The 72,089-nt window shown below is 41.4% G+C and overlaps 2 protein-coding genes across 2 annotated transcripts; one reads left to right on the top strand and one right to left on the bottom strand.

The window, feature by feature from the left end:
- Positions 1-873: 873 nt before the first annotated feature.
- Positions 874-5,824, bottom strand: Aard (alanine and arginine rich domain containing protein). Its single transcript, XM_057792411.1, has 2 exons — positions 5,473-5,824; positions 874-1,795 (listed from the first exon to the last, which is right to left on the bottom strand). The coding sequence occupies exons 1-2, from the start codon at positions 5,812-5,814 to the stop codon at positions 1,640-1,642; spliced, it is 498 nt and encodes a 165-aa protein (XP_057648394.1). The 5' UTR covers positions 5,815-5,824; the 3' UTR covers positions 874-1,639.
- A 34,738-nt stretch (positions 5,825-40,562) lies between these two features.
- Rad21 (RAD21 cohesin complex component) lies at positions 40,563-70,767 on the top strand. The gene is made up of 14 exons (XM_057792012.1): positions 40,563-40,754; positions 49,970-50,144; positions 56,099-56,228; positions 57,856-57,955; positions 59,897-60,003; positions 60,800-61,006; positions 61,445-61,570; positions 61,898-62,020; positions 63,429-63,652; positions 64,843-65,014; positions 65,554-65,702; positions 66,511-66,660; positions 68,342-68,425; positions 69,135-70,767. The coding sequence occupies exons 2-14, from the start codon at positions 50,001-50,003 to the stop codon at positions 69,324-69,326; spliced, it is 1,908 nt and encodes a 635-aa protein (XP_057647995.1). The 5' UTR covers positions 40,563-40,754; positions 49,970-50,000; the 3' UTR covers positions 69,327-70,767.
- Positions 70,768-72,089: the final 1,322 nt, after the last annotated feature.

Raw genomic sequence — 72,089 nt, 5'->3', positions numbered from 1 at the left:
AACCCTAGCAGTGTACTTGGGAATGACCGCTCCTGCACTTAAGTTGCAGTTTTAAAAAGAAATTAAAGGAAATCACCGGTAATATCGCCAACTCTTTCCTCAAAATTCAAATAAAATTGGGCTGAGCAGATAGCTGAGTGTAGAAAGGCACACTTGGAGCACTAGCCTGATGTGAATACACACACAAAGACACACCCAAAGCTGGATGGAGCAGCCCATGAGTCTACCATCTCACTGTGGCTCTGTGGGGAGACGGCAGCCTGAGGCAGGAGACCATCCCAAAGCATAAATGAACCCTGTCTAAACAAGGGGAAAAGGAAAGGCCCAATCCCTGAAGGTTACCCTCTGCACCCACACACATGTACGACAAACAAGTAGTGGCCACACGTCATGCATCCCAACACACACAAAGCCAAGAGCTTCTTTCAGAGTGCTTCAAGGAATCCAGGGGTCAGAGGTCAGGGCACTGCATACTGCTCAATTGACATTGTCCACAAAGTGAATTCCAGTCTTACAGGGACAAGATATTAATTATGAAGGTGCTAGAATAGTTAACTTATTGGCAAAAAGAGTTAAAAACAAACTAAACTTGATCCAGACAGTCCCTCAATCCTTACACACAAGTTGGTTTTTTTTTCTTTCTTTCTTTCTTCTTTTTAAATTATTTTTTCTGTCCTGGGGCTTGAACTGAGGGACTCACACAGGCTAAGCTACATAGCCAATCCAAACATTTGTTTTTAAGAAAAAGCCTAACTCCTTTCTGTACTCTTTTGTCTTAAAAACTAATTTTAATTTTCGCTAACATTACGCACATTGGCATAATTTCATAGATTATAACAATTAGGAACACCAATTAGGTTTGCAACTTTTTTTTATTGTTTTTACTTTTGCATCGAAAAAGCACTTTTAGGGCACAATAGATCTTTTAATTCAACAGTAAGAATGATTTTAATTCCTAAGTTACTTGAACAAAAGAACTACATTAGTTAGGAATTGATGGGTGCACCTCATGAAACTCACACTTGAACCAACTGAGGCAAGAGATTTTAGGGGGATCACTACCTGTTTTGTCTTTCAATGACAGCAAGGCTTGGAGTATTTGTCTAAATGCAGCAAGAAGCTGAGACACCCTTAACGGTGGCCACATCGGGGGCATGGCTGGAATCCAGGCACTACTAATTCTCAGTTTCCCGAGTCAGAAGAGTACTGGATTGGCTACTTAGTCGAGCAAAATTAAATACAGAAAGAAAAAAAAAACAGATTCTGCCAGTCCACACAAAACTACAGAAAGAAAGGCAATAAGGCAACGGGCAGCATTGTAAACTGGCAATAAGGCAGACTTGGATGCTTTGCTTTTTCTTCTCCCTCCTATTTCTCTCCTTCTTCCCTTCCTCCTACTAAGATAATAACCAATCAAACCAATGGATGAATTTTTTTTTAACTTCAAAACAATGCCTCTCTCCCCTTTCTTAGATCCTTTCTTTCCCCACTTCCTCCTAACACCTAGGTTTTCACTAGACAGGATGCCCTTCAGAATGCACACACGGCATGACTAGTGTTAATGCTAGAACGGTTTCAGAGTTGCCTATGTTATGGTGAGGTTCGGGACTGCTTCGGGGTTGCGGGCATGGGCCTTCCACTACGCATTTCCACACTCGGGGTTCATGGCGTCATCTTCTGGGCTCTGGGGTTTGGATGCACGCTCCAGGTCCTGCTGCTTCTTCAGCTGCTGCATCTTCACGTTTAAATCCAGTAAAGTTCGGGCCAGCTGATGGTTCTGGAAACGCAATTCCAGCTAAAAGGGAAAAAGAATAATAATAATAATAATAATAATAAGGGATTTTATTAGTTTGAGATATAGATTAAATGAAACTGCTCTCTGGCTGCACTTGAGAAATAAGGAGTCGGTAGGAAAGGCAAGTAAGACAGAGAAAGATGAATCTCTCCTCTCGCTCTCCCTTTCTGACTGTTGGCTCTGGCTGTTAAAGCAGCTTCGTCAACAACAAGGTAAAAACCCAGATAAATAAATAGCTTTGGAAATGGCCTCGAAAGGAAAACAAAAAGAGCTGATGCACAACGCTGTCTGTGTGAAAAATATCTACGCACCGAAGGCTGTTTTCAAGCAATGGCGTGGGATCCCACTGACATCATTTATCTTTATGAGCTTTCGGAGCCACGGGATAACTGCCGGGGGCCACCTGAGTGCTCAGAAGCCGGGCCCATTGACTTGATTACTTGTCATTTCAAGTTTTCAGGATTTTTAATGGCCTCCCTGCTGAGGAAAAACCTATAACGACACCTCGGAGGCACATGTAGGGTCATACGTCCTTATATAATCTAACACTCTTCGCTCTAGAACAAAGCCTGGTCTGTAGCAAGGCTGATTCATGACCTCCTCCAATGGGAGTTTATGAGGCCCCCGTGTGTTCCAATAAAATTTTAAAAATTACATCTCCAAGGACAGGTTACTTAGGAAGCAGTCTACCAACCAAGTTTGGTCCAGCTGTATTATAACCTAAAGCTAAAGATCAACTACTTGCATATTTCATCAGTTGAAGTCACGCTTGATGCAGTTTGTATAATAATGTTTTCCATGTACCATCATCTTCTATCAGCTCGTCATCAGTTGCCCTTGGGATAAGCCAGGGCACTGCACGAGGAAACTGCAAACACTGCACTGGTGAGTCTTCCTCAATTTGCAAACGAAAATGTTGGGCAGCGGTATCTCTTTATTTTCCTCGGGTGTTTATTTTTTATTCTTTGCACTTGGAACCACTTCTCCGGAAGGAAGAACTAGAGATGTTAAAGGAGACAGACATCCAAGGCACCCAGCAAACAAACAGAAGGCAGATCACACAGCCATCGCCATAAAAAAGCCCCATAAACTGCCACCAGACTCTGGTCAGATGTATTTCTCAGGCTCTAGAATCCTGCCCTGCTCTCCTCGCTTCACTTCCTAGCAGCGTCCCCATGCCAGCTCCTTTCACAGGGGGTCAGATACCTCGCCAGTCTCCAGAGACACGCCGTGCTGAGACACACCTGCATCCCACCCTCTGTTCTAAGACTCGCTTTCCCACTTCTCTTCCCACGGACTGCAAATAAATATCAATGCTTTCTGAGACTCCTCCTGTCACCACGGTCAGGCATCTTGGCCTCTTAAACGTGTTTCCATGGCGTTCCGTTTACATGCCTCTGATAACTCACAGACTACAGAGACCCTGCTCCTGAAGGTGGACCTCAGCTACTTCTCAAAGACTGCGTTCTCGGCTATGTGTGCATTCCCTTGGCGTCCAGGGTCTCCTTGTCCTTGATAGAAGACTGAGTGAAGGAAGGGATGAATCAATGAGATGATGGATATCTGTCCTCTACGTTCATGCCAAGTATCAAGGTATAAAATTACTGATAAGGATTCGCCCATCTAAGTAAAGGATGTGTAATTCACACTTATTTGCGAAATTCAAACACCCGTGGTTTTTAAACTTCTTTCATCATGGATCCCTTTGAGGGCCTGATGAAAGAGGCAAAACTTCTCTGAGGGAATGAAAAAAAAACTATCTACATAGAAAACTTTAGGTTTAACTCCAGATATCCAGTCAAAGGACTTAGAAATTAATGTCATTCATTAGTAAGCTAAGCAGAAAATATTATACATAACGTTACTGACTGACTGGCCATCATTGCTCCTTACATAAACTCCATTGTAAATACATGGTATCTGAGCATTCTCTACATGAGGACACCGATTCCCATAGAGATCTATCTAATGGCCCAGATCAAAATCTACTTCTAGTGGTGATGATACTGAGCTAAGTATCCACTCCTTTGTTTCTCTCTTATGATCAATCACACAGAGTAGGGAGTTCCTGCAGATATGGACCAGGCCCTACACTCCAGGGAAACAGCATCTGACTGTGTGTAAGATTCTCCACTTCCTTTCCAGAAATTTTAGGTTCTGTTTCGATTTTTTTCATCTCTTTACTTATGCCTGTCTGTGTTTGCATGTGTGAGTGTAGGCATGCTTGTGCCACAGTGTTCCTTTGTGCCCGTCAAGGAGTGGGTTGTCTCCTGCCACCTTGTGGGGACTGGGGATTGAACTCAGGTCTTCAGGCCTGTCCACAAGCGCCTCTAAAGCGCCACCTCCTTGGCTCAATCCTCAATTCTCGGTATGTTCTTATTTGTCCTTTAGGTACAATCAGCTTCCAAGATCTATAATAATTATAGAAACAACAACAGTCAATAAAGAGTGTGTATGGCCTAGGCATGCATACAATATAATCTCATATAATTATTACAGTCCTCTCCTGAGATTATCTCTGCATTGCAGATGGATAATCAAACTCAAGTCGACTAGTTCACATTCTCAAAGCTGTAGGGCCAGCAAGTATTAGCAGAATCTGTTAACTCCCTACCTTCTCTCACCCATAATGCATTACTTGTCTAAACCTCCAATGGCGAAGCGACTTGTTGGAATGTTAAGGTTAAAGGTGCCTCAGCACTTGTCCAGCAGGACTTTGCTATGAGTCAGCAAGAGATGGGGGAAGGGAGTGACATAACTCAACTTAGCAGCATAGAGGGTTCGGCCAGGTTCAGGCATTCCGGTGTGGTATCCTGACCCACAGCATCAACCTCCTGGTGTACAGTGAGGTGGCTTCACCAGGCACCAAGGCAGCTTCCCCATCCAGCTTCTCGGGCTCACCATTTATACTCCAGATGAGAACATAATGCATTCCTTATCAAATCCAGAGTGCTAATGTGACTAAATTGGATTTATTCTCGTGTTGCCCTTCTCAAAATCAGAAATAAAATCGATCACCCGCCGAGGTTTCTTAACTCTGTTCTGAAGGCGTGGCTATTTGTCGCATTCGATGCAGGGAACTTTCGAAGTCTCCATTATGCAGCATTCATACGCGTCACCATTTTAAAGTCTGAGTTCTTTATACTTTTGCCCTTTTCAAATTGTCTAATTTAAGTTTTTTTTTTCATTAAAAAAAGTCATCTAAAGTTTCTACAAACACTCCTTCCTGTTAAACTCCCAGTCGTTTTCTGAATTCTTAGCAAAGGCTAGAATAAAAATAATTGGCACGCGTTAGAGTTTCTGATAGACTCGTTCTATCCTTCTAGGTTGTCGGTTTCACTGAAACTTCCGTCTCCACATGCTAAGCATACATAGACTAAGAGTTCGCTATGGCGAAGCTTCTAGACTAGAGGATAGAAAAGTAGAGAAGCATGCTGCCTGAAGTGTTCCTGGAGTCTGGGCCAGCATTGAACCGTGGGCCAAGCCCTGCTCCATGGAGTTGTGACCCAAGGAGGTCTCAACACCCAGCCTAGAGGCAATTGGGGGCCCAGGAGAGATCTCCCATCCCAGCCGCAAGCCTGTGCCCTCCCGGGGGGTCCTCCTATGGGCTACGCCCCAGCTTCGGAGCTGAGGACTCCGTTCGGGAGTTCGGACCCCGCCGTGCAGCCCGCGCTCACCAGCTCCGCGCGCAGCCGGGCCAGCGCGCACTCCATGCGCACCCGGGTCCGCTCCTCCCGCGCTGCCGCCGCGGCCGCCGCCACCGCCGCCACCGCCTCCCGCGCGCGCCTGGCGCGCCCGCGTGCCGCCGCCCGCTGGAAGGCGCGCTCCAGCTGTCGCCGGAGGTGTTCCAGTACCGGCGTGGAAGCCCGGGCCTGCTCCTGGGCCTCGATGCGCCAAGTGCCACAAGGCGTGCGGTGCACGGAATGAAAGGCTGGAAACCACAGCGCAGCCCTGCCAGAGACCCCGTGGAGTCCCCGGGACATCCGCTGTCTGCAGTGGCTGTAGTCACCTAGACCCATCGCCGTTCTTTCTGGGGCGCTCTGACTGGAGATTTGGTTGCAAGTTGGAGCTTTTTAAGGCAGATGGGGCGGGGGCGGGGGCAATTAACGGAACAGGCAGGACCCTGGCCTTGGACGCTGTTACTTCCTGGCCACTCAGGGCGCTGCTCTGTTCCTTGTCCATCTCTTCTATCTTCTCTACCTCATAGCAACAAGTGAAGAAGGCCTTGTGACTAGAGGTTCCGACTGGATCGTTTGTAATTTTTTTTCCAGCTCCTTAGAGCTCGGTCTTTGAGAATGCATAGGGACTGGTACAGTCAACCCGTGCAGGTGGAACCCAAGGAACAAGCTGAAGATTTGCAAGGCAAAGGATATTTGACAAAAAGTCTTCCCAGTTGCCTGATTCCTTAGTACTGTGCACTTTTGAAATAGTTTCTGACTTTCTACACTTTGAACCCTATGCCAGGTGTGTTAGAAAGTCTAGATAGATGCCCCTCTGATCCCCTACCCTCAAGAACTGCCCACAGCCCAAGAGGAGAAGTTCTGCCCCGTTTGCATGTTAGAAAAGTCTTTCCAATCGTCTATGATATCAGTAGCCCGGAGTTCTGAAACTGGATGCTTTGCTTTGTCCTCGACGACTTCTTGCAGTATCCACCTACATGAAAGTGTTAAAACGAAAGCTCTAAAACCTCCCTTGATCCAAAGTGTACAATGGTATTATCCCCAGCCCAACGCAATCATGAACTGATAATAATTATCTGTCTTATAAGGCATTTTTTACTGCTTCTTTTGGAGCTAATTGAGTGTTTCTTTACAGGAATGAACAGCATATATTGTCACAAATTAATTATTTTAGATATTTTCAGTTGAAGTGTTTTGACTTTTAAGACAGGTTTTTTTTTTCTTTTACACTCAAAAGGTGGATTGAAAGTTAGTGAATGAAGAGTAAGTATAACATACACAGACATTGGAATTAGAAAAAGACTGATTAGGCCAGGCAGTGGTAGCTCATATCTTTAATCCCAGCACTCAGGAGGCAGAGGTAGGCAGATCTCAGAGTTAAAGGCCAACCTGATCCACAGAGTGAGTTCTAAGACAGGCAGGACTACGTAAAGAAACCCTGTCTTGGAGAAAGAAAAAGAAAAATATTGGTTATCTGCTGAGCTATAATAAATTAACCCCAAATTCAGTGTCTTAGAAACACTAACTGGCCAAGTGTGGTGGTGCATGTCTTTAATCTCAGCACCTAGCAGAGGCAGGTGGATCTCCATGAGCTTGAGGTTGACCTACATAGAAGATATTTGGGACCTGTGTCAAAACAACAAAAAACAAAAAAGAAAGGGAAAGGATAGAGAAGGAGGGAGGGAAAGAGGGAGGGAAAAGAAAAGAGGGAGGGAGGGAGGGAGGGAGGGAGGGAGGGAGGGAGGGAGGGGGAAATATGAAAACAATGGCAGGGCTGGGGAGATGGTTCCTCAGTTAAAAACACTTGCCAAGTAGTAAGAGGAGAGTTTGGATCACTAGAACCCACACAAATGCCAAGAGAGTATGGCAGCCCACCTGTAATTCCACCCTTGAAAGGCAGAGACACTGTGTTCCCAGAGCAAGCTGGCTAGGAAACTAACTGTATAGGAAAACTTTGAGCTTGCTTTAAAATCTCTGCCTCCAAGCATAAGGTGGAAGAGCTATCACAGCAAGATTCCTAACATCAAACTCAGAACAGCCACACCCACTCGCAAATAACACACACAGTCACCCAGGTGGGGGGCAGTATTTATTATCATTCCTCAGTTTGTATGTGAATGAGTCTGGAGACTGCTTGAATGGCAGTCCGTGGCTTTCATGACACTGTAGGCAAACATCAGCCAGCTGTGCTGTCCCATGAAGAGTATATCAATATATGAGCTAGGGAAAGAAGGAGGCAGATCAGGAGAAAATAGCTGAGCAGACCAGCCTAGCACTGAAACAAACATGGAGTACCCAGAATGGTTCCAAAATGAGAAAGAGCAGAGTATCATCTCACAAACGAAGAAGCAACTCCTGTCCCTGAAATGTGCTTCTTCAAAGCTCTCATTCGAAGTGGGTCACACAATTCCCTGATAGGTCATGTCACTCATCAGTCCCAAGTGCAAGATACTGACCGCTCACTTTCTTGAACTGTGGTATGCCTGGAACCATACAGTCAGCAGGCAAGGAAACAGAGAATCAGGATTTGATCTCACATCTATATGACTCCAAGGGTCACCTTATTTCCCCTCTGTCACACCAAGCTACATACACTTGCTTTTCGTTGCCATCATATTTCCGCCTGTAAGCCACTTCCTTGTGTCCTTTTGGACACCAGGAGGAGTTTGCATCTCGTATCATGTTTCCAATTTTTACAGTGCAGGGGCGAAACCAAAACTGAGAATTCTGAAGCCTAACTCCATCTCGGAATCCCTCTAGGGAAATGGGTTGGTTACTAAATTTACCTCCTTGATAGATGAATAAAATGGGTGAAGCTCAGGTCTACATCCTTCAAAGAGCACACCTACAACAGGCTGCTTCTGCCTGGTCCCCTTTCCCTGGGAAACAGTCACCGAGGTTCCTTCACGTGTCCTCTAACTGTGCTGGGAGCCTCCAGTCTAAAGTCACATCTTTGGCCATCCTCCACGACAATCGCTCTTTTGAGCAATAAGCTCTGATTGTTCCCTCTGCACACAAAATGTCCTTGAGCACTGCTTGCAAAAAGAAGCCAATATTTCTTCGGGCTTCTGAGAATAGAGAATGTTCCTTAAAAGCCTTAAAATAAATATTTGTAATATTTTCACGAACCAGCTTAATAGTTTGGCCCATTATGAAGACTCGGTGGAGCACATGGTCCTTTCACTCTCTGGTTAACTAAGGGCTGACAAACATTCCTCTTTGCTTGTGGAATGTCCAAAAGCCATTCACTGTCTTCTTCATTTCAGTTGCCAAGACTGTGGGAACAAAGGCTTCCCAGCTCTATCCCTTGCTGGCCTTGTGACTCTGCCTTAACGCTCTGGGTTACTTTGTTTACAAGCAAGATAAAGGGGCTAAGAAGCATCTCCTCCCTACCCAGCTGGATACATTAACTGAAGCTGCCAGCAAGGCACAAAACAGTGCTCCAAACATCCATGGGCATGCTTTAAAATAAACTTGGCATTTTACTTAGATGCAAATAAACTACCCAAAACTGATTTCTTTCACCAAAAAACAATATCTTCAGGATTATTTCTGAATAAACCACAAAACTACTGTTGTTAAAGATTTTGCTTATAAATGAAGACAAGGCAATCACTACAATCACGGAAAAACTTCAGAAGGAAATAAACAAGCCAGTTATCTTGACGAATGGCCTCCTACTCTTGTCTGAAACATGGAGCAGAAGTCTCTGACATTTACCATGCTAAAAGGCTTATAGAGAAAGCAGAGGTTCGCCGAAGGAATGCAAGCGGCCGCCACCACATACAGAGCAGGAATGTCGTCTGCCCTTCTGTCTCCACTTTAACTGTAACTTGCTTCTTTAAGGTCATCAAAAAAAAAAATCACAAAACCCACACCAGCACTCGAATGGGCTCACAAGCTTCTCACAGCTATGGTGATCCCCGTAGCTGTCCATTACATTTGTGTTTGCTTGTAGCTCTTATCTTTGCGGTGCAGGGCTATGTGCATACCTAGTAAATATTCCACCACTGAGCTTTTTTCTCTGTCTTCGGTTATTTAAGAGTTTCACTGTGTAGCCCAGGATGCTTTGAGTTCATTCTGTAGCCCAGACTAACCTGAAACTCAAATTCTCCTAGTCTACCTCTCTGGGGCAGCCGTTTCAGATTTTTAACAACACACTTAGAGCTCCTACTAGTCAAACGTTAGTAGTGGACAACAGTGTACATTTTGTGTATTTTATACACATCCCTCTCTTCCATACCTTTTCAAAACCTTGCTGACTCAACACCCACGGCAAAGATAATGTATGTTGTATCTAAAATGAATCAAAAGCCTTTAATCCCAGCACATGAGAGGTAGAGGCAAGTGGATCTCTGTGAGTCCAAGGCTGGCCTGGCCTGTATAGTGAGCTCCAGAACAGCCAGAGCTACATAAGGAGATCCTGTCTCAAAGAATGAATGAATGAATGAATGAATGAATGAATGAATGAAATGAATAAAACAACGTCAGAGCACCACCAGCAGACATCATTCACAGAAGTGTGGCCTCATCAAGGCCATCCTCTGGAGGAACAGACAGGTATTCAAAGCACCGGAGTTCAAACAATGACCATTTTAGGCAGACCCTCGATGGCAGGTACAGGCATTCTAGAGGCCTATAAGCAGATATTCGGTGAGGCAGTAGCCTATTACACCTACTTTCCTCCCATTGCCAAACATAAGAAGTTTGATTTGGTTTTTTTTTTTTTTTTTTTTTAAGATCTTGACCTCCCCCTTGCTGACATAATCCCTCCTCCTTCTCTTCAACTGAACTCCAGAAGCTCAACCCAGTACTTGGCTGTGGATCACTGCATCTGCTTCCATTAGTTACTGGATGTAGGTTCTATGATGACAGTTAAGGTAGTCACTAATCAGATTACAGGGAAAGGCCAGTTCAGGCACCCTCAGAGAAATGCAAATCAAAACAACTCTGAGATTCCATCTTACACCTGTAAGAACGGCCCAGATCAAAAACACTAATAACAACTTATGCTGGAGAGGTTGTGGCAAAAGAGGCAAGGCCAGTTCCGGCACCCTCTCCACTATTGCTAGGAGTCTTAGCTGGGGTCATCCTTGAAAAACACACAAACTTTTAAAGGTAACATACATATCTGCATTAACACAAGTATGGGATTACAGTGTGCACAAGTCAATTAAAGATGATTTTTTTGTTGTTCTGTGTTTGAGCAGGTAAAGGCATCTGTCAACTTTGTAAGTCTGTTTGAACTGCATAACCAAACTGTAATATAAATATCTATTCATGCCATAAGAAAGGATGGCACATAATAATAAGTCATGAGAACTCTGTAGCCAGCAAGATTTATCATGTCTCACCTCATCTCCAAGTTGTTTCCATGCAGATGGATCAACTTACATGTCACCTATCCTGTAGTCTTTCTTGGCATTCTCCCCCATGTCTATAGCCAAGATACTCAGGAGTTATCCCCCAGTCAAATCTGATCTCTATTAACCTGGAAGGTGTAGCGCCTGCACAGCGAGAGAGAACCATCCATGAGCCTCGGGGAAGGGCCTGGAGATTTAAACACAAAAAGACACACAGACAGAGACATGGGTCATCCTTGAAACAGGAATACCCCAAGAATGCCCCCTTTATTGTGTTCAGGGGCAGCTTATATAGGGATAGCCATGCCCCAGCCAAACCCACCATTCTCCTGCCATCAGGAACTCCCTAGGGTCTCGTGCTCAGAGCAGCTGCATGCTGTCTCCGAGCAGAAGAAAACAAGTTGTTTATAAGAAATTCCAGATCTGGGGATACACTGCTTCCAAAGGGAAGAAATCCATAGTCATTCATTTCCTATGGAAACAAAACCATAACCTCTTCCCCAAGGTAATACATTTTTTACTTTCATTTTAAGGTTAAGGCATCCCTGAAGTATATATAGGTTGGTTTACTTCAGCAGTCCACATTTTCACAATCCAATAATCTCAGCAGCTGTTGTCTGTTCTTTGGCATTCAAAAAATTCAAAATTAACAAAACACCATATAAGGTCCAATTCCCTGTGTTATAAGATTTCCCATCCTTATGTGACTTATTCTTTTTTATTATTTTAAAAACTTTGTTTTACTATTTTTAAATTATTTATTTTTATGACTGTCTATATCCTTTTTCTTTTCTCTTAAGACTAAGCACATTGGTAAACACACTGTAACCTGTTTAGAGGTTTTGTTCCCATTTGAACCTGCTTTACTGCATATCTGTAACCTTTTATGTCTGCATGGGCAAAACCTTAACCACATGCAGCTTAGCTTATAACACACTGACAACTCAAGACTGCAGGCAGCAGCCGGGAAATGCTTCTTCTGTAACGAGGCCCACATGAGAGATTGCGGGACTATGAAGCTGTGTTTGGCTCTATTTTCGTGTGTTTGGAATCTTTCATTTTAAGCTTTCTCAGGACTTACATGGAAATACATGCCCCATGTATTTTTCTTTGGGCTGCCAGCCCTTCTTGTAGAGAGACTTATTAATAATTATGAGAGCGTGACCTATAGCTTAGGTTTGTCCTACTAGCTCTTGTAACTTAATTAACCCATTGCTAATCATTTACGTGTTGCCAGGTGACTCATGGCTTTCACCTCTCCTCCTGCATGTCTGTTCCTTCCGCCTCTAGAAATTCCTCTTTCCTTCTTTCCAGAGCTCTCTGTCCTCAGAAGTCCTACCTATACCTCCTGTCTAACTATTGGCCGTTCAGCTCTTTGCTAAACCATTCACAGTGACACATCTTCACATAGTGTAAAGGAATATTCCACAACTACAGTTTTCCTCTGTCGTTCCTAATGCAACAAATACGTTCATCACAGGGACAGATTTTGCCAACTATGTATTTAAGGCTAAGGAAGAGCAGACTGTGTGGTAGTTTGGAATGGTTCTCCAAAAGTCTGAAGTTTTTTTGTTTTTTCTTTTTCAAACTTTGACTTTGGGTGGAAAAAAAAAAAAAGCTTTGAACACAAGACAAGCCTGACCACGACAGCATTCCATATTCAATCCTCTTACTTGCTGTAAGAAGGAAACATTCTAGGCGTGATTTCTGCATCCACTTTGTAAGGTAGAAAGTCTTTCAATCTCCATCTTGGGTTATGACAGTCATGAGCAACCTTGCCACCATAGGTGGCTGATCATCCTCTGCCATGTCCACCCACAGTTGCTGATAATGGAAGAGAAGTGGGATTGTCTCGCCTGCCTGAGTAACCCTTCCGGGAACCAGCTCTAAGATTTCTAGCGTCTGTGTTTCCTGTGTTTTAGGAGAGAAGGTGTTAACTGTTGTGGCCTCAGAGAACTTTAGTAAGCCCTCTTCAGTAGAATTTACCTAGCACTCCAGCAATCCTCGAGAGTTACAGGTGCTAGAGAAACCTGGTGTCTAATAGTCCTTCTGTACACCAGCAGAATCAGAATTTCAGAGACTCTGTATTCTTTTTCTTCAAGGTATGAGGTAAATACACCATCCCACTGCACCCCATTCTGTACTGGAGTTCGGAGCATTATTGTTTGTTTCATGCTCGTGTTCAGAAGTTTGGTCAATTCTTTTGTTTTCTGCGCCTGGTGTGAATTGTTCATACATTAGTAAAATCGCATATTGCCAGTATCGCATTGTCTCTAAGAAATGTCCCATTAAGCTGTCCCAATGACTTAATAAGTATATGCTTCAATTAGTGCAGAAATAAATTAACATAACCATTCTTCCAGTTCTTGAAACCTTTGAAAAACAATCCTCAGACCACAGAGGTCTCAAAATGTCTGGCACACAGTCGATAATGTTTGTTTGATCTTGTAGTTTATCTTCTAAATTGTTCTCCTACATCTTTCCCTTCTTTCTGAACATCTATAGTTGCTATAGGAATCTGAAGGCCAGAAAAGAATGTGCAGGTTGAGGTCATACAGATGCAGCATAATTGCCCACCTTCCGGACAGGACCAGCTCTCCTGGCCTGGCTGACCTAGGGATGTGGTTCCACAGTGCAGTGTGGGCCACGTAGTTTACTCTATATAATCACTGCTGATGAGCCTTTCTCTTCACTGGGAATATTGCTATCTCCTTTTCACAATTCCAAAAAATACAATATAGTATTACTTTTTATATACAAGAAATAAATGAATGAGGTCTGTACCATTAACATAAGTTACTCAACATTGTGTTTACAGCATCACAAAACATTATATCTAAAAGAAACACTGATATCTCTCAGTCCTAGGATTCTAAGAGAAACTGAGTCAGGTCTGAATGACAGCAGGTTTACGGAGCACAGATGGTGACCATTCTAATGAATTATACAACCATCATGAACTGCCAGTGACCATGTGGAATCCATATAATTATTTCCATCCTGTCTTCTAAGTATATATGATGAGTTGTGTTCCTTTTCATAATATTGTCTGTTTCTCCCAGTGGAAAGATTGCCTATATCCACTTGGTTGATTTCAGGGTAGAAGCTGGAGTTTGCATATGGGAAGGTACTATGAGCAACAGGGTGACGTGTTATTTGCCAGCAAAATTAACAAGTAAAGAAAGAAAAGAGATGCCATCACACAGCCTACATTACTCCTCTCCAGGCCAGACAGCTCCTAGGTCCTAGGGTGAAAAGATCACAGGCCAGAGAAGAAATTGGCTTATCATGGGCATGGAGTTTGAGTGGAAAATAATGAGTAGTAGATCTACATCTTTAAACCTCGCATATCTGATTCTCCTTCTGAATCGATCCCCTCTCCCCTAGAAGCAAACATTCAGAAGACTAAAAAAATCTTATGAAGAGCTAAGCTAAAAGTTACCATAAAAACACGTGTAGAAGTAATTTACCTCAGACAACGAAAACCTAGTTTTGGAAGATACAGGGGGAAAGAAAGTTCTATTTACCATCCAAACACACTTGCTCTTTTATCAGATTGAATTGTCAGGTATAATAATTATAGAGTCCATGATTGATGAGAATATATAAAACCTCTTATATACGGTGCTGTATAATGTCAGACTGCTAGTTTACAGTCTGAGAAGATCATCACAGCACCGTCTCGGCATGAAATGGAAAGAGACCATGTCTTCTAATGTAGTTTTGATTATTTATCACATCTCTACACTCTTCATCTTAAAGACATTGCCATTCCAGCCCTTGGAGACTCAACGAAACCTGGTGCCCTACAAGTGTGGAGATGAAAAGACTTAGAGCATTTTCCTGAGAGGCCTTTTGTGCACTGTGATAATCAAGAGCTTTGAAAAATAAAATAAATGTCAAATTTATCTAAATCACAATTTTGATACCCATTGTAATGAATCTATTTCTATCTTAACATACACAAATACTCAAGTGCCTGTTTCCTTTGGAGACCTCAATTATGAAATTTCTGTGTATTCTGGGAAAAATATTAACTGGAGACTATCATATCTGCCACCAATAAGCATATATTTGCAGAACTACACATAGCAGGATGCACAGTTCAAAGACATCCAAGCTGAGAACGACATCAGCAAACACAATCTATTTTCAATGGATGACACAGATTAAAATTTGCCGAACGGTCTGTCCTTTTAACATTTGCCTGCTGAAATGGCTTCATCTGTTTATTACATATGTGTATTGGTTTTATATTTGGAATGTGCGTGAATGAAGTTCAAAGAACTTTTGGGAGTTGCATCTCTCTGTCCACCATCTGGATTTGGAGATCAAATTCAAGAAGTCATCAGGCTTGGCAGCAAGCGCCTTTACCCACTGAGTCACCTCACTGGCCTGGATAAAAATTTAAAACATGGTAGTTGGCAGAGCCTTTTTAGGATTTGTAGCATGGCACCTTTAAAATGACCCCCAGTGACCTCTGCCCAGATGTGGTAACTCCATCCCCATAGAGGCAGACTAAAGGGACAGAACACTGGACCGTTTCTAAGATAATGAGCTTTACTCTATTTACCGTGTTCATTTCTTTGGAAGGGAACCTGTTGCCAAGCCTTGAGTTGTCCATGGAGAGTCAAAGCCTTCTAGAAAGGACCAAAGGGAGATCCCAGCCAGCAGCCAAACAGGGACTACAGCCCCAAGTCTACAGCCCATAAGGAATGAAGCCTTGCCTCACCCAGGAAAGTGAGCACAGCTGGTGCTCCTCTCCCGGAGGTGCCTTCAAGTCATACCGCAGACTCCCAATACTTGATTACATCCTTGGGAGAGACCTTGAGGTGTAGGGCCCAGCTGAGAGTTCTGAATATAGAAATATTGATTGATTCGTTTCAACTTCTGAGTTTAGGGATCATTGCCACACAGTAAGAAATGACTATTGTAGTATACTTAAGTATTGGAAATATTTCTCTTCTCTCATGCTAAGTCGGTAAGTAGTTTTTGCAGTCCTAAAAAAATGCTACAAATGCAGGTAGAATGCACTCATGTGAGGACCGATTTCCTGATCTCAAAAGTTTCACGGTCTGTGAGAAAAAAAGCCATGCCGCACAGCTCCCAGCACCACTGAGCTCAGCAGTCTATCTCAAGATGCTGGGATACACCACCATTTTTGTAACTAACATGCACTGCCGGTCAGTCCTCCTCAATCACTATGGGTCAGTGGGCTATTGGCCCATTAGTCTCTTCTTGCCTGTCTTAGTGTAATGAATGAAATGTAATGAAAACTTTCACATCATAATTTGTTGAAGACTGTTTCCTCCTAGGCCACTGAACAATAAGCAGCTTAAAACTAATAAATACCATCACCTTGTATATAACAACCCAAAGCACATTTGCTGGCACATACTAGGTGACCATCCATTCCTGTTTAATTAAACTGAATGAAATCGCTGGTTCCATCTATTTCCTCACCTTCATCTCTACCATTTATTTCTCTTGGCTCTACTCAAATGAGATACAGCTGAGAATTTATCTTTGCCCAACTTGGTGTGTTTAAAGAGCTGCAAAGTATATTCTGAGATATTCTCCCTCTTCTGTCTCCTTTATTCTCTTATCCCATTCTGATGTTTTCCACCTCGTTCCTTTTGGCACCCCACTTATTTAGTCTACATGTTCGTTGTTATTGTTTGAATAGAAAATGCCCCCCAAAGACCTCCTGTGTCAAATGGTGGTGTTATTTAAGAAGCTTGTAGAAACTTGGGGAGGTGGGGCCTCACCGAGGAAAAGAGATCACCACAAGTGAGTCCTTGAGATTATCTTGTTCTCCGTCCCTTCCCATCCCTCCCATTTTGTTCTTTTCTTCCTGTTTGCCAGGAGATAATGAAACTTCTCAGGCACACACGCCTGTCAGCACAGCATTCTGCCCAACTGTATGGGGCCAAGTGTCTGTGGGCTGAACCTTCTGAGACCAATCAGTTCTTCCTCCCTTAGGTTGTTTATGTCAGGGATTGTGGTCATGGTGACACAAAGCTTCTGCACCCATTGTCTTCAGCCCCGTTATTAAGCTGTCTTGGCACTGCCCTGGGTCCATGTTTCTCAGAAGCATGTATTCTTAATCCTAACCTTCCTCTAATCTTGCTCAATGATCCTTAAACTCATTATTCATCGGACTCTTCTGATCTCTGAAATAAGCTAATCTTGACGTGACTCAAAGCGGAACCTTCCCTCTCTCTTCATGCTCCCATTCTCACTCCACAGGATCTTTTCATTTCCCTGAACACAATGACTAACAACTGTCAACACATATTCTGCACTTACTACACACAAACATTTTTATTGTTTTTTTTTAGCTATATATTTTTCTCTGCTCCCCTCCCTTTCTCTCCCCTGCCCTTCAGCCCTCTCCCATGATCCCCATGCTGCCAATTTACTCAAAAAGTCTTGTCATTTTCTACTTCCCATGAAGACTAGATTCATGTATGTCTCTCTTAGGGTCATCTTTGTTGTCTAAGTTCTCTAGGGTTGTGAATTGTAGGCTGGTTTCCTTTGCTTTATGTCTAAAAGTCACTTATGAGTGAGTACATATTGTATTTGTCTTTCTGGGTCTGGGTTACCTCACTCGTTATGATGTTTTCTAGATCCATCCATTTGCCTGCAAATTTCAAGATGCCATTATTTTTTTCTGCTGTGTAGTACTCCATTGTTTAAATGTACCACATTTTCTTTATCCATTCTTCAGTTGCGGGGCATGTAGGTTGCTTCCAGATTCTGACTATTTGTAAATATGCTCTGAACATATTTGAGCACATGCCCTTGTTATTGAGTATCATTTGTGTATGTACCAAAAAGAGGTACTGCTGGGTCTTGAAGTAGATTGTTTCCTAATTTTCTGAGAAATTGTTATACAGATTTCCAAAGCGGCTGTACCAGTTTGCACTCCCATCAGCAATAAAAGAGTGTTCCCTTTACCCCACATCCTTTCCAGCATAAGTTGTCATCAGTGTTTTGATCTTGGCCATTCTGACAAGTTTAAGGTGGAATCTCAGAGTAGTTTTGATTTGCATTTCTCTGATGGCTAAGGATGTTGAGCATTTCCTTGAGTATCTTACAGCCATCTTAGAGTCCTCTTTTGAGAGTTCTCTGTTTATGTCTGTACCCCATATTTTATTAGATTATTTCTTCTTTTGATGACCAGATTTTTGAATTTTTTGTATATTTTGGAGATCGGCCCTCTGTCCCATTTGGGGGTGGTGAAGATCTTTTCCCATTCTGTAGGGTGTTGTTTTGTCTTGTTGACCATGTCTTTTGCCTTACAGAAGCTTCTTGGTTTCAGGAGGTCCCATTTATTAATTGTTTCTCTCAGTGTCTGTGCTGCTGGGGTTATATTGAGAAAGCGGTCTCCTGTGCCAATGCGTTCACATGTACCCCCACTTTCTCTTCTGTGAGGCTCAGCTACACACAGACTTTTGTTCCCAGTGCTTTCCTTTAAAGTCACACACAAGCCTCATCAGGTAAAGAGCAAAATTAACATTTTTCTAAGAGACAGCTGAGACACTGGGTAGCTATGTAGCTTCTGAAAATCATGGGGTCAGGAGTTCCACTGTATCCCTGTTCACATTACTGGACTAATCTGGTCTCTTAATTCAATAATCTGGTTTAGCCTACCTGATTAGCCTCAGTTCATCTTTCTTTTATGTATAAAACTCGGTGTTATAATAACCTGCTATTATGTTTTTGTCACCAGGTTCAAAGGAGTGAGGTATAGCAAAATGAGTAATATGTTTATTAGCTTGGCTTTGAGCCAAGAGCAGAAGAAAATAGATGAAGTTGTCACAAAAGAATACAGTGTAGTAGAAGTCAAATAAACAACCAAAGTACAAAGCAAAATCCAAAAAACAGGGATTGCAGGAGTTAAAAAAATGATTGTGTGTATTCTTACACTATTTAGTAGAGTGAAATTATAAACAATTACAATATATAGCCATAAATTTGATAAAACTTGCTCCTCTCCCATTGACTAATCTTATTATGTGTGGTGTCATATGATTTGCTAAGATAACACATTCCCCTTAATTACTCACAGGAATACCTATATTTTAATATATAATTAATGAGGTATAACTAGAAATTTTGTCATGTAAAAGTCTTAATGTTTAAAAAGTCTTTTTAAAGAAGTTGACTTCACTCACCAGTGACTCTTATTCTATGCTGCCCACTTCTCCCTGCATGGATTGCAGATTAATTGCTGGTTCCCCAACATGGGAACCATGATGTCACTCTGAGAACGGGTACCACACACAGCATCAGAACACTATAATCACTCTATCTGTGATAAGAATTAATGAATTATTATATCTCCCTAGAATTGCTCAATTCTTAACACATGAGAAAAATAAAACTTCTAATAGTGTAGGAGAAACTTTTTCCTTAGTGTCTGATAGTAACATCCAATTTATTCCTAGAACAATGGAGAGTCATCAGCGACCAATAGCTCTTCTGGTAGGCGGGGCCTCAGGATACCTTCTAACACCAGTGCTGGAATGCGGACTGATCATGATCTTTTGTAGGTCTTACTCTGGGCAAGCACAGCTGCCGTGAGTTGATGTGTGCATCAGTATGTCATGTTCAGAAGATAGCATCTCTGCTCCTCACCCTCAGTTCTTGTATTCTTTCTGCCCCCTTGTTTCCTGAGGCTTAGATGGGAGAAGATTGATATAGATTCCCCATCTGTAAGCACTCAGCGTCACTTATTCTCAGAATTTTGGAGAGTTATGGAGCTCTCCACTAATACTCACTGCCAAGGGAAGCGTCTCTGACCAGGGTTGAGAGCAGCACAAATACGTGGGTATAAACATAGCTATTTGGAAAAGCCATCTGACAAAAGGGCAATTTAGCAAAACAGAAACAGTAGACTTCCCACCCCCTAGTGCCTATGATCCCCTAAGCCATGAGCTTTTGACCAGCTTTGCAGGATTACACCTGAAATCCCTCCTGGGGAGCAGCACTAGCAGCCAATCAGAAAGTGGTTGGTTACAGCCTCAACTGTCAGCCACTACTGCACTAACTGGCTGGAATCTTTATCTATATCTCTTTATTATATCAGTGTGCAACACCAAACGTGTGCTGTGTTCATTGTGTTACTCAAATAAAGAAAATAGGGCCACCAAAAGGGCTCGCTGATTATACAAAATTGCTGCCAAGCCTCCCAACTTTAGTTCACTCTCCAGGACCTGTGTGGTGGCAGGAGAGAGCTGACTCTCCAAAGTTGTCCTCTGACCTCCATATATGCTGTGGCGTGCACATTCCCACATAAGTACATGCCAACACACAAATAAATACAATGTGATTTAACCTTTTCATTTAAAAAAAAAATAGGGGGCTGGAGAGATGGCTCAGTGGTTAAGAGCACTGGCTGCTCTACCAGAGATCCTGAGTTCAATTCCCAGCAACCACATGATGGCTCACAACCACTTATAATGAGATCTGGTGCCCTCTTCTGACCTGCAGGCATACATAAAGACAGAATACTGCATACATAATAAGTAAATAAATCTTTTTTAAAAATTATTTTAAAAAAAAAGAAGTAGGAACTAGTGTCACATCGCTCTAGGGTAAAATTCCTATCTTGCATAAACAGAGTACTGGAGGGGGCTGGAGAGATGGGTCAGAGGTTAACAGCACTGACTGCTCTTCCAGAGGTCCTGAGTTCAATACCCAGCAACCACATGGTGGCTCACAGTCATCTATAATGAGATCTGGTGCCCTCTTCTGGCCAGCAAGCATACATACAGACAGAGCACTGTATACATAATAAATAAATCTTTAAAAAAAAAAAAAGGAGTACTGGATTTGAGCCCAAGGACAACAAAAATAATAAATAAATAAATAGCAGTGAAACCAACCAGAACCCATTCACTTAAGCTACTCAGGACTTCTCTGGACAGTGTTCTGCTTCAGTGGCACACAGGACAATTTGCCAAGAATGGTATGCAGTGAGCTAAACACATCAGTACTCCCAGTCAAAACATAATCCACAAGCTCAGATCATTTTATTTCAACTTTCTCTCAATTTTTTTGTAGCTTAGTTCGATATTATACATGAATAAATGGTGTATACAAATATATAAACTATAAATGTTTGCTCAACTCATTAACCTGCATTTTTTTTCTTGCTCTTGACTGGACCCCAAAGTTACATCTTTTAAGCAGGTGTGACCCAGCAAAGGGGAGTGTGCTGCACAGCTGCTTCCCATCCACTCCCGCCTCCCTCCTGCAAGGACAAACCAAACAATAGAAGAGTTCACCTGGTTTGGAAAACTCACCCAAAATGCTGTGAGCTTGGTAGAAAAAAATACCTCAGGTATCCCTTGTGGTTCTTGGTAAATATGGAAAGCTGTTTGTTTTTGCATTCAGATAATTTCCCCCCACTAGTCTTCATTTCCATCAACCTTTTAAAACCCATATTCATTGAAAAAACCACGAATTTCTCAGTCCTAAAAGATACTAATCCCGGAAATTAGCACATGTGTATGAAACTAGGTCATTAATAAGACAACTTTCAATCAATCTAATGAGTCTGAGGATTAAGGCAAGTCATTCTCGACACGTGGCTTATGGCCCCGTGGAGGGCCTAGCAACCTTTTCACAGGTATAGACTAAGACCAGCAGAAAACAGATATTTATATTATAATTCATAACAGTAGCAAAATTATTTCCGAAGTAGCAATGACATAATTTTATGGTTAGGGTCCCCACAACTGCATTAAAGGTTCCCAGCATTAGGAAGGCTGAGAGCCACTGCTCTCAGGTTTTGCTTAAAGTTTGGCTTCATGGTTGCTGATTAACTTTCTTTGGCTACAGGTCTGGTCACATTCCTTAGGGCAAGTAAGTAGGTAAGTAGCAGATGTGAAGAGAGATGATGAAAATGAGATCTCAGTGTGCATTCTACTTACCAGGAAGACAACAAAACCAAAAAAAAAATTCTGCTGCCAAAGAATTCTACTTTACAACTACAGAAACAACCCAAACAACAGTAAACTAAAATTGGGGGGAGAGGGGCTGCAAAATGCGATTTCTGAGAAGTGACTCTTTGAAAGGGATAATAACATTAAAATATGCTGGTAGAAACACCAGGTGTATCAACTGAAGAATCAATAACTTAGTGACTTGCGGCTCCTGGGGCCCTGCAGGGAGGTGAGCGGCAAGGAGTAGGAGAAAGCAGCCTTCTTCCTCACTTGGACTTTGAGTCTGTGCAAGACACTCACCCTCCACTGTCACTCTTCTACAAATGGCATCTGCCTCCCCCGGAGCATTTCTTGGGCATGTTGCTTCTCCACTCATAGTTCATGGGGACCCTGTAAGTTGAATGTACTCTCATGTCTTGCCCATTTCTGATGAGTACTGTAAGTCCACAGGCAGGGGAGCATCCTCCATTATATGCTCCTTCCTTTCGGTCCTCAGCTCCAGCACAGCCCCCTTTTGATGTTTGTCCTATTCCCTTTCATCTCTGCCATTCTGACCCAAGCTTCTTCCTTCTTCTATGGGGGCTAATCCGGCATTCTGTATATGCTTCTGGAATGCTTCTGTGCTCTGTCATGGAATGAGTAGATGGACAGTTAAGTACTGTGAAACACTCTCTAAAACAAAATGGACCTCATCTCTAATGGCAAAAAAAAAAATCACACAAGATTACAGAAATACACAGCTTCTCTTTAACCATGGCACCCTGTGAGCACTAGCTCACAATCACAAACAATAACAGTTAAGAGGGCACAAGACAGAGAATAATAGACCCTTGCTTGCTGCTTTCCAGCACCTAGGAGCCCCCTGCTGTCTGAAAAAACACAGCACTTTGCATTTCTGCCCAGGCTAGCAGGGCAGGGTTCAACATTCAACAAGTAACTTTTAAAAACCTATTTTTACCTTTTCTGGCACCAGATTGCTATAATCCGCTATGTTATCAGCCTAAATCAACCAAGTCCTCCTTCTGGATCCTAGAGGTACCACCATGGTCCAAATCGCCTTGATTCAAGAGTCCACCCACACTCTTTGCCACTCTTTCTCAAACCACTCATCAACAAGATCACTATCATGTTCTGAACTTCTGTTATACGCCAAGCCTTGTGCTAAGTTCTCCAAAAGCATTACGTGTCATTTGCCTTCAACACTCTAAGAAGGGCTATTATGTTCATTCCAATGCAAAGAGAAAAAATGAACTTTATAATGGTTAGGGAACTGGCAAAGGCTGAAGTTGGGGCATGAACTAGGAGCATAGCTGCTTACTTCTTACTTCTACAACATTTCTTTGGCATCCATCCTGAATCTTTTCCCTCAAAGTCCCTGCTACTACGATTTGCCTCTTCATCGCCGCTCTCCCGTACTGTGTCCCCCTCTCTTAGGTCCTCATATTTCATCAGCAGGCCTTTATTAATAAGTTACAGCAACAGCTTAAAAGCAACCCTTCACCATCTTGTCCACCTAACTTGTCTTCTTTCGTTCACATAGGACCCATTCCACTGCTTTATACAGGTTCTCCAGACCTCCTATTATCATGGGGGAAAGTATTCGTCATAAAATCCAGGCAGATTAGCTGCAGCTTAGAGGCAGGACGAGTCTAAATGAAGATTTGTTAGCTCCCCAATAAACTTTAGTTATGGCTTTGACCTCAAAGTTCTCCTCAGATGAAACTCAGTTCTGCTCATCCACCTTGTCTCAGATTTAGGATGAGATTCTTTTTAATGTGATAGTCACATTTTTCTTCAGCCCGTGTAATTTAATTTTATGATTGGCATCTTTTTAGATTGATTTTTACCATTTATTCCCAGGTATGTTAAAATTTACATGTAGCTTTATTATTTCCTGTCCTGAGTTAGTAGAATTTATTCTTAATTAATGAAATAGCCTACCTAGCTAAATGATATTCATGGGATATTATAATAAAACTAGCAGAAAAATGAAATATACCAAGAGTAATTTTTAGAAAATGAATCAAGATAAATTTTAATCATGGACAGCATTATTTTATATATTAGCTTGATCCTTAATAATACTGCTAGAACCTTGTTACTATTAAGCTTGTCACTGCAATGTCTCTAATTAAAAAAATTATTGTTCCTGGATTTACAATTTTAGGCATTTTAATATAATAAAAAAGTCTCATTTTATATTTGAAGAATTATAAATATCTGTTAAGATGTCCTTAATAACTAAAATAATATGTGAAAATATTCTTGGCTACAGCTTTTCTCTTCAAGTAGTGATGTTCCAAATCCAGGAGATAACTTTAAAACTCTGAGGTAAAGCCTGCCCATGGTCCTGGGATCCAAAGAAAGACCATGTTTCATTAATCAGCTTTTATATAAAATGCACAGAGATGTGCTCTCAGCCACTAGCTAATGCTGCAGTGTAATAAGCCACGGCTCTCGTTTCCTGTTTGGATAAACTAAAAAAGCCACACAGTAATCGAAGCAGAAAGACATAACTATCAAGCCAATCAGAATGTTCTTATCAGCTAACATGTCCTCTAAGAAGAAAATAATCCAGATAGGAAACCAAACGACTCTATCAACATCTGATCCACAGCAGCCATTGTGGGAGGGCATCCAGAAACCTGTCGGGAATACCCATCTCTTCTACTCTTGAGTGTTATACTAACAACAAATACCGTCAACAAGTTCTTATGGGTTTAGATTATAACTTCTTGACAGCACTCCTGAAAAGTCTTGGCCACAAATCAAGGCGTCTCATAAAATAAGGTCTTGAAATTATTTAAATTACATTAAATGTATTTCAACAGAATAAAAATTCCAAAAAGTAAAGAAGGAATCTGTTTCCAAAGCAAACCAGATGGGCATAACCAAAACATGACTGTATTATGTAACTGCCCCCTCATTAATCTCTTTTGTTCGGGGCACCTTTCTGCGGTATCATTTGGTTAATGCAATCCTGATTTCAGCACGTGTGTCATATCATCAGAGGTTTGGACTTGTTCTTACTGGCCTGAAATAGAACCCTGTTAACACTTGTGCTGTGCCTTGTTTTGTCTCAACACGCTTTTGTAACATTGCCTTATCATGAACAATCACATTGCTTTGCTGGAGGGTGCAGTTATTCACATCCTGTATCCACAGATTAACAGGGTGGAGTGCTTGTCCACACACACAGGCACACCACACACGGGCACACGCTCACACAAACGTGATGATCAAGAGCAGGGAGCTATGCTTAAGTTCTTTAACAGGACTGAACCGGAATACATTTTTTTAAATCTGGGTTACTTAAAGCTCTAAGACTTCATTACTTCTGCAAGAAAAGTTTTCCAAAAGCCAGTGTGGCCCTGATGCCTATTTTCTAATGTTACTCAAGCTCTCCCTCTGCTGAGAGTTCATGCTTCTTCATAAAACGCATAAGCACTTTCTGCTGAGGCTTAATGAATTTAGGATGTGTTCCAGGGATCCACAATCTCAACTGACTCTCACTATCTGTTAATAAAAATTATATGTGGACTGGCAAGATAGCTCTATAAGTAAAGGAATTTGCCATTAATCCTGCTCACCTGAGCTGGACTCTGAGACCTACGTCGTAAAAGGAAGAACTAACTCCTCCAAGACAGCCCCCGATCTCCACAACATAGCATGCAGAGTACATGTACACACATGTAAAGAAATGCAATAAAATTTTTGGTTTAGAAACATTACTCTCTATATATTGACAAAAAAATGAGCTGGTAAGTCTTTTTCTTTTGTTCAATGAAGTACCCTCAGTGATGATGAATATTTGAATAGGTATTCGAGAAGTCTGATGTGGGATTCCCCTCTGTATACTGTGATTATTATTGATGAATAAAGAAACTGCTTTGGGCCTATAGCAGGGCAGAACAGAGCTATGGGGAAAACTAAACTGAATGCTGGGAGAAAGAAGGCGGAGTCAGGAGAAACCATGTAGCCCAACTAGAGACAGACGCTGGGCGATACACAGATTAATAGAAATGGGTTAATTTAAGATATAAGAGCTAGCCAGAAACATGCTTAAATGATTAGCCAAGCAGTATTGCAAATAATATAGTTTCTGAGTGAATATTTTGAGGTCTGTGTGGCTGGGAACAAACAAGCAGCCACCTACAACTACAGAAATCTTTCTCTAGCATCCTGTTCATGATTCTGTACTCTGGTTGTCTTTCTTTTTCACTATCTCAAACCCTCCATTAGGTTTAGTACATCATATATCCTAAGAAATCTCCTAGGAAAGACAGCAGAAGTAAGTCAATAATGACAGCATTGTGTGAGGAAGGCCACATTAGGGTAGAAGCAGACAAGGGTCAGCTTATCCCAAGAGAAACTGAAGCTCATGGGAGCTTCGTAATTATTTTATAGACTACTTTTTTATTCAATGGTCTTGTTTAATTCAATTATTAGTCTTGATACAGCCATCATTTTTTACCTTATTTTTTGTTTTGTTTTATTTGTTCTTTGGTTTTTGTTTTGTTTTGCTGAGTTTTCAAGACAGGGTTTCTCTGTAGTTTTGGAGCCTGTCCTAGAACTAGCTCTTGTAGAGTAGGCTGGCCTCGAACTCACAGAGATCCATTGCCTCTGCCTCCCAAGTATTGGTATTAAAGGCATGAGCCACCATTGCCCGGCCTCTACTTTGTTTTCTTTAAAGTAGTTTGGTTTATCCAAATTGCAGCTCCAACAAGCTTTTGTGGAAATTCCCTAGGAATGTAATTACCATGCTAACATCATTCTTACATAAAAATATTACAAGTTATAAATGAAATATTGTTGATCTACATTTGAGTCACATTCCATTGATAAATTGAAATTTTCTGGGAATCTGTATAGGATAATATGAAAAGAAATATTAAAGCATCTTCAGGTATATTCATCTTGGCCTTGTTCTACAATATAGTTTTCAGAAAGCCAGTTTCTGGTTGCTTAATTGGAGGATCAAGCAGGTATTTTGGAAGCAGAAATATAACACTGGTGTTAGTCCCAGCAGTCAGATTTTCAGTTACCAATCCACTGCCATTGCTCTAACCTCTTTAACTTAGAAAGCTATGCTAATGCCAGAGTCAAGTGTGTGTATGTATGTGTGTGTGTGTCTGTGCGTGTCTGTGTGTGTGTGTCTGTGTGTGGGGTTGCAAGTGCACACCCAGGATAGGCAGAATCAATTTAATAACCTTTGTTTCTGTCCTTGATACTTGTTATTATTCATCTGCTTATTGCTAATGATTTGGATATAGCCAAAAAATACAGAAGACATGACTAAGCAAGACCAAATATCTACAAATAATATATTAACTAAAAATAAATGGGAGACATAGCTAAACAAATACAGGAAGACATGGTTTACTAGCACAGAGTATTTTCTTTGAGTAAGAGAGGTTTTAATAGTAAGTTTAGAATAACCCAAAGTAAGTTATTACAGACAAAATATGAACTCAGCACCATCTTAAGTGCTGTGAGTATTTAGTAAATGCTTATTTCTCGCTATGTTTGTTCCTCCCATGACAATAGTACCCAATTAGGATTGGGAAAGGGGTGGATGAATTTCATTCTGGACAGGCTAGACCACCACCTAGAAAATATATCCCCATTTAAAATCAATGAGACCAGTTCTGTGTGTTGGGGATGCATGTTTGGGCTGGCAAGCCTTCAATGAATACATTCCCCCACAGAAGATGTTTTTTTAAAGAGGTGTTTATTATACAAAGTTCTTAATAGAGAATTTCATGTTAACCATTGGCCTTGAAGGTGAAATTGTTTGTAAAAGGGAAATGGATCTATGGTACCTTGTCTGGATTCTGCCACCTGATGGGTGCTCTTGAAAAGAAGCAGGGGTCTGTCAGCCTGCCCAGTTGTCTGTGATGGGAGTCCATTCCTGTCTGAGTCATCTCCCTGTTAAAAAGCATTTTCTGAACTCTATAAAGGCAACGTAAAACAGGATGAGTATCACCTAATTAGCCCAAAGAACCAACTGAAATCTTCGTCAAAACCCAGACTAGCAGCAAAGGGCCTTCTCTGTGGAGAAAAGAGCTGTCACTTCGCCCTGACTTTAGGAACACTCTACAAAGCATAGTTGTGTGAACCAGTAACAGATAGGAGCAAACCCTCGGGTGTTTCGTGCTATTCAGAGTCAAGGACTCATTCGCCTCTGAGCGACGCTCAGAGGATTTCACGTAGTGCGAGTTTCCTTGGCGCAGACGAGCTGAGAAAATCACATGAAAGTCAATTTAGTTTCCCACTTGGAAACTTTTGACTTCTGGGATGGAGAAAATTTCCTGCAGCATAATGGGTTCGACTACATGAAAATGCAGACCCTAATAATCTGTCTCCATGGAAATGTGGGGAGTTTTTGCTGACATCCTTCACCTCCACATTAAGGACCAAGGGTTCCTCACACGGCACTGCATTTCAGGAAGCAAACTGCTTCGTCTCAATAGCCTATACTGGAGCAAGTCATCAGAGCCATAATTGCAGTCTTGGGTGAGTTATCTAACCGGTCTAAAAGGACTGGGATTGCACAATTAAGAAGAATTGCTTTCCTTTGAATCCATCTGTGGCAGCGGTTCTCAACCTTCTTAATGCTGCGCCACTTTAGCCCCGCTCCCCATGTTGTGGTGACCCCCAACCATAGAATTATTTTTATTATTATTTCATAACTGTAATTTTGTTAGTATTAGGAATTGCAATGTAAATATCTGATATGCGGCATATGTGATATGTGACCCCTCTTCGACCCCCAAAGGGGTTGTGACTACTGAGCTACGTGCTCGAAGTAGAGAAGTGTTTATTCCCAAGAAAATTTACTAGAATTGGAAAGTCTTGTAGACCACTCCTAAAATCTAATCCGCAAGGCCCGGAGAAGAATTTGCTGACAGCTAAGTCGTGGTGTCAGATGGACCTAGAGACTGAGTGTGAGTCTCCCAGTGACACATGCATAAGCCTTCCCAACTGTCATGTTTTCCCCTCTATAAACCGAGATAAATGGTGTCAACTTCAGAATGAATATGTGCTCTATATAATATATATATAGTATGCAATACTTTCTTTTACTTCTTTCTAGAAGCAAAGTCAACATTCACTTTCACTTACTGCCTAACAAAGTCTTTTATAAAGTAAATATTCAAATATAAAAGAGATCATCTAAATTATGATTGGTAACCATTACCCATACCGGTTCACTAATTCAAAGCGAGTGTTCCAAGCGTGTGGTGTGCGTATGTGCTGGCGTTTAAATCCGAGCACTTTTCCCATTCTAAATCACATTCTCAGCCCCTCAGGGTGTCCCTGATGATGATCATGGGTAACTTACTTCTGTGTTGTCCCTTTCCTTGTCTGTGTTTGTTTTTCTGACACCTTGGTTCCCAAAGGCCACGGAGTTTGCTTTCTGAGACATCATGGGGTACCTTTGGTTTCTGAATGGGATGTAGCAGACACCAGCAGTCGCTCCCCGCATTTCCATCAGGATGTATGATCAGCGCCTGCATTTACATGGTTGAATCCAGAAAGCAAACGCGTACGGTTGTCCTAAGAAATAAATGAAGAGTGCTTAGATAAGTGTCTAGTACCCCGAAAGCACTATGTAAATGAGGTGAGCAGTAATACCAAGTTAGAAAAATTCAAGACCAAATACAAATTCATCTGCATGTCTGGGAGCCAGACAAGACAGACGATCACAGTTTTTCATTGCTGGGGAGGTTGTAGTTGGGAAGTATCTCATGGTGGTAATGAAGGCTGGCCTTTTATTGTAAAGCATATGAGATCAATGTGGCAATGTGGGGAACAGAGCCTCAAGCCAACTTTATGGTCAGAGCTCCATCTGAACGACCCAAGGCTTCAAGCAGCCTCCTCCTTCAACTTCCTCCTCCAGGTTCCTGATTTCATCCAGGAGTGGAGACAGTCTCACCTTACTGCTCTGTGGCATTCTGATCCGTTCTCTCAACAAATATCTACAAGGCAAGAGCCTGCAAACAAGCTTCCTGTCTCCCCCACACACACAAACCTTTCCACAACTAGTAAAGGCCTCCTGTTGGATAAATGCAAAAACATCAAGGGTCCACTCTTTCCTTTCTCCAGATAAAACTGTAACGAATGTTATCTCTTAGAATGATAGTCGGAGAAATAGAATTTTACATAACGGACTGGGTTATCCGCATCTTATGGAACAAGCCATGGTGCTTTTCTGGAACTCTCTGAATTAAAAATTTGAGAAAAGTCCCATCTACCAAACTGTGCTAAAGAAAAGCTTTGCAAGCCTCACCCACTCGTGGTGAGTCAGGCAACCCTTTCCCTTTCCTGCATCTCAGCTTCCTCCCCACATTGCTGAGAGCCCACTAGGCCCCTACAAGAAGCCTGAGTGAGCGCATCTCAGATCTGATCACATTGGCAACCGGCCCGATCTTCTTCAGTGGCTTCTTGCTGAATTTCTCATAACAGTCCATTATTCTTGACCTTCTATCCAAGACCTTCAAACATGTTGTTAGTACTAGAGAAAGGTTGGGGGAGGAAATGAATGTTGGTGGGATGAGTTCAACAACCATTTAAGAATGTGCAGACTTATCTGTGTTAGGATACGAGATTCAAAAGGAACCATGAATCTGCTAGAGTTGAAATATGTTCACTGGTCTTGTCATTGTTAGGTTTATCACTGTTACTATCATCAAAGCAAAAAATAATATTTAAATTTTTCATAATTTCTGCCACATAAATGGGTCCAATTTCCATTATGGAGATATTGTTATGTAATAAACTGCTGAACACCACAGCTGCACTGGTAAAACTTAATCTGTTACCCTCACACTTCTTTGTTTGAGAAATTTAGTCGGAGGAAAGGCTTCTTACTACCCAGCAAAATTTGGGGCCTCATCTGAAGTTCCCCAAATAGCTGAGAATGAGTGAGAGGCTGTGCCTCAGTAATCTTGACTCTTGTCCATCCTCACAGCTGCTGGTGCTCCTCAGCCGTACCACTCCCTCTGCATATGGTCTGACTACATCGATGGCCAGCATTTACCTGAATAATAGCAATGGTCTCATAGTGCTTGAGCTTTCTTCAGACACATTCCTAGAGGTCTAAAGGACCCTGAGATGCTTGTTCTGATCTTCTTTGGAAGTTTCAGAACACCGTTTCTCCTGAACATTTTGCTAGCTCAGATGCGAGGCAAGGAGAGAAACAGATTCCCACTCTGGGTGATGGAATGGCAAATGTCCACGCAGGAGATGGGGGACAGAATGTGATGAGGAAGTAGAGTAGAGACTTGGGAGACAGAATTCTGTGAGTTCAAGGCCAGCCTGAGCCTGGTCTACAAAGTGAGTTCCAGGACAGCCAGGGCTACACAGAGAAACTCTGTCTCAAAAAACAAAGCAAAACAAAAAGCAGATTATGCATACTCTTCCTTTAGAAATCATAAATATGCACTTTTAATGTTTATGATTATCCTTTTTTTAAAAGAAAAGTAAAAAAAAAAAAATCCACTAGCCCAGCTAGTGGCATTGTTAGTAGCTAATGTGTTATTTTACAGTATAGTAGCTGCAAATATGGTGATATTAGGCGATTCGTTTTTGCCTTTCAAGAAGCATACACTAACTTGAATGCTGCCAAAACTTTTGACTGCAGTAATTCAAAATACATTTTGTTCAGCAAAGCAAGCAAGAGATTACTTAGGAAATTTTTCTTTAGAGTAAGTATGACTCTCTAGCAGATTCTAGAGAGCTCATTTGTGCCAGGCATTCGGGGACCGTCATTTGGTCATTCCATAGAACTTCTGTCTCGGTGTTCTTTGCATGTTGTGCTCTTTCTGCAGGGCGCCGCTCCTCTCAACACCCACAGGTTCGCCCTCTTCCCTTGTACACGTCTTCACATAGACATCACCTTCTCAGGAAGGTCAAGATGTCCACCCACTCTGTAGTCTCCACTCCCACGACTCAGACAGTTTGCCTCCTTTGCTCTCATCCTCTTCAAACATACTGTTTAATTACTTGGTGGAGTAAGTATTCAGGAGATACATACTGCATTGATTGACAAATTTAAAAGTGGGGATGCTAGTGATATTTAGTTCACTGAAGTGAATCCGGCAAGTGGAGTGTCTATAACGGTGACAACTTCTTACTCCATTGCGTAGCTACAGCAGTGTGATGTTGGAATCCGGAATTTGAAGCAGTATCTTCCTGACGGCAGCCTTCTGAAGGTTGCAGAGGGAGCCCAGCCCTTTCTTTGGTGGATAGGTTCTCAGTTGATATACTAAGAATTTACCCAGGAGACACCACCTGTTCCATTTCTTCTCATGAATGAACGTCATCTTCTTAGGGCATCCGAAAGCTTCCAGTTGTCTCTACAACTGGACCTTGACAAATACAGCACTGTATGCTCTCCTCACAAGAAAATTCAGCATCAGCAATGTTCCATGACAATGGTATATCAACTCATCTTTCTCTGATTCCCAAAGAAACGTTCTAAAGTATTACAGAAGAGATGGGTGAATAACTCACGTGGAAAAGATGCACAGACGCCAGGTAAGTGGGCGGCTTCTCAGAGTTTCCAGGTTGCCATCCTTCACATGGTCAGCCGTCCTTTTGATCCTGTGCACTTTGAGTTTTTATGGAGGCTTCATTGCAAAAGCAGGTTGACTTATTATTGGGCCTAGGGTTCAATTTAGCCTGCAGTCTCTCTTTTCTTTCCACGGGTTAAGAGACAGAACTGAAAACGATGATCATTGTTTCAAGTCTTGAAACCAGTCCTCATCCTAAAGCTAACTCATGGCTTCCAGTTACAAGTCATTTTGTTAACATGTATCTAAATGTTCCTTACTCTGAAGATGTCACAGGCTTTAGGAGCCGGGTGTCAGGAAACAAGAACAAAATTCAAGTCTAGATTTCACAGTGTCACAGAACGCTTCTAAATCCTCCTCCACCACCTTACTACCATCATTTGTTTTCAGTTTCCTCAGCCCTGGGAACCCCTCTTCTTAAGCCCTCAGAAGCATGCAGCTTTGTAACTGATGAGTAAATACATGTTTTGCAAGAAGCCCTCTCTCTGGAATACTTTGCACCTGGTTGTGGCTTGCGAAGGTGCCTTCCAGAAGGAAGGAAAATAGTGTTTCCCAACTGCCAAGTAGTCTACATACTAGATCATATATGCTGCTTAAGGAATTTTTGAGAAATGTATCATTGAGAAATGCAAAGTAAGTCACTAAAACTAGAATGCTTAGTTCTAGAACACCTACTATGGGTTTGTGATATGCGCTGTGCTCATCTCTTTTAGCTGAAAAAAAAAAAGCCTGTTTCCAGAGTACTCACTTGATGGCCTGTGTGATCTGGGACAATCAGAGGCTGTGAATCAGTTGTTGCCCCCTCCTTTTGCACAGTCTGTTAAAGCAGCTAAAGTCCTTCCATGTTTAGTGGGGGTTTGTGGATTTGTTTTCAACTTTTTATATTTAAATATTTTTTGAGACAGCACCATCTCAGAAAAACATCATGGCCAAAAAAAAAATCCATTATTTAAATATATATATATATATATATATATATATATATATATATATATATATATGTAGAGAGAGAGAGAGAGAGAGAGAACTCAAAGGCAATTTGCTTCTCTGAAGAAAGTAAAAAAAAAATCTAATTTATGAACCTTAAAAATATCTAAGGAGTTAGAAGAATAATTATATTTTCTAGTAGTAGTATAAAGTTGGCGATACAAAATTATCAAATAACACTGGTTCAATTTCACTTTTATCACACTGAAGTTTTCAGTCTAAAGAATTTTTCCATTCTCAAAAATTGATCCAAAACAGCACAGAAGGCATGAGCAGCCCCAGTAAAGCTACAAATTGGATGATGAGAAATTATCTAATCATTACTAAGAGTGTCTTTCTTTGCACTCAATCAACATTAAATTGCTTTCTGCTCAAACAGAAAGTGGACCAACAACACAGAGGATGCCCCTTTGAAAGGTAGCTTCCCATCATTTGAGGGTTTTTTGGACTGAGGGAACAAGTTGAAACAGAAAGATAAAATCTTCACTAATAATAATGGAAATTATATTTTAAAAGGACTTTTACATCTTGAAACACTGCTGCATCAAATGTTACCCATAAATACATCAGATAGTAAGTATAAATAAATAGGATAATCCCCAGAAAGTACCCAGCAGGTTGGGGAACAGGGATGTGGGGCTGGAGACTGGCCCTTCCTGTACGTGCAGAGTCAGGCAGACATGAGGTAGAAATGAAGTCTCAAGAGCCTCATTTTTGGATCTGTAGGGTTTGCAGAAGAGTTTGGACTATATGTTTTTAGACTAATCATTAAATTCTATAGCCAGACACATTTCTACATATGATGGTTCAAAAAATACTTGTCAAATAGCTTGACACCTGATATCTACTGAATGCAGAAATAGAGTGTAGTTATTTTTTTCTTTTTCTTCTCTAAATTGTAAAATGCTGTCTGAACTAAGAAGTTCTTTCTTCCAGCCATGAAACAAGAGCCAATACTCTAAGGATGACAGATCTAAAAGACGCAAGGGCATGCGGGACTTTGAAGTTATTAATGAGCCTCCTCCAGATAGCTTGTTGCATGAGATCATTAAAGATCTTGCTCCTTGTTTCTGAAACTAATTATTTGTGTCATTTATTCCTTGCAACCAAAAAAAGAATCCTAACTCATATATACATAATTGTTAGAGTTTATAGTTTTCAAGGTCCTCCCAAATAGCCAAGCATGATTTCAAAGATCCTTCACTACATTACCCCCAAGGGTGGGGAAAAAAAACCCTGGCTTGCTGACAGCTGCAATTCTCGACTTAATAGAACATTCATCTTGCATACGGAGTGCCAACTCATACTTGCCTGTATAGCACCAGGTTTGTGCATTGTTTGTAGATGTTCTCCAAGAGACAGCTTCCTATGTGGGGGAATAGTTTAGAGCACCCTTTCAGATACACTCAACATATCTATTATTTAATTATCACTAATCACCTGGGTCAGACATTGTTAAACTTTTGTACCCAAAGAAATAACTCTGCTACCCTAGGTTACACAAATAACCGATTCTGATTTTTTTTTCCTAATGATCCATCTTTCTTCTTGATTCTTCCCTCAAACATTATAGCCATCTGTGCCAGTCACCTTAAGCTGCCAGTCTACCTTGATCTTGCTTGGTAATGGGAGTCTGAAATAATACATGTCCTTTCTTGGCAGGGGGTGGGATGGGAGAGGGATGGATGTGGCAAAGAGGAAGAGAGCGATTGATTTCTCTGTATGGTTTCGCTAGTAGAGCCTTCAGGGGTGTTCTCGTGCTTGGTAGTTTTGCTCGCCTCGCTACACAGGCTCCTGGACACCCATAGAGGGCAATCTTCCCGTGAGTTCTACTCACATCTCCCAGGGATTCCCAGCTAGTGCGCTAGTCCTGGAGCGGGCGCCTTGCACCACTCTCCGATGTCTTTTATCTGTAACCCCTTTCTGACAATAAGTGAACCCTATGCTACACTGTTGCTGGGCAGCAGACCTCAAAGGCGCCCTCCTCCTGAGTTTTCCTTCTACTATGGCTAAGTAGGCTCAGTTATTGTAAACGGGTGTTCACCACATCTACCATGCTTGTACCCTGAGGCATTGTCTTTACTTAATAAGCAATCTCTTCTTATTATCAAATCATTACTTACTATTCAGTATTGTGCTGGCTAGATTTGTGTCATCTTGTCGCGAGACTATAGTCATCTGAGAGGAGGGAACCTCAGTTGAGAAAAAGCTTTCGGAAGAGTGGGCTGTGGGCCAGCCTGTAGAACATTTTCTTAATTGGTGATTGATGGAGGAGGGTCCAGCCCATTGTGGGTGGTGCCATCCCTGGTCAAGTGGTCCTGGCTTCTATAAGGGAGCAGGCTGAGCAAGCCATGGTGAGCAAGCCAGTAAGCAACACCTCTATGGCCGCTGCATAAGCTCTTGTCTCCAATTCCTGCTCAGTTTGAGTTCCTTCCTGACTTCCTTCACTGAAATGTGGCAGTGTAAGCCAAAGGAACCCTTTCCTTCCCAACTAGCTTTTTGGTCATTTTCTTGCAGCAATAGAAACCCTAACCTCATTGTTGCTGGGTTCTGAATATCAAGGTCGGCTTCCTCCTAAGACAAGCGGTTATCTCTGTTTAATTATTCATTCATTGTAATTCTTTTATTCTCTTTCATTGAAAATAGATTCTTTTCTCATGTAGTATATTCTGATTACAATTCCTCCTCCCTCTACTTCTCCCAGGTCCTCCCTGCCTCCCCCCATCCTGACCCACGCCCTTTCTGTCTCTCATTAGAAAGGAGCAGGCTTCTAAAAGATAACCAAACAAATACAATAAGATAGAACAAAAACCATCACACTGAAGTCAGACTAAAGGAAACCAACAGAAGGAAAAGAGCCTCAGAGAGACGGCACAAGAAACGAAGACCCTGTTGTTCACACGCTTAGGAATCTTCTCAAAACACTAAACTGGAGACCATAATATAAACACAAAGACCCTTCTGCAGACCCATGCAGGTCCTGCTCTTACTGCTTCAGTCTCCCTGAGCTCAGAGGAGCTTTCCTTTAAGCCAGTGTGGCAATGTACCTGTAATCTTGGCACTCCAGAGGCCTAGCCAGGCTACACAGCAAGACCCTGCCTGAAACAATAGTTCATTCTGATTAGTGGGGATCCCTGCCTCCTAACTACGTCCAGAGCAGCCCATCATCTCTAGGTAGTTCACAGAAATTTTGGTATCTGTATTTTGCATACATGTCAGGAGCTGAGTAAGTTCTGAAATGAATTAGCCTATCAACTATAAGGTCAGACACAAAAGGTCAAACTGCTAAGCCTGGTAACTACTGTATTTAATTTAATCCAAATATATTATTTTGAAGAGTCCAAGAATCACAAGACTTGATAACATTGGATTTCCATTATACTAAGCTTCTTCAAATCAATTAATGTTTTATAATCATGATTTCATGCTAAGATTCTGAATGTTATCTCAAGGAACACAGCTAGGACTACGTTTGTTTGTACAGGTTGTTGGGGCTATCCCTCAAGGATAGAGTGTTCACCCAAATTCAGTTCCTAGTACCACAGAAACAAACAAAAGTAAAATAGAAGTGAAACAACATTTTAGTCAGGAATGGTGGCTCATGTCTGTGATCCCTAAATTCAGGCTGGGGTAAAAGGATTGCTGTGAACTGAAGGTCAGTCTGAGCTATACAGAGAGTTCAAGGCCAGTCTGGCTACATAGTAAAACTTGCCAAAAACAAACAAACAAGAATGCTGAAACTTCAATGTTTAAGACTTAGAAAATGCTCGAATAATAAACTAAATGATTTCCTGAAATTTAAAAGTTTGAATAATTGTTTTCTTAGTTCTATGAACAGCAAACCCAAATGTAGACAAACCACATTTTAGCATACTTTCAATTTACAGAACTGAGTATCAGAATATTTTGGATTTTTAAGCTCTGTGTTATTGTTTCTCAAGGATATCCAAAAATATATCTGATAAGAGGTTAGGTTCCAGAATATGTTAAAAAAGAATACAACTCAACAATCTTAAAAATCTCAATTTCAAATGAGCACAGGAGCCTAGAATAATGTTAAGAGTACTTGCTGCTCTCCCAGGAGATACAGGTTCCATTCCCAGAACTCAAAGAATCCAATGCCCTCTTCCAGCCTCTTAAGGCATCCACACACATGCAGTGTACACACAGAGACATATACTCATAAAATAAAAAGCAAACAAGCAATATCTTTAAAATGGATAAAGGACTTGAAGAGACAGTGTTTCCTTAAAAGATGCACAATGAACAGCATAAACAGGAGAAATCCAATGTCATTTAGTAACTATGAAAATAAATATTAAAATCACAATAAGATAATTTCTTATCTACTCACATGAATAGAATAAAAATGAAAAAAATAACAAATGTTGATGGGGATATTAAGAAAACATAGAATGCTGACACACTGCTGGAGGGGTGTCAAATGCTCGGCTGCTGTGGAAGAGAGTTTGGATGATTCAGAGTAAGTAAGTGAGGCAATTGTGCTCCTAGGCATACATCCCAAAACACTGAAGACAAGTATTCAAACGAAAACTTCTGCAAGTGTTCATAGCACCCCAGAAAGTGAAAACACCCCCAATGACCACCTAACAAACAGATAAACAAATTGTGGTCAAACTAGACAGTGAAGTACTGTTTGGCCCTGAAAAAAAAAAAAGCTAAGTGTAGACGCATTCTTTACTGTGGGTAAAACTGGAAAACATGGTGCTAATTCGAAGACCCAGGGTACAGAAAGTAACATACTGTGCGGTTATTTTTATACGACATGTTAGCTTCTATGACAAAAACACCTGAGATATCAACTTAAAGCAGGAACGTTGGGGTTTTTGTGGGGGAACATGGGGTGCTCATTCTTTCAAAGAGTTTAGTCCAAGATCACCTAGGTTGGCTGGTTCTGGGCCTATAGCACCATGGAAGGAGCACATAGACGAGGAAAGCTGCCTCACAGTGACTAGGAAGGAAAGAGGGAGAGGGAAAGAGAAATGGATGGAGAGAAAGAAAGAGAGAAACTTGCTTTTATAGCAACAGCCCTCTCCCCTAGTCTTTGAATACATTCCCTAGTTATCCTAGTTATGAATACATTAATGTATTATTCATTAAGAAGGTCAGCGCTCACAACCCAATCATCTTTCAAAGGCCTCAGTGACTAGCACTGTTCAGGGGACCAACCTTTAACACACAGGCTGTTGAGATGCTGTTGACGTCAGAGTCTGGAATGATTCCGCAAGCTCCTGTTTTAGATGCTTGCTCTGGAACTGGTCACCACCAAGCTGAGAACCCCTGAAACCTTCAGATGCCTGAATCTAGCTGATACAAGTGTGTCACTGAGGAGGGGCTTTGAAAATGATACCCGACTTTTGGCTATTTCAGCATTCTCTGCTGCTTTTCTCTCTGGATACAAACAGCTGCCCCAGGTCAGACACTCCCTCCCTCACCAATGTCTGGCCAGGAGCCTGGGGCCAAGCAGCTGTCTGTCAGCAGAAATCTCTGAAAATAAGAAAGAAACGAAGTCTTTTTCTCTCAGGTCTTTCTCTCTTTCTGTCCTGTGTTTTTGATACCACAGTGCAAAGATCATTAATAAAAACCATTAATCCAAATAACACCATCTGAAGTACACAAAAGAGGCAAATCCTCAGCTAATTAATTTCTATTCTAGAGGTTACACAAAGGGGGTATGAGCATGGATTTGCTAAGGGGCACAGGGTTCCCTTGGGAGATAATGAAATTAATCTGAAGCTAGACAATTGTGACTGTTAACAAAATTTAGTAAGTAAGTCGGGTGGTGGTGGCTCATGCCTTTAAGTCCAGCGCTCCGGAGGCAGAGGCTGGTGGATCTCTGTTAGTTCAAGGCCAGTCTGGTCTACAGTCTCCAAAGCTACACAGAGAAATCCTGTCTCAAAAAACTAACAAAACTTTGTAAGCATAGTACAATGGTATTAAATTATATAATCCTTTTCGTCTAACTACTTATTTTGACACATAGAACCCTGTTTCAAAAGTGCGTCAATTCAGAGGAGCAGCTCTGCAAAATCGTGTGCAATTCTAAATCAAAATCTGCTACTGTATGTTTTATCATCCTCTTAACGTTTTTCCTCTCACAAATCTGCTGGGTGTCATTGTGAAAAGGGCAGGCAGAACACAACTGCTTTATAAAAAGGCTTAAGACAGCAGCAGCATCCAGTTTCTCATCCAGTTATCATGCAAGTCATTACTAAGTAGTCAGAAATGAAAAAGAGATTGTTTTCAAATGAAAGGTGAACTCTGCCAGTTAAATTTGTCTTGACAGTGGTTTGTTAAACAAATTCCCTAAAGTTAACAAATCAGCTGTGTTTCCGAAGAGAAGTGGTTCTATCAGCAGCTAACTCTTGCAGTGAGAAATTAGCATTAGAGTACAAGGAACTGCTGGAACAACAGGGGCCAGAAGCAGCTGTTGAAGAGACTCGGGAACGTCCAAGAACACGCCTGAGAATCCACGAAAAGGAAAACCAGGGTTAGGTTGAGATGTGCTTGCAAAAGGAGTCTTGTAAAATACTCTCAAAAGTTTCTCCCAGAATCCAGGCATGGTGGCTCATGACTTTAATCCTGGCACCTGAGAAGCAGAGGCAGGAGGATCTCTGCGAGTTCCAGCCCAGCCTGATCTACAGAGCGAGTTCCAGGAGAGCGACAGCTAGGGCTACACAGAGAAAGCCTGTCTCGAAAAACTTAAATACAGAAACAAACAAATAAATACAAACACAAATAAAAATTCTCCCAGAGCCTTGCTAGCACGCTTTGTCGCAAATCTAAACAGAGATTGACTGAACCAATTAGTCTTTACTTTTCTGGTAACTAGCTTTTTGTTGTTTCCTTCGTCGTTACAAACGTCATTAAAATACTTATTTTGCCGGGTCCACAGACCCAACTGCAACGACAAGCCTTAATTCACAACTCAAGTTAAAAACTAAACCCAAATACGCCACTGGCCAGCACGACGCATGCGCTCTGTGCGGACTCGGCCGCCCGGCGCAGCTCCGCTAGGAACCTTTGCGCCTGCTCCGCGGCCAGCAGGCGGGTGGTCCCGAGACGAGGAAGTGGTCAGCGCGCCTGCGCCGCCCCGTCTGCGGCGCCAGCGGGCCGCGCAGGCGCACGAGGGCGTTTTTGACCGTAAACATCCTGCCGATTTGAACCGAGGATTTGGGCGGCCGGAAGAGCCGCGCCGTAACGGCAGCCATCTTGTTTGTTTGAGTGAATCGGAAAGGAGGCGGCGGCCGTGGCGGTAGCGCGAGCGGCTCCGAGGCGACACCGCACAAGGGCTCCCCCTTTCCCCGCCCCCTCCCCCGACCCTTTCCCCCCCTCCCCGGGCCACCCACCCCTCCCGGCTCCCCGCGGACATCCAGGTAAGTGGCCCGGCCGACCCCTACTTGGGCTCCGGCTCCCTCCCCCCTGCTCTTCCCCCGCCGTGCTGCTGTCGGGGCGCGGGCCCCGCGGCCGGGAGTGGCGGTGGGAAGGCGACCGGCACCGCGCCCCCACCCCTGCGTGCTGCTGCCAGCTCCCGGCCGGCACCGAGGGCGCTCCAGGTCGCCTGGGTCCCCCGAGTTCCCCCCTCTTCCCGGGCCCGCCCTCGCCTGGGGGGTCCTTGCCGCCCCGAGCCGTGCTCCGCGCGGGCCGAGTGACTAATGGTTCCGCTCCGCTCCGCGCCCCCCCCCCAAAGCCGCTGCGCTGTGTCGATGTCGGACGGCAGGAACACGGGGCTGGCGGGGAGGCGAGGAAGGTTTGAACGAGCCCGCTCTCCGGGATCCGGCCGCCCCCTCGAGGGAAAATGGCTGGCCGCAAAGACGCGGGACTCGCCGAGGGCGGGAGCCGGCAGGGAGGCTCCCGGGGCCGTCGCGGTGCACCGGGTGTGGGGTCCGAGGTCCGGATCGCGCGCCAGGCATGTGGTGACGGCGGGGCCCCCGGGACTCGCCAGCCAGGATGCTGGATCCCCGACCCGATTTCTTTCCAATATTTCCTTTTATTAATGTTCGGAATTCCCAAAATTGGACAGGCTGTTTTAAACACGGCGGGGGAACATTGCTTCCTAGGACATAAGTGTAACTGGTTTTCCCCGTAACTTTCTAAACTTTTATTATTATTAATGATTAAGGATCGAGTGGTTGTGGGGACGCTCTGATTCTGCCTGCTTATTTCGTGGCACAGGAAGGCTTTTGAGAGTGCTCTGCCAGGATAGTGTAAGGTGGCACTGTCGAGGTGTTCAGCTAGACCAAACTGCCTTCAAATTTAAGAGGGAAAGACTGTAGAATATTTCTTCGGGCTCTCTGATTTGTTAGGCTGTGTTCAGCGTCCCAAAACGCGTTGGTGTTTGAAGGGTTTATGGAAGCGACTTCTGTACGTCGCCTTCTCTTTACAAGAGAAAGTTAATATTTACTCCCGTTAAACTGTACGGGATAAGCGTTGTCCGTCGTCCGTTCCCCACAGGGTGCAAAATCCTATTAAAAATCAAATGCCAGCGGACTGAGAGGCTGCAGGGTTTTGTAAACAGACTGAGGCGGCTTTTTTAAGTTGTAAATACCTTTAATGTTGGGAGCAACTTTTTTTTTTTTTTTTGAGAAGGCATTGGAGAGAGCGTGTGCCCTGTCCAGTGTTTGAAGTACTTCACAGTTTGTAAGTTAAAGACGTTGAAGTAATGTTTTTTGTGCACAAGTTGGGAATTTTGGGAATTTCTTTTCTGACTTAGCAAATCATGCAGAGTCTAAGACATTTGATACTTGGGTAATTGGGGAAACTTTAATTCTTGGGAAATACTTTGAGTTTTCCATTTTGTCTTATGGGTGCTAACTGGGCAGGTTGTTGTTTGCATCTGCTTGGCACTACATGTGTTGTCCCACTTAATTTTCATTATACTTGATGAGATTGTACCCACTATGCGGTTGAGAAAGCTAAAAGTCGGGGAGGGGGGTTGATTTTCTATTTTGTTATTGTTTGGAGAGTTGGAGGAGTCTTATGTAGCCCAGGCTGGCCTTAAAGGTCCTCCTGCCTCAGACTCAGGAGTCCTGGGATTACAGACCGCTGGCCCAGACTAAATTTCAGGCATGAAATGATTTCTTAGCTATTGCAAATAACTAAGTACGGAAGGTGTTAATTTTCAGACTAGAACTGAATCTATCAATATCAAAGGAGAGTCAGTAAAATGCAGGCTAGACATAACTTTTTTGCTTTTATTTTGGTTTTTTTGTTTGTTTGGTTGGTTTGTTTGTTTTTAGCCTTCCATGGCACTTGCCCAATAGCTCCATTTTTATTCGAGTTAGGTATTGATGTTCTCCAGTTAGCAAACTGCCCAGCTATCATCTGAAGGTGTTTTTATGATAGGGAAAGTGAGCTACGAGGTTAAAAAGCATCACTTGCTAACTGATGAAAATCAGGATGATGTTGACTCCTAATGTGGTAGTTTCTATTTTGAATAGGTATGCCCAAGGTTTTTTTTTTTTTTTTTTTTTTTTTTTAAATCGCATTCATGAATACACCCAAAACAGTACAAAAGTGCAGACCCTCTCTCCGGAGGTAACTCCTGTGTCCAGTTTCATAAGTACTCCACACCTACTTTGTGCTTAGGAAAAATGCTCCTATGACCTTACATGTTCGTTGGCTCCCATAGATGGATTAACCAGCCATGGATTTAAAATGTTGTACATCTTTTGTTGCCTTTAATATTTCCTGTGGCGATTTTTGTTTGTTAATTAAACTAGTGGAAGGAAGGTTTGTAAGAACCCTTTAAGCATCCAACTTGTAGATACTTTTTTCCAACATTCAGATCATGATTAGGTCATTTAGGTTAATAAAATATTGCCTACTTTATAAAGCTACACACCTTGTTTTCTTAGACATAAAGAGGTTATACAATTAATATCCTAAAACAGTTGACTTTATGCGTACTGACAAACCAAAACCTCCTTTGACTCAGTGGAAATGGTCTAGAACCATGCCTGCAATCTCTCTGAGATATGCATGTGTTCATGTAAATTTGAGAGGGCCACTGTGCTTTGGATCGGTAAGAAATTGGTTCCGGGGCACACTGTGTTGCTGGGATTACAGCTCCTTCCTATACCAAGGGGAAAAGCCTGGGGATGCTTAAATTCTCTGGCACACCATATTGTTTGGGGAATAATGAAAAGAATAAAAGGTGTACAGACACACGTATTAAAAATATTTCCCATTGCAGTTGGCTGAACCTAAGAATGTGGGGAACCTTTAGATCTGATGGCAACTGAGGCACCTATATATACATAGACCACGCCCATTATATCCCAAAGACACCCCCACACACACACACACACAAGTACTCTAAGTTTGGCCTGGACCTTCCCCTGTTAGTACCAAGCTGACATCATTTTTTAAGTCTGCCTTACATTCTGTTGTATAGATATATTTGTTTTCAAATCCCTTATTGATGGCCAGGTAGAGTCTTCCTATGTTTTGATAAATTTGATAATATTGAGTAAGTTATGCTGTCAAGGCAACAGAATATAGCTGCACTTCCATCAAGTGCTTAGAAACTAGGCTTGTCCTGTGTGCTCTTTATTCCTATGTAAACTGGGCTGGCATTTTAATCATTAGGAAATTTGGCAAAACATTTGGTGCTGCTTAGTTCATTCTCTCTCTCAATACACACATCCAAGTATAACTTTAATGTTGATTACTGGAAATGTAGTTTCTGCCCAGACAACATGAGTGTGTGTGCCCTTTTCAGAAGACCTTACCACATTGCTCTTCAGAGAAGTTGTATTAGTTTATCCATCACTTGCCTATAGGTGAGTGGAGGAATTTTATTTTTAGTATTTGAGACAGGGTTTCTCTGTAGCTTTGGAGCCTGTCCTGGAACTAGCTCTTTAGACCAGGCTGGCCTCTAACTCAGAGATCCACCTGCCTCTGACTCCCAAGTGCTGGAATTAAAGGCATGCACCACCACTGCCCAGCCAATTTGACTTTCTTCTTGGGAATAGTTTATTTTTGCATTAGTGAGTATGTTATAAATAACCATCAACAATAAATTGCTGCTTTAGAAAATGTTGGTTCGAGTCATTGTATTGACAAGCTCTGCTCTGCCTTCAAATGCAAAGGTCTTTGTAAAGGATCAACACAATTTAGAATCTCCAAAATCTCTACGGATTAGACAACCACTTTTAAAAATTTAAAGTTTGTATAACTAGGGAAAGTGGGCAATGATGATGCTTGGGTTTTCCTTGATTCAGATGTGGCTCCTGCCGCTCTGACTTCCCTTGGTCGAACGCTCTCCTGTTACTAATTGTTTCCCAGATTAATTTTAGTACTCCTCTGCTTCACTTCCCATCTCCCACCCATGCCAGAATCTATTTAGGAGCCTGCCTTCGCATAGCTGGAATGCTTTGGGCACAGTCCTGAGCAGCAGCTGAAGTATTGCCATAAACTCCTGACACCTGCTGAAACGTGCTAGGACTTTTAATTTCTAGAATCTCTATAGAGTTTTTGAGATTTCTTAATTTAAGAGATCATTTGGTATATCCTGTTTTCTTATTAAGCACATATTTTGTAACTCCTTTATCGTAACAAGTGTCTTCTTATTTGGAGCACAATGTTGTGGGGTTTTCGTGTAGATCAGTGGCTGCATTTCTACGAAAAATGCCATATTGAGTTTCTATAAATTCTCTAGGTTTGTTTGGTTTTTGAGGCAGGATTTTTCTCTGTAGCCTTGATTGTCGTGTAACTCACCCTGTAAACCAGGCTGTCCTCAAATCAAAGAGATCCTCCTGCCTCTTCCTCCCATGTGCTAGGATTAAAGGTGTGCACCAGTGCCAGGCTCTAGGGATAGTTGAGGTTTTGCTAACAAACTTTATAATGCTTGACAGCTCCAACTTGCACATGGAAGGCTCCTTTGATTATGGTACGCATACTGTTACATAAAATATTAAGTGGCTAATGTAGCTCTGGGAGTTACATACACCACATAGCATTTGATCTGACTGAGTATTTTCTGTTATAATATTCTTTAGTTCTCAACCTGATATTTGGTAGAAAGTTTACGGTCTTATATTAAATAGTTGATGAAGCTTGTATTTTGATTTCTTTTTTAGAAAACCTTTCCACTATGAATTAGTGATGCACTTGAAGCATTAGGCGAGAATATGAATTTCAGCATCCTTTTTGGCAAAGGGAGAACTGGAGCAAACCTGGCTGTTTCTGTCTTTTTTCCACACTACCATCGCATAAATAATACATGATTTTCCCTTTTTCACCTCTCCAAATCCTCCCATGTATCTCACCTCCTCTTTCAAATTCATGGCCTCTTTTTCTTAATTGTTTTGTACAGGTGTGTGTATGCAGACATGTGTGCGTATGTGTGCTCCTAAACATAAATAAAACCTGCTCAGTCTGTATGTTATTTGGATGTATGTTTTCAGGGCTGACCATTTGGTATTCTCCTTGGGGGAAGCTGTTTCTCCTGCTCTCAGCATTCCTTAGCTGCTTCTAGTTCTTTGTCTAGGACTGGGGCCTCATAAGCTTTCCCCCCTTCCATGTCAGCATGTCTGTTGGTGCTGTCCTTACTCAGGTCATGTTTTGCCAGCCATCTTGTTGAGACTTCACATTTCTAGTAAACAGTGTCTCACAGCAAACTTTGGCTCCTCTGGCTTTTAAAATCTTTCTGTCTCCTTCCCTCCATGGTCCCTGAGCTCAGGTGCAGGAGCTGTGTTGTAGATGTATCATTTGGGCCTGGGCTCCACTAGTCTGTATTTATATGGATTGAGACTTTCTTTCTCGTAGTGGTTTTTGTTGCAAAGAGAAGTTTCCCTGAGAAGTGAGACCTGCATTTATCTGAATCTAAGGACAGTTGTTTAGACTGTAGTAAGAATGCACTGTTTAGTAAAATGATGGTTGCAGGCTCTCCTTCAAGATCCATGACTTCACTAGCCCCAGGGACTGACCAGGTTTCCAGTACCGGGCATGATTTCCCTGTATATCCAATTGGAGAGCCTCTCCTGCACCCATAGAGTTATGGTGCCATGCTGGTCAGCATTGTGCTCAGAGATGTCATAACTGGGTACAGCTGTTAGTTGCTTACCTTCTTGGGAGCTTTCAGGTAAGATCCAGCTTGGAAGCTTTGGTCTGGCTGTCAACATGTGTGGTGTCCTTAGCGGTGAGGTCTTTCACCTAGGGAAAAAAGGCAGTAGTAATGTTAAGTCTGTAGTGTTTAGGGGAGTCTCTTAGTGTTGACCAACAGGTTACAAAGAGTGGGGGCTTCTCCTGCCAGTGTTGGAGTTTTGGTTAGGTAGTCTGGCTTTTAGAGAAAGCATTGTCAGTGCAGATGTGAAATTTTCATTTGAATTATATATGTATATTTTTATGACAACTTACATATGTGTAATTTTAGGTAACTAATAATAAGATTCCTTATGACTTTCAGACACCCTTACTGTTATTTTACTCCCCTTCAGTATTTATCTCCCTCTTCTCCCTAACTAACCCGATTTTCCCCATTTCCCCTTCAGATCGCTTACACCGTGCTATTCCTCTCTATTGGACACCCCGCCCCATTAGCTCTGCTGGTTTCTGTGGTTGCTCCAGGTTACATACTCCCATCTGAAGATTGGGAGCTAGGAGCCTCGCGAGAACTTTTCAGTGTTTGTCCTTCTGGTCTGGGTCACCTCATTTAGTATGATCTTCTCTAGTTCTACCCATTTTCCTGCAGGTTTCAGGTTTTTTCACCACACACAATATTTTTGCACACATGAAATCTCCGGGCTGTGATACCTCATGCCAGTTTCATCAGTAGAAAGAATAAGCATGTTGACAGTTACAGTGTAAGCAGTTTTTCATTTAAAATTTACCATTCCCTTCATGTGGAATATGAAATTATAGTTAGTCCTTTCTTGGTTTTTTAGCTACTGTAAAAATGCTTATATATCCTCCAGCATTTGATGTTGCCTTTGTTCTCACTACAACTCTGTGTAAGGGTGCATTCATTGGTTAACTCGTGGGGCTTTGCTTTGTATTTTCCTGGTGGCTTAGAATTCCTAGAGATCTTCTGATGTTCCGGTTTCTCCTGGGATGTCCTTCACTGTGAGAGTTCCATTTTCTAATCGTATTTTCTCTCTTACTGTCTAGTCATGACAGTTCCTTACATGTCCTGGATTCAGGGTGTAGCCAGATAATGGGGTTTATAACTTCTTTTCAGTTCAAGTTCTCAGTAGTCTTAAATAGAGTGAAGGATTTTAGTGTACTGAAGGCCGGTTTACAGAGTGCACTAGTGATGGTGTACTGTTGTGTTCCCTTGAAGTGCTCTAGTGTTCATTTAAGGCTGTGGTCTCATTTTTAAATCAGATTCCGTTTGTTTCTTATACAGTACGTTGGTGTTAAGATGGCTAGATGGAATTATTTAAAACTAAACTTTGAGCCTTCGACTCTAGGTTTTGTTGCATGTGCTACATATACAGTGTTTTTATCCAGAGAGCAGGCAGCCCATTGAGTGCACGGTGGCTCTATCCCAGTATTCCGAGAGGTATAATCTAATGTTTTGAATAATTATTTGTGTGTAGCTTGAGGTTCAAATTTAGCTGTGTGGGATTTGCATTTTGTTTCTGTTCTGTTTGGGTCTGTGTGTGTTCACTAAATCACTCCAGTCCAGTTGTTGCAGATGTCTTTCCATCTTTGACTTGCTTCTGCATCTTTATGAAAAATCAGTTTGAGATGCATCATGTCTGTTCTGGGCTCTATTTGGTTGTAGTTTTCCCTGTGTGTCTTTCTGCCAGTATCACGGTGTTGACCGAGAGCTGTTTAAGGGTTAAAACTGTTGTACTTAGTCTTTCTGTTTTCCTGTTCATTTTTGAAGTTGTTTTAGCTTTTCTAGCTGCTTTGCTGCTCCGTATTAATTTTAGAATAATCTTGCCTAGTTGTAAGTACATGTAGTTATGATCATTGTATTAAAATATCCTTGAAACCATATGTACTCTTACTGTATTGCCTAGCAACTGCACTTTAGAGTGGTTGTTGTAGAGACAAGTTTGGCTGACAGTAAGTGTGCATAGTGTGTATGTGAGCTTTATGAGAGGGTGAGAGCGAGGCTAGGTAGACTAGTTCATTTCCTCTCACAGAATGCCCCTCAGCCGTAAAGGGAATGCACTGTTGGTGAGTGGTAACATTGTGCTAACTCTGAAAGAAAGCCCACTCTTTTGTGTTCGTATAAAAATACCAAAATGAGATACGTAGGCTGTTATCTGACAGGGCTTGTACGGGGCAGGGGTAGACGAGACCGTTGTATGTCTTGTTTGTGGTGGGAAGCACATATCTACACATGCAGCATGATGGCGTCGAGATGCATGTTTAAGCCAGTGTCACAGTCTGCGTTTGGAAGATACCACTATTGAAACAGCTATTTATGCATCTGTAGTCACTTCGAAATAAAAAAACCAAAGCTAGGGACTGGAGAGATGGCTTAAGTAGCTAAGAGCACTTGTTATTCTTATAGATGACCCAAGTTCAGTTCCCAGCTCCCACATGGTGGCTCACATCCCTCACCCCAGTTTGAGGGAGTCTAATAAGCGTCCTCCCTTTTGACTTCCAAACATACACATGGTGTGGATTCATCCAGGCAAAACACTCACAAAATCACTTTAAAAAGCCAATTTTTAAAAAGAGAGAGAGAGTTGATCTTGAACAGAGATTTTATTCTTAAGCCAAAACTAGTCATTTTATTAAAGATACGCTTTTTATTTCTTTTAAAAAAGGGGGGAGGGACCTCTGGTCAGGCTGTGGTGGTGCACACCTTTAATCCCAGCACTCAGGATGTTGAGTCAAGCAGGATGTTGAGTTTGAGGCCAGGCTGGTCTACAGAGTGAGTTCCATGACATGCTCCAAAGCTACACAGAGAAACCCTGTCTTGAAATATATGTCTGTGCCTCCAGCATTTCAGAAAAGGGCAGAATTCATTTGACAAAAGGGGATGTGCTTACTATCTCCTGTGAAGGGGGAAGTTAACATAACATAAAGGACAAGTTTTGTAGTCAAAAGAAAAATTAAAAAGTTAGGTGTGGTGGGTTCCATCTGTCCAGCGGGACAGGCCATCTCCTCAGCTCTGCTTGAGTGGACAGAGAGGCGCAGCTCAGAGCGTACGTGCAGCTGCCTGTACAGGTGCCTTTCTTTACTCTGTAGTTTTGGTTTTGATTGGTTTGTTTTTCTTTGTGGTACTGGAGATTGATTGAGTCCATATCCTCATATATGCTAGGCTTAGACAGTCTTCTTTCTTTATATCTAGATACCAGTCAATAAGCAGAATTATGTCTACTGTCAATAATTAGGTTAGAAATAGAATTAATACTTGGTCAGATTTAGAATAAGAGTTTTGGTGACAGTCTTAAAATAGCAAGTCATACAAGCAGTTTGACCTTTTACCTGTACATCTTAATACTTGGGGGTGGTCCGTGCCCTCGAAATAATAGGATTATTTTGTACAATGTTTACTGTACTTTCCAGGTGTTCTTATGTCTATACTCAATGTAGGAAACTAGAGTTTTCATATTTTTTACATACTTTAATAAATATATCCATCCTCACATAAAACTTTATAACTTTTTTCTTCTCTCCTCAGGTTTCTTGTTAGTTCATAGCAAACAAGAAAAATGTTCTACGCACATTTTGTCCTCAGTAAAAGAGGGCCGCTGGCCAAAATTTGGCTAGCGGCCCATTGGGACAAGAAGCTAACCAAAGCCCATGTGTTTGAGTGTAACCTAGAGAGCAGTGTGGAGAGCATCATCTCACCAAAGGTAGGTGTGGGCTGGGCATGTTTCTCTACTCTGTATTCATGTGTGAAACGGAACTTGCAGAACAACTGTTATTGTGTGTGGAAGCAGGGGGAGCCTGTAGGTAGAGTCTCCAAGTGTCCTTCATATCTTCCTGTTTATCATTTCAGGGTGATAATGATCAGAATGTGTGGGCTGGCATTGAGAAACACTCTTTAGCATCTGTAGCCTGACCCACGTTGGTATTAATGTATGCAGAGTTGATCTTTATTGTGGGGGGAATTATATCTGGGGAATAATGCTGAAGATGAACAGAGACTTATTCTTAAAAGTCTACTTTTAGGTAGAGGGCTTGGAATTAAAGTTTTCGTTCTGTATAAGTTTGGCTGGTTTTAAAATTAATAATTCATGGAACTGACTGAGATTGTGGGTATTTCTTTAATAGTCTTCCGAGGACAGTTCTAATTTGAAGTTTTAGCAATATGAAGACTTGATAGACAATAAAAGTTATCAATAGTCCTGTCTTCTAGAGAATCCTTTCATAGTATTTTGTTTGCCTGATAGACTATTGTAGGTGTATATGTTACATACAGATTAGCTTTGCTGTTTACATAAAAGTAAACTATATTGCCTTGTGATTAACCACACTCAGAAACGGCGTGTTTATAGCCCGTTTAATTGTTGCATGGCATCAGAGTTCCTTATCTACAGAATTTACAGGATTGGAAACAGACCCCTGCCAAGATGAAATAATTCCTAAGATCGTTATAGGGTTTCCAGTCCAAAAAAATCACTGTTTGGGTTGAGTGTGATTTACTTAAGCTTTCTCTGTTGGAAGAGTGTACATTATTTCTAAATTTTGAGCTCCTAATTCTCTGGTCCTGTGGAATACAACCATTTCAAGACTGACAGCAGAATACATGAAGAAGGAATAGTCTTTTCAGGCCAGAGAAATGATAATGAGGTCCCTGGATCTCAGAGAAAAGCATAAGGAGGTGGCAGCTGTGTGTATGATCAGCACGGTAGAGCGGAGTTGAAACAGGAGGAAACAAGGGTGGTCTTCTCAGTAAGCAGTACTAGGACAAATGCTATCGGCGCTATGGAAACACCTTATTTCTTGCAAAAATAAGTTAATTCCAGATCATGGACCTAAAATGTGAAGTATAAAACTCTGAGAAAATAGCTTATTAATAGTTGCCCTTGGTTTGGTCATCTCTTCTGAGAGGTAGCACCAAAAGTATAGCCCATCAAAGAACTTTTTTTTTTTTTTTTTTGATTGTAAATTTGTATTAATAAAGCAAAGACCATCCCAATGCAAAGTATTCATTTCTATATAATATCCTCCCTCTTTTTTAGAAAGAGATTGACTGTAACCATTAACCATTTATAATCAAGCCCTTTTAATCAAAACAAACATTTATAGAAAATCATTTTGGGAATTTGGACGCTGTTTTCTATAAACTGCTTCCTACTGTTTGTTGGACAAAGTATTTTTAGGGTTCATGGAGAACTTTTGGGGTTTCTTCTTCTGTTAAACCACATTAGCCTGAAAGGGATCCAAAGGTTCTCATCTTCTGTGGATAAAAGCAGAACCTCTTTTCCAAAGTAACATATCCTTAGACTCAAATTCCATCAAAGAACTTAAAACTGAGTTCAGTTAAATATTTCTGGAGTTGGGACTGTATCTCCAACACTAAGGCAAATTCTTACTTTTTAAAAAATACTGTTGAGAGAACAAAAGGACAGACTGATACTGTTGGAGGAAAATTGTTCACAATGTTCGGAGAACTCTTCAGACTAACAAAAGGAAAAATTATATAATAGGCCAAAAACTTTAATCAAAATTTGATCAAAGAAAGTGTATGCAGAAAGCAAGTAAATGTATTTAAAAGATGTTGCTGCATCATGTGGTCAAAGAAGTAAAAATTAAAACAACCAAATGTCATCACATATTTATTAGAATGACCAAAATCCAAAACCCCAAGACTACTAAGTGGTAGTGGGAATGTGGAGCAATGGGAACACCTTTATTGTTGGTGGAAATGTGAATAGCTCAGTCGCTCTGCATTGTAAGCCATGGGTCTTTTCTCTTGGTATTTACTCAGCAGTAAGTAGTTGAAGACTTACTGTCTGTATTTAATTTTTTTTTTTTTTATAAAAAGGTGTTTGTAGCAGCTTTCTCCTCAGTAGATGAACTGATACCCTGCTGTATGGTCTACACTACTCTGAAAGCTGCCTGCTGCATGACTCTGGCTATGGGACGCTCTTGGAAGGGTACAGCTAAGATGTAGTGAAAAAACGAAAGGTTGAGGAAAGACGGAAGCTACGACAGGCAGACACAGGCTTGATTTTAGTACAGTAAAACTGCTGCTTTGCTATAATGGTGACTGTATGGCCTTGTCCATTCATCTAAACTTCGAGGCATTTTAAAACCATAAGTGAACTTTGGGTCTTCGTATAAATGGACCAGTGAGTTGGGTGGTGTTGATAGTGAGCCATTCATGTAGGAGCTGGGTGATGTATGGGAACTCTCTACTCCTTACCTGGGAGTGTGTAGCGGACAGTGGTGCTGGAGCTCTGAAGAGAGGCGCGAATGCAGCCCTCTAATGATATAGATAATGCGCTATGCACACGTAGTATGTACGTGTACATGAAAGCATGCACACACACGCAGAGCTGGAATGTGTATCAAGACATTGAGTGTCTGTCAACGGTAAGATTGAGGATTTTTAGTTTCCCCTTTTGAGGTGGCCAGCCATGTAGTAATCGCTTGTTAAATCTCTGCTCATATTCTTAAATTGTCCTTAAGGTTGGTGTTTAGGAAGATAATTGATGGGCTAATGGATAAATTTAATATAACAGTAGGCTTCCTGTTGCACTAGTTTACACAGCTGGTCCAGTTATGGAATATGGAAGGTGGTTTTGTTTGGGGTTTTGTTATTGTTGTTGTTTTAGTTGTACTCATGATAAGTAGAAAACGAAGAGATTGCATTCTTTTCTTTAGCGTCCATAAACATTGAGAGTACTTGGCTCTGAAGGATGCTTTTTGTCGTACATACAGAGTACTTTGTATGCTACAGAAAAGCTGAGGCTGATGGATGAGTGTGCTAACACATGGAGACAGTTCGGCGGAACTGTAAAAGACTGGTGTGGGACGCTACAAAGTACTCACTTAAAATGTGAAGTCGTTTCTGGCTGGGTTTTTATTGTTTTTACTGGAATATGGTGTGAAGCTATTTTGACATGGTGACATGACCTGGAACTTGGTTTGCCTTGATGAGCATTCATGTGAGGAAATGGTTTACTTATTGAGGTTGTGTCAGGCTTGTGGCTCTATCATAACTACCATCTTATATGAATTTCCCCAACTCTTCAATTAAAAGAGCCAGCCCAGGTACCTTTGCTTGAACATCCAGCCTGTGGTCTTCATACTTAATTATATTTGCATCCTTTTGCTTTAAAACATGTCTTGGCTTGTTCACCCATTCTAACCAAACTGTTCAGGAAGAAAACACTTTGTACAAGGAAGTTACACATTTTGGAAGTTGCCCATTCCAGACAAGGAATAGGTGATATCTTTCTTAGGTAGTGGTACCATCTGTAATTTGAAAATCCGTTAGCCCATGTAAACATGTAGATTAGGGATGGGTTACTCGTTTGCAATTACCTTTTGTGTCCTAGATTTGATGAGTTTTTTTTTTTAGAACAAAGCCTTATTTATTTATTACTGCTTTTATTAAGCTATGTATTTTTCTCCTTCTGCCCTCTCCCATGGTCTCCATGCTCCCAATTTACTGAGGAGATCTTGTCTTTTTCTACTTCCCATGTAGATTAGATCCATGTATGTCTCTCTTAGGGTCCTCATTATTGTCTAGGTTCTCGGATTGTGAATTGTAGGCTGGTTTCCTTTGCTTTATGTCTAAAAATCACTTTCTCTTCTATAAGGTTCAGTGTGGCTGGCTTTATGTTGAGGTCTTTGATCCATTTGGACTTGAGTCTTGTGCATGGTGATAGATACGGGTTTGTTTTCATTCTTCTACATGTTGATATCCAGTTATGCTAGCACCATTTGTTAAATATGCTTTCTTTTTTCATTTGATATTTTTTTGTTTCTTTGTCAAAAATCAGATGTTCATAGGTGTGTGGATTAATTTCCGGGTCCTCAATTTGGTTCCATTGGTCCTCCTGTCTGTTTTTATGCCAATACCAAGCTACTTTCAGTACTGTAGCTCTATAGTAGAGTTTGAAGTCAGGGATTGTGATGCCTCCAGAAGTTCCTTTATTGTACAGGATTATTTTGTTTTTTTGCTTTTCCATGTGAAGTTGAGTATTCTTTCTAGGTGTGTGAAGAGTTGTGCTGGGATTTTGATGGGCATTGCATTGAATCTGTAGATTGCTTTTGGTAAGATTGCCATATTTACTATGTTAATTCTACCTACCCAGGAGCATGGGAGATCTTTCTATTTTCTAGTGTCTTCTCATTCTTTCTTCAAACATTTAAAGTTCTTGTGATACAGGTCTTCCACTTGTTTGGTTAGAGTTACCCCGAGATATTTTATGCTATTTGTGGCTATTTTGGAGGGTGATGTTTCTCTGATTTCTTTCTCAGCCTATTTCTCATCTGTGTACAGGAGGGATACTGATTTCTTTGAGTTAATCTTGTATACTGCTACATTACTGAAAGTGTGTATGAGTTATAGAAGTTCCTTGGAAGAATTTTTGGGGTTGCTTATGTAAACTATCATATCATCAGCAAATAGGGAGTTTGACTTCTTTTTTGATTTGTATCGCCTTGATCTCCTTTTGTTGTCTTATTGCTCTAGCTGGAGCCTCAAGAACTATATTGGATAGATATGGAGAGAGTGGACAACCTTATCTTGTTCCTGAATACAGTGGGATCGCTTTGAGTTTCTCTCCATTTAGTCTGATGTTGGTTGTTGGATTGCTGTTTATTGCCTTTATTATGTTTAAATGTTTCTTGTATCCCTTGATGAGCTTTGTTATAATTAGAGGTGTCTTAAAAATTACACTAGCAAATTTGTTGTTTTCGCTTCAAATCACATAAGATAACTATAAATACAGAGACTAGATTACAAATAGGGTCCTAGAAAAATGTGGTATGCACATATAACTTACAGGCACACTTTGAGTAACAATGCATATAATTTAATTTTAGACATATGTTTTAACAAAAACCGTGTTTTACCATAGAACTTTGGAAGCTTAAGTTTATGGTATGAGTTGGAAAAACCATCCGGGGAACTCTTGAGGTTATATTTTTTATTCTTTAAGCTATTTTTTTCTTGTAGTCAGGAGGACTTTGAAGACTTCTGTTTAGGTCATTAATAGTGTGTCTGTTTGGGTCATTATTGTGTCTTCTAATCTAGTAACAGAAAGTAATAAACGGTGTCCTAACAAAAGGAAAAGTGTTAAAGGGACAGATCTGACTGACTCAGCAACCGAGGGACATCCCACAGCCAAGGCCTTCTGCTCATTGACTCCTGTCCTTTCCCTCTCTTCACAGAGCAGGATGGAGAAGGACAAAGACATTCTGTTATTTTCCAAGTCTGTCTTGGAAATTCCCCAGCAAACATCACCCTTATTTCTCAGTTGGCCTTGGCCTAAGTGTATAAGCATGCCTGGTCAGTAACAAGTTTTAACAGACAGAGATGAAATAAAATCACTTTATGACTAGGAATCTTTGATTCTAAAACAGAATCACAATTTACATTGTCCTTGGTAAAGTCTGGGAAGATTTGCTTCCTGCTTCACAGCTACCTTTATGTCTAAGTGAATTCACGAATTACTACTGTTTAGTCTGTGTTGAGGGTTAGATTAGGGCAGTAAATGGTACAGTGCAGACGTTTATTAACTAACTTTAAATCATACAGGATATAAGAAAAAATGAAAAAGTCCCTATAATTTAAAGTATGCTTGGCTCTAATGTTTAAGGACAATGAATTTAATATTTTACTCAGGTGAAGATGGCTCTGCGGACATCAGGACACCTCCTCCTGGGAGTAGTCCGAATCTATCACAGGAAAGCCAAATACCTCCTCGCAGACTGTAATGAAGCATTCATTAAGATCAAGATGGCTTTCCGGCCAGGTATTGTGCTTTTCTTCCTTTTTTTAACCTGTGGGGTTTCCCATACCTTGAATGGGAACTACTAAGCACATGTTCTTGGGGTGTGTTTTATTTTCATAGCTAAAACAACTTGTGTACAACAACTGACTCACCAGAGCTGATGTGATGACTGAGAAACACAGCTGGGAGTTTGGGTTAATTTTCCAGAACAATGTTAATGTGCCTTTAATCCTGAGACATCTCATTTAGTGCTCTTTGTCATGTTGTTGTTGCTGTTGCCTTGTTTGGGCTAAGATTTGGTTCTAGAATTGGATTCTACCAATCAAAGTAAATCTAAGTTAATGGTACCTGGAGAATTCACAGTCTGTAATTTTAATACTGATGAAATATTAAATACTCTGAATATGGGCTGGGGATAGGTGAGTTGGCAGGGTACTTGGCAACCAAACATGGAAGACCTGAGATCAGTGTCCAGTGCCCATGGGAAAAGCTGGGGATGATGGCACCTTATACTGGAGAGGAGAAGATGAGATCATCCCTGGGGCTCTCTGACCAACCAGCCTTGCAGAATCTGTGGGCTATGTGTTAAGGAGGAGACCCTGTCTCGATGATGATGGTGGTGGTGGTGGTGATGATGATGATGATGATGATGATGATGATGATGATGATGATGATGATGATGATGATGATGATGATGATGATTTGAATGTATACGGGGGTGCTTTATGTAATAGTTTGTATCAAGACTGTATTCTAATACTTCTATTATAATACATAACAATAAGCTACATACTGTTTAATTTTTGTCTAATAAAGTGTATTGTAGATCGCATGTTACATAGTGTTTTGTTGTTTTCTCAATACTTATCACTTTATTTTTGGTTTTTCGAAACAGGGTTTCTCTGTAGAACAGGCTTGCCTCGAACTCACAGAGATCCACCTGCCTCTGCTTTCTAAGCGCTGGGATTAAAGGTGTGTGCCCATCACTGTCTGTCTTGCCATCTTATTTTTAAATGTTTTTTATCATGGAAACTTTTGAGTGTTACTTCTTTTCCTAAAATAACCAACTACTGAGCTAGGGAGGTGACTTAGTTATTAGTTTCCTTGTTCTTTAAACATGAAGGGCATGAGTTTAGTACCCACGGTATGATAAAACAAAAACCAGGGTTCTCTGGCACCTGATTCCAATGCTGGGGAAGAACAGGATCCTGGGACTACTTGTTCAGCCTAATTGTTGAGCTTCACAGTTCGTGAGAGACCAGCTCAAGAAAGGGAGTGAGCACTTGTCCTCTGACCTAGACCTCTGGCTTCCACACTACAAGGAAAACATGAGAAGATTAAGATAATGTATATTTATTACACTCCTCTGCAGCCATTCATACTGCCCCTGATAAATTTCGTGGTAAAAGGTAAAAAACTTAACAGTGTTCGTTTGTTGATGTGCCCTTAGCTTAGAGCAGTCAGTACCTGGACTGTTTCTGTAGAACAAGTGGTGTGGCTCGTAGTAATGGAACAGCAGAAAGCAAGAGTTCTAGCTTCCGGGTGCATGTGCTACCAGCATTCTCCAGTGTGACCTCAGGAAACTGTCCTGTTACCTCTGGCCCACGTGTTCCCTGTACTTAGCTGAGCCTTCATCTCTGTCTTCCAGGTGTTGTCGATCTGCCGGAGGAAAATCGGGAAGCAGCTTACAATGCCATTACTCTACCTGAAGAATTTCATGATTTTGATCAGCCACTACCAGACTTAGAGTATGTCTGTCTCCTCCTCCCTAGCTCCCTCATCTTGTAGATGGTTAGCATGTTGCTGGCTTCCCCTGTATTCATTGCCTTTGTGTTTGATACTGAGTTACTTCTAGCTGCGTAAAGTACATGTTCTTATTTAAGAGTGTTGATCTTAATTATAAGACGTACCATTTAAAAAATGTTCTCTGGGAAAATCATGTGCCTATAAAATCTAACACAGCTACAATTTGAGAATCCTGGTGGATTTAGGCAAAGCTTATGTGTCCTGAAGCCTGGTCTGGGTATATTCTTCACGTGCCATCAGTAATCTTGCAGCTTGTTTCAAGATTATATTTTTCATAGAATCTATTACAGTTTCATACTGGTTGTCTCAGCAAGCAAGTACTGAAAGCTCTAATTTTTAAAATACGTATGTATAACTGGGTGGTGGTGTCTCACACCTTTAATCCCAGCGCTAGGGAGACAGAGGCAGGCGGATCTTTGTGAGTTCCAGGACAGGCTCCAAAGCTACAGAGAAACCCTGTCTCAAAATACAAAAAACAAGTATGTATGAAGACTTTTATCTTGTGAAGGAGTACGAAAGTCTCGTCATTTAGGATATGTTTCTGAGGAAAAGGTTACGTGGAGGTATACTGTTGCACCCTACTTCTTTCTCAACAGTGAGATCTGGCTGTCATGGGATGACAAGTGTGACTATATATGTGTTTTCCTCTGTCTCCGCTTGGGTGTCCTGCCTTGCTGTATCTGCGCTCCCATAGGCCTCAGCAGCTTCTTTATTAGCCAATGGTAATAAAACATTCACAGCATACAGAGGGGCAGCCCACATCAAACAGCATCTGGAGTACAAAAACACATTCTGAGCAAATCTGTCCTGAAGAAACTGGGGTCTCAACATTTCACATGACTCCTTGGATGGTGTTCCATAATTCTACACTAAATTCTCCATTTATTTCACAACAGATTTAAAAAAAAAAAAAAACTCCTAATTAATTTTTTCTATCAATTTTCATGCTGTGTCAATTATGGCTGGGCACTAACTGCCAGCTTTCCTCCCTTCCCCCTAAAGATTAGTGCTGTGAACCACGGTTACTTCAGCTCAACTCACTTCCCATTTTCTGTTAATAGCAGGTGGTCTTTTATCTGTAAAGCTTATGTCTTCAGAAGCAAGAAGTCTCAAAGCATCTGTAATAATACACTTTAGAAATTCCAGTGATTCCAGTTTGGTTGGTTGATTTTTGTTTTTGTTTTTCAAGATAGGATCTCACTAGGCTATCCTGGAAGTAACTCACTGAGATCCATCCACCTGCCTCTGCTTCCCACCACCAGAGGATTAAAGGCATGCACCACCACCACCTGAGGTGGTGATTCTTATATATCCAGTCAGCATTTAAATGTCCCCAGTTGTCTTGGCACTTTCCCTCTAGGGTTTAGAGTATGTTTTTCTTTTGGGTTTGGTGCTCCATGATGTCTGCAGACTGCATTTGGTTGATGGATCTAATAAACACCAGTCTTCAGGATCCTAGCTCTGTGTCTCTTTTTTCTTTGCCATTTATTGGTCACTTCTTTCTGCATTTGCCAGTAGTGTTCTCATCAATGAATAACATTATGTGCTTTTAAATTATATAAGAGATGATTGTTAGTAGATAAACAAGTTTCAAAAAAAAATCAGAACATTTAGAGTTCATCTGGATCCTGTTTCAGAACTGATACTCACATAATTCATCATTTCTGAGTAAATACCATATTGCCTTAGGTGGTGATTTAATATATTTTGCTTATCTATCATTAATGACTTTAAAAATTTAAAAAGAAATTGACTTTCAAATCATATTTGGATTATATTGAGATTTGCTGGCCAAAGCATTAGACTTCTGAAAGTTGATAGGTTATAAAGAGAAAATTGGGGTGCTTTATGAAACTTAATGTATATTTGAACTTTTTTTACAGTGACATCGATGTCGCCCAGCAGTTCAGCCTGAACCAGAGCAGAGTGGAAGAGATAACCATGAGAGAAGAAGTTGGAAACATCAGTATCCTACAGGAAAATGATTTTGGTAAAAGCAAATTGCTAATTACTGGTTAGATTTTAATTATGTTGTTATATTGCCAGGAGTTACAAAGAATAGTAGGCTTAAAATTATTTCCCTGTGGACAGAAAAATTGTCTAACTTGTGCCCAACAACTTGCCTCACAATCTGTAGCAAACAAGTGGTGTAAGGCGTTTTGTCTGTTACTACTGTACCAGAGTTGTGTTCTTGTGGTTCCTGCTCCCCGTGCAGTGAGAGAGCCTGCACTTGACGTGTGGAAAGTCCAGTTGATACAGTAATGCTCACTTTCGAATTAGCCATTTTGGAATAGTTAATTGCATTATTGTGAACATTATTCAAAAACTTAAATGGTCCAATTGGCAGTTCAGTCACATTCTTTTCTGGATAGCAGCACTTTATAGCAAAGTTGAAGTCTGTGAATGTTAATTGTGCATGTTCCGTTTCCCTTTTTTTTTTTTTTTTTTTTTTTTTTTTTGGTTTTTCGAGACAGGGTTTCTCTGTGGTTTTGGAGCCTGTCCTGGAACTAGCTCTTGTAGACCAGGCTGGTCTCGAACTCACAGAGATCCGCCTGCCTCTGCCTCCCAAGTGCTCCGTTTCCCTTATATAAATAAATTCTGATAACCTAAATCTAGATTCATGTCTGAATTTTGTTAGAGGTGCAAAGTTTAAACCAGATATTTCAATAATTGTCATTAAATAAGACTTGAGAAAGTAGTGTAGCATCACAGTTGTAATAACTCGTCAGTTTTTGTAGCGGTCGCATTTCTCTCTGCACAGCTAATGCCGTGTCCCTTCTGTGCAGGTGACTTTGGAATGGATGATCGTGAGATAATGAGGGAAGGCAGTGCTTTTGAGGATGATGACATGTTAGTGAGCACTAGCGCGTCCAACCTCCTCCTAGAGCCCGAGCAGAGCACCAGCAATCTGAACGAGAAAATCAACCACTTAGAGTATGAAGACCAGTACAAAGATGATAACTTCGGGGAAGGAAATGATGGCGGTATTCTAGGTGGGTTGTCATCTCTCTTTCAGTTCTGTTTCAGAATAGCCACCAACTCTGAGTCCTAAGCAGCTATCTCGATATAAATGGGTGAATAATTGGGATCAGTTGTCTCATAGAACATTCTAGAAAACAAGCCAAAATTGTTCAGCTTTGTGTGCATGCTTTTGTCAGAGTTCTGAATTTTGCTAGTTGTTCAGGCTGTTGTATTGTTTGATATCGAATAAGTACATGTTTTATAAATGTATGAACTAGAAATAAAAGTGATGGGACAAATTTTTTCAGATACTGTTTTATACTTTTATAAACTACCTTGGGAGAAACAAGTACAAATTGAATACAGGTTTAAATTTGATCCACTTAAACCGAATATTTTCCCCCCAGGATTAGTTATTTTGGTTTTAGCACCTCTTTTTCAGATCTTAACTGTTACGTTTACTATTTCAGATGACAAACTTATAAGTAATAATGATGGTGGCATCTTTGACGATCCCCCTGCCCTGTCTGAGACAGGGGTCATGTTGCCAGAGCAGCCCGCACACGATGATATGGATGAAGACGACAATGTGTCAAGTGAGCATTTCATGTTTCAGGATTCTTGGGGTGATGGCACAGCGACAAAAGACACCTTACAAAACAGATGATAACATAGCTGTAGCTCTTGGTAAACTGTAAATACCCTTGACTGGCTCGGTTAGGATCGATTGTTCTCCTGTTTTCAGTATTGTTTACTCTGTGCTGTTCCCCTCTTTGTACATTGAACTCCAGGGGCTGCCTGGAAAATTTAGTTTTCTTAAAACCCATGGTGTTTTATCTCGCTTCCTGAGCAGGATTTCTTTTTTCCGTTTGTGAGGTATGTATATCATACCCAAGTCTGTTGTGACCGTGTTGCTTTTACAGTGGGTGGGCCTGATAGCCCTGATTCCGTGGATCCTGTTGAACCGATGCCAACCATGACTGACCAGACAACTCTTGTCCCAAATGAGGAAGAAGCTTTTGCATTGGAGCCCATTGATATAACTGGTGAGTGAATCCTTGGATTCCACAGTGTGTAGAAATTTTGATCCTAGGTGTTGTCTTTCTCTGCTGCTTCTTGTACATAGAGTTACCACAGTCTCTTCACTTTGTCTGGTATAATTGGATGTCTTGTAAAAGGCTGTACATTGAGCTGCACGGTGTAAAATTACAGAACAGGTTTTCTGCTGTTGTGTATTTTAGTCTTCGGTGGTCCTTGCATACTAACATCAGTAATCAGGAGTCGGTGAGATAGCTTAGCGGGTAAAGGTGCTTGCCAACAGACCTGAGGACTGAGTTCATTGGATCCCCATGACGCACCTGGTGATAACAGAGAACTAGTGGCCCCAAATTGTCCTCTGACCATCACATAGATTTCTGCAATAAAAGCCAAGTAAATAAAGCCAAAAAGGATACTAGAACATTTCTAGATACCTCAGACTACTCTAGATGTTGAATATTTTACAGCTCCTATATTGTCGGCCTTAATAAAAATTAAGCACCATGAAGTTAGTTCCTTTTCATAGCACACTTAAAAATGTTAGCACTAGCAGCAGTCAGGGGTGGCACATGCCTAGCATTTGGGAGACACAGGCAGGCAGATCTCTCTGAGTTCAAAGCCAGCTTCATCTACAGAGCGAATTCAAGGACAGCCAGAGTTAAACAGAAAACCATGTCTGGAATGGAGTGGGGGCGGGGAGTTAGGACTAGCCAAGTATGCTGAAACTCGTCTTTAATCCCAGTACCCAGAGACAGAGTCAGGTAGATGTCTATGAATTTGAGACTAGACTGGATAGACTGGACTACATATCACTTCTGTGCCAGTCAAGGCTGTCCAGTGAGACCTTGTCTCCAAAATAAGAACAAAAATAATTACCAAATGGTCAGCCCTGAAAACATACAAACATACAAGTAACTTTATATAGACTAAACAGGTTAAATTTATGTGCACATGCACACACATGTTGAATAACAATTAAAGAGCCCATGAGTATAAGAGAAGGGGGACATGGTATAATTATATTCTCAGAAAGCAAAGACTAAATAAACAGTAAATGTGTACAATTTCAAAAGAAAGGAATATCAGAGCTTAGTACGAGTTCACATTTGACAGGTGGGGTGTGTGTGCTGTTCACAGAATAAAGCTGTGTGGGTTCCAAGGATTAAGTCAGGTTATTTTACCTGTTCTATGGTAAAAATCTATGAACTTAAGTATGCATTCAGAGAATTTCTGTTGAAATCTCTATTGTAAATACTGCTTGAGAGACGTCTGTTTAGTCATGCCGTCTTCATGAGACCTTGCTCCTAAGTCTGTGCCTAGGAAGGCAGAAGATAATGACCAGACCAGGACGGGGGTGGGGGGAGAATGTTTCAGTCTGGGCTCTCAGGAAAATGGCCTTATGTTCTTTTGTTCTAGTCAAAGAAACAAAAGCCAAAAGGAAGAGGAAGCTGATTGTTGACAGTGTCAAAGAATTGGATAGTAAGACAATTAGAGCCCAGCTTAGTGACTATTCCGATATTGTTACAACTTTGGACCTGGCCCCACCCACCAAGAAGCTGATGATGTGGAAAGAGACAGGAGGTGTGGAAAAGCTCTTCTCCTTGCCAGCACAGCCTCTGTGGAATAACAGACTACTGAAGGTAATGCGCTGAGCGGGGTCGTCCTGTTTGCCTCTGACTTCTTCTAGACCTTTGCTTTACCACGAGCAGATACTTCTGTCAGTTGTGTGGCACCCTTTACTCCCTTAAACATGTCGGCGCTCCCCAAGTGTAGGCGGAAGGGTTCTTCAGGTGTAGGAAGCCATTATTAATGGCTGTATTCTCAGCTCCCTGTATTAAGCTGTGTTGTCTCAATTAAACTGTGTTTCGGATAGACATACTTTATTTTATGTCTCCATGAACCCCAAACACATACTAGTTGGTAGTTTTCAGTTCACCTGGGTTCCAAACTACTGCACAATCTGTTTTTGTGGCGACTTGCCTGAATGGTGCTGTTAGCTGAAGTGTACTCCAACTACTCCAGAGCAGCAAGGTTCTGATGGGTAGCTCTTTATTGGAAACACTGTCAGACAGTTTTGAAGAAGGCCACGTTTACCCTTTGGAAATAGGCATTTCTTCGGTGGCATAGCCACTAGTAATGTACCCATGTTTATATAACTAACCCTACACCCATGCTCATGTGTGCACCCCTAATTAAACTCCCTACACTACACTTTGCTCACAAAAAAAAAGTCAGAGACGTAGAGGTAGACGGACTAGCTTATGTACATGTATTGAAATGCCATAATAAACCCATTTTCATGCAATGAATGTAGGCTAATATCTCAAAAATTTAATTTTTGATTCAGTTGATTCTTTTTTTTCTAGACAAGGATTTAAAATTTGGGGAAGAACTGCTTCTGCCAATATGTTCATTACATTGCTGTTCATTCATGAAATAATCACATATTTTTGTGGTGACGTTGTGTGGTAATGCAAAATTTCACATAGTAGTTAAGCTATGTGAAGACAACACAAGGGAAATCTCTTCAGTCTTGTGACAGGTGGAGTGTTGCATTTTTCAGTGAAAATAACTGCAAGTAAATACATTTCAGACTTTGAAGCTTAATAGATACATTTGTTTTCAACTTTCTAAAAGGATTGCAATTATAATTAAACGAATTTCAGATCATTTTAAGATGGAATGAAGTGTGAGAATGTTAAGTACATTGCTAAAGTGTGCATTTACTGACTGTAAACGGTTAAAACATTCCTTAATGAAAATAGAAAATACAGGTGTTAGTCTTCCATTGGTGTGGTTTTATAGTTGATGTTTTGCTTATTTTTGATAGCTCTTCACACGCTGTCTTACACCACTTGTACCAGAAGACCTTAGAAAAAGGAGGAAAGGAGGAGAGGCAGATAATTTGGATGAGTTCCTCAAGGAGTTTGAGAATCCAGAGGTTCCTAGAGAGGAGCAGCAGCAGCAGCAACAGCAGCAGCAGCAGCAGCGTGAAGTCATCGGTCAGTACTGCTGAGAGGGTTCCCGGATGAAGCTTCAAACTCCTCAAAGCAGCCATGATGTAGAATAAGGAGTGCACTTGTTTAGGGGGGCGTGGCGATGCATGTATCTCCTTGCCTTTAGAAACTCATCTTGACAAAGCTGCAGGGCTTGGGGCTAACTGGAGTGATAATTAAAGGGGTGTCTGCAGGACTGGGGAGGGAACCACTTGTAAAGACTGCTCTCCTAGGCAATGGTGACACTTCAGTCCCAGCACTCGTGAGACAGAGGTGGGTGGATCCCTGTGAGCGCAAGGACAGCTAGGACTACACAGAGAAACGCATCCCAAAAAACCGAAAAATGAAATTAAAAAAAAAAAAAAAAGGCTTCTCCCCACCTGTTACACTTGCATTGTTATAAGCTCAGTGATCCTGGTGCTTGTGCTTACTGGCTTTCCTCAATAGAGAAAGTAACTGTATCTGTGGCTTAGTAGACTAATTTTCAAAGCAAATTGTTTCAAAATATTGTTGAAAACTAAATTCTTTTCTTGTGATGTTTGCAGATGAGCCCATTTTGGAGGAGCCAAGTCGCCTCCAGGAGTCAGTGATGGAGGCCAGCAGAACAAGCATAGATGAGTCGGCCATGCCCCCACCGCCCCCTCAGGGAGTGAAGCGGAAAGCTGGACAGATTGACCCAGAGCCCGTGATACCTGTAAGTTAAGGAAACATTGGGACAGGGTCCTGCAGTTAGCTCCAAGTGGCATTTAAGGAGGCTTTGATTTAGAGTCAGAGAATGGGTCCAGAAGACCGGCAGTGGAGTTTACTGACACCGTCTTTTTGTCTTCTATAGAACAGGGACATGAAACTCAGCAGAGACTTCTTGGTTCTTCGTGAATAGTCTTGCTTCACAGTGGGCCAAAATGAGTAACCTTAGTCAGTGTGACGTTAGTGGGCTCTAAACCTGTACTGGGTTATTGGAAAATTCCTACATCTCGCCAATACTGGACAAATTTTAATAGTTGGTATATTCTTAAATAATTGTGAAACAGTGAATAAGTGACAGCCAGCTTTAAGTCTGTGAGATAAATTAATCTGAAGAGGAAAGCAGCCTTTGGTAACATTGGGCTCCTATTTCAGTCTTCAGCATAAACTGCTGTCGGGACAGCTTGTTGCCAGCCATGCGATCGTTCTCTGTGCCCTTGCTGCAAAGGACTTGTCAGTTAGAGCCCTTCTCTTTTTGAGCACAGAAACCAGTGACTACTCTCCTGGTAGTTTCTTCAATACTTCATACAGTGGTCTCAGATTCTTACACTAATCTCAAAATGAAATAGCACAGAGGCGCTCGAAGCAGTGCCCTTTTCCATGTTACTTGATGCTGAGTCCAAAGCTCTTGCTGAGAGAGTGTGGGGTGGATAGATAGTAACTGACTGGAGTGGCTTGGAAGTCGTTGACCCCTTCCTACATTTGATGACGTTCCCATGAAAACCTGGATCTTGAATTGCCTTCTGTTTTTGTTGAAGCCTCAGCAGGTAGAGCAGATGGAGATACCACCAGTAGAACTTCCCCCAGAAGAGCCTCCAAACATCTGTCAGCTGATCCCAGAGTTAGAGCTTCTGCCAGAGAAAGAGAAGGAGAAAGAGAAAGAAAAGGAAGAGGAAGAAGAGGAGGAGGTAAGAAAACTAGAGCTCTACAGTGAGTAAAGGAGATTCCCAATTTAGAAAAGCTCATTGGCCTGACATGTTTGAGCCAAGCCAGTTAATGTTGGGCATCAGCGATGAAAAATGTTCAGATAGAATCAAACTTAAACTGAATTCTTAGTGCCGTGAATCACTGAATGCATCACATTTTGTGCTGTGCAGTAATTTTCTGTTTCCCTCAGGAGAAAGAAGGGACTGCCCTTACAGATTGTTGCTAGTTGTGTTTTATTGCCTTATGATCAGTATTCAGTTTAGTGCTATTAAAGCCAGCCTCTGCTCAAACCTTCTACCTGTGGCCCAGAAACCAGCTAACCAGACATATTCCATTTGCCTCAGTTTGGGTTTTGTTTTGATTAGGCCAGACTAAGACCTGGCTCGTGTAAGTGGAAACTTGGAGAACTGTCGCTTTTTACAGAATAGAGAAGAGATGCTTTAGACATGGCTTTCCTTTTCCCTGGGGTATGTTACAGTCCTTTCTAAAGTTTTCTGGTTAAGGTTGTATAACTTAATTAACTCTCTTCATTTGGTGTTTTGTCATATATGTATCTACTTAAACTTTTACCTTTAAAATCTTTTCCAGATAACTAAATGAGGTTACTATAATTTTTTTCAAGACCATTGTGTATATATTGGATATAGTTTTGCAAGCAGCCATCATGTTTCTAGTTCATCTTCATGGCAGATACTTTAGTGTAACATTGCATTATTTTAAAAGCTAAAATTTAGTTTCCAAACCTCTACTAGATTGGAATGTCATCTCAGATTTTATAATGAATCAGTATTAAAGCTCGATTCCTGTTCCAAGTGAAGCTGCTGATCCCAGCTCCTTAGAACATAGTGTCTAATACCCGTGTGCTGGAGCTATGGTCATTTTATTATTTTAATGGCTATTTGGACAGCTGGTGTAAAGTATATGTTAATAATTAATAGTGTGCCTCTCAATGTGTAGCAGTCTGAGTCCATCAGACATTATTCAGGCTCTTTGTTACTGGTTGGTGATGACAGTCTAGAAAATCATACTACAGAATTAACATTGAACATTAATTTTTCCCAGCATCTGAATTGGCATCATCCAAATACTACTTTATGATGTAGGTTACTTAATTGATCTGTTTTGCTTGGTTTTACTTCCAGCTATATGAAATTGAAGGAAACATTATACCTAATGTGATTTGAGTCCTGGCTCAAGGTTCTTCCTTTTTTTCTTTTTTTTTTTTTTTTAAAGATTTATTTATTATGTATATAGTGTTCTCTCTGCGCACCAGATCTCATTACAGATGGTTGTGAGCCACCAGTGGTTGCTGAGAATTGAACTCAGGTTCTCTGAAAGAGCAACCAGTGCTCTTAGCCTCTGAGCCATCTCTCTAGCCCCAGGCTCAAGGTTCTTAACCATGGTCCATGTTATGTGGACCACATCCATATAGACCAGTACAGAGGCATTATATTCAAGTGTTTGTTTGCAAGTACTTTCCTTTGCTCTCAGGAAGACAAATTTCAAAGTTCATAGTAGATGGCAAATGATTTTGAAGCAGCAAGATTATAATTCCTGTAGATGCGTTAGACTGTATTAATCAAAAGCTTTCCAGATAGAGAGAGATGCTGCTCTCATGTCAGCCAAGCACAGATTTTCAACTTGTGGTGGTCATTTATTCAGGATGAAGATGCCTCGGGGGGTGATCAGGACCAAGAGGAAAGGAGGTGGAACAAAAGGACTCAGCAGATGCTTCATGGTCTTCAGGTACGCCAGCATAGTCTGCCGGGAGTCGTTGCCCAGAAAGAAGTCCTACTGGAATCTCGAGTCACACTTTGTGGAAGTGTTTCCAGGGCTGCATTGTTTTGAAGTTTTTTAACTACATAGGGGACCTGTAGAGCCAGGAGTAAACCTAGGAAGCATCTAGGGTGCTTAGCCACAGCTATCCTGAAAAGCAGATCTGTGGCGCTGTGATCGAGACCACTCCTGTGTGCATTTGTGTCTTACGTCCATTGAGCAAGTTACTGTGCTGCGTCATAGAGTGCCAGGTGTCAGTCACCCTCGGTCTTAGCAGTCCAGACACAGATGAGGTTTGAGCGAAATGAAATTCCCGGCAAGTTGTTCGTGGTTTCCTATAGTAGATTGAAGGAATGAATACTTGGAGTTTGGGGGCTGAGGTGGGATTGATTTGAGTTTGCTGTTATTCTTGCTTTAATCCACTAAGAACTTATTTTTACTGTCTCACATCTATATTGAAGCAACTTTGCTTATTTCATGAACTTTATTTTGCCTTTAGATGTGCTGTAATATTTTATAGTCCTTTACCTTATTGAATAACATGAGAATCACATAACTCGATGCGAATGTCCAGTCTCAGCCCAACTGATATTGTACAAAATTAGTGTTATCCAGTTACTTCTTTATTGTCTGTGTGTTACTTGAATTCATCTGTTTTGCTTTGTTTTTTTTTTTTCAGCGTGCTCTTGCCAAAACAGGAGCTGAGTCGATCAGTTTGCTTGAGCTGTGTCGAAACACCAACAGGAAGCAGGCTGCAGCAAAGTTCTACAGCTTTTTGGTTCTTAAAAAGCAGCAAGCCATCGAGCTCACACAGGAAGAGCCATACAGTGACATCATTGCAACACCCGGACCAAGGTTCCATATTATCTGAGGCGCTAGAAGCATTCGAGCTAGTGTTCACTCACTAGTACATACAAATTGCCCCGTGTGTAGGGCACCAAAACCCTTTAAGAAAGTTTTTAGATTTTTTTTTTTGTTTGTACAAAATCTTTGCCTTTTCTTTTTTCATAAACACCCCCCCCCCCCCCGTGTTTCTAATTTGTCCACCATCTTTTAAGGGAAACTGCTTATTCGACTTGCGTTTGTATTCCTGGAGAAAACAGTACCACAAGAACCCAGAAGGTTTTTAACAGTTCAGAACAGATGTGTGCAATATTGGTGCATATAAAAATATGGATTAACAGTCAAAAGTGCCCATTTTTATGTTGGTTTTCCATTACTGTGTTGAAAGGAAAACCTGCCTAGGAAATACCTGACACTTTAAGAGCTAGTGGTTTGAGTCCCTTGACAGGAAGAGAAAATGTCTTCCCCTCAGTGAAACCAGCAGTCTGGTTAACCACTGTGCTAGCACGTGAACACGTTACTGTCTTCTTGATCATGCTTTAAAGTAATCCCATAATGAGCAAGAGTTTGTGAATTGTGTTATGACTCTTGGACTGTTGTGTTCTGAAACCATTCCGTGTGAGTCTTAGGAACTCCGACATTAGCGCAGCTCAGAATGATGAGAGACTTCTACAGTGGTGTGACTCCAGGGCCTGCCGGTCACTTTTTAAAAGATGCTTGGAGTAATGAGATCATGAAAATAGAAATTCCCCCTGCCTGCTGAAGGGCAGACAGATGAGAAACTATACCAGATTGACTTTGCTTTAAGCAAACAGTGCTGTAAAAACTAATGGCTTCTCTGATATTTATTATAAATGTTAGTGCTGATCTCTTTCCAATGCTGCACACTCCTGTATTTGGAACTCACTTTAATAGCTTTGCAACTGTAATCCTGTATCAGTTTCCTATAATTTAAATGGAGAAAAACATCCAGATTAAGGCTTTATTATTAACAGACCAGATAGCACCAGAAATTATGTGACTATATGAATATCAAAATATGTCTTCACTTGTAGGGCAAAATTATGTTGAAAGTTCTAGCTTAAGTGTTGGCACTTTTAAGGGGGGGAAATCAATTTTAAAACTTAAGATTTCCATGTATACCCAGTAATTTTAAATTATGTGAAATATTTTAAATTTGTGAACTCGTAATTACTATTTTAATGATTCAGTTTTTTGAGAATGGTAATTGTATAAAATTGCTCTTGCAGTTTTATTTTCAATACGACGTGCCTGTAAACCATGGATATCCCCTTTGTAAAAAGACACTGTAGATAATTGAATGCTCGATTATAGAAAGGTCATTAGTTTCTTGTTACACATTTTGTTAGTCTGGTTTTTGTCGCTTACTGGGTTTAATATTGTTCTTGAAAATAGTTGACGCTATGTTATGTATGACTTTTCTAATAAAAGTTGTGTTTCGAGCCGTACATTTGGAATATGCTCAGTCGGTGGTCTGTCCCAGGAGAAATGTCAGCTGAAAAAGCAAAATGGCCAAATACTTAATTTGACTTATCTAGAATAATGTGTTGGTTACAAGCGACAACTTGTGTTGAAAGACTGCACTGTCTTAAGGTAGTTCTAAACCTAGGCAAGGTACTTGGAGTCCATATACACAGCAAACTCCTCTGCCTTCTCAGAGCTGCCATTCCAACGGGCGCCTCAGTCGCAGGTCCAGGGTGTAGGATAGGCTGCAGTGTTAGAGTGAGGAGTCCAGGTAGGCCTCTTAGAAGGTGGGCATCCAGGTGTGGAGAAGGGTAAAGACAGCACAGCTGGAACTGTCCAGGTAACAGACGGAGCAGCTGGTAAGATTCAGACTGTGTGATGTACTTGACATGGCTGCCCACTGCAGTCACACATCCGGTGAACCCTAAAGCAGACTGGCCTAGGTTCTGCAGAGTGTCCTTGTGCCTCCTGCTTCTTCCTGAGTAATAACTGAATGAGTGGAGGAGGCTGTAAAGCTTGTGGGTCTGATACTGAATGCCGCAGAAAGGTGTTCTTACTGTGTGAGAGCAATCTCTGCTATCATGCCACCGTAACTGAATTTAAGAATGTGTCTGCTAGAAAGACTTGATACTTGCAGGTAAAATATACCAGGATTTGAAACCTCACTGTGCCTTTTAGCATTTAGTGAGGTCTTGGATCTTGGTTTTCTCAATTACAAAATTTTGTCTTGAAATCTTCAAAATTATATGACAAAGAATAGTGAAGTTTCTAAAACTAGGTATTCAATAAATAATAGCTTTTGCAAAAATGTTTAAAACAAGGGACTCAATTTTGAAATACGCTATTTTCAGGATGCTGATAATGGTGGGGTGTTAGGAGAGACTAAAGGTATCGACTAGGAATCCCTCCAAGTCTATTGTCTGCAGTGTGAGTTGCTTGTGTGAGCAGTAAAGGTTGCTACTTACCTTTTAGATTTCAGCTGAGGGTAAATTCCTCAAGGGAAATTCTGCGAGTCCGTGCCGGTCAGACCTGGCTGAGTGCTCGTTAAGCCCCCCAGGAAACAAGTGACATAAATAATTGGCTATACTTAAAGCACTTAGTTTTAAGATTTAAGATCAAAGTCTTCCTACCAGTTTGACTAGTAATGCAAAATGTATGTGAGGTATTCCAAGCTCTCAGAATTCTCAGGGTTGGTCCTTTAGTAGATATCCATGGTAAAATCCTAGCATCCCAGCAAAGGCAAGTTGACTATCCACACTGTAGAAATACATAAAGGGATCGGCTGGTGGTGTCTTCTCGAAATGTG

The sequence above is a fragment of the Chionomys nivalis genome, chromosome 17 (assembly GCF_950005125.1).
Source record: "Chionomys nivalis chromosome 17, mChiNiv1.1, whole genome shotgun sequence".
In the NCBI taxonomy this organism is placed as follows: domain Eukaryota; kingdom Metazoa; phylum Chordata; class Mammalia; order Rodentia; family Cricetidae; genus Chionomys; species Chionomys nivalis.
The sequence above is the reverse complement of the archived record's forward strand: the minus strand, read 5'-3'. Positions and strand labels throughout refer to the sequence as shown.

Excerpts from the sequence above, each read along its gene's own strand:
- Aard (XM_057792411.1), bottom strand. The coding sequence starts at position 5,814 with ATGGGTCTAGGTGACTACAGCCACTGCAGACAGCGGATGTCCCGGGGA. Across the intron at positions 1,796-5,472 it reads CCCGGCTGCGCGCGGAGCTG|CTGGAATTGCGTTTCCAGAA; the intron begins GTGAGCGCGGGC and ends TTTCCCTTTTAG.
- Rad21 (XM_057792012.1), top strand. The coding sequence starts at position 50,001 with ATGTTCTACGCACATTTTGTCCTCAGTAAAAGAGGGCCGCTGGCCAAA. Across the intron at positions 57,956-59,896 it reads CAGCCACTACCAGACTTAGA|TGACATCGATGTCGCCCAGC; the intron begins GTATGTCTGTCT and ends CTTTTTTTACAG. Across the intron at positions 68,426-69,134 it reads AGATGCTTCATGGTCTTCAG|CGTGCTCTTGCCAAAACAGG; the intron begins GTACGCCAGCAT and ends TTTTTTTTTCAG.